Source organism: Nicotiana tabacum, chromosome 10 (genome assembly GCF_000715075.1).
Source record: "Nicotiana tabacum cultivar K326 chromosome 10, ASM71507v2, whole genome shotgun sequence".
In the NCBI taxonomy this organism is placed as follows: domain Eukaryota; kingdom Viridiplantae; phylum Streptophyta; class Magnoliopsida; order Solanales; family Solanaceae; genus Nicotiana; species Nicotiana tabacum.
In genome coordinates this window covers 3,040,111-3,105,471 of record NC_134089.1, presented here as the reverse complement: position 1 = coordinate 3,105,471, position 65,361 = coordinate 3,040,111, and the positions used below count along the sequence as shown (strand labels likewise).

General features: G+C 37.3%; 3 protein-coding genes across 7 annotated transcripts; 2 read left to right on the top strand and 1 right to left on the bottom strand.

Moving 5' to 3' along the window:
- Positions 1-23,775: 23,775 nt before the first annotated feature.
- LOC107773687 (IQ domain-containing protein IQM3) lies at positions 23,776-29,344 on the top strand. Its single transcript, XM_075222486.1, has 9 exons — positions 23,776-24,466; positions 24,758-24,872; positions 25,835-25,900; positions 26,015-26,103; positions 26,505-26,592; positions 26,863-27,009; positions 27,118-27,210; positions 27,958-28,059; positions 28,660-29,344. Exons 1-9 carry the CDS (start codon positions 24,093-24,095, stop codon positions 29,149-29,151), a joined length of 1,566 nt encoding a protein of 521 aa, XP_075078587.1. The 5' UTR covers positions 23,776-24,092; the 3' UTR covers positions 29,152-29,344.
- A 2,403-nt stretch (positions 29,345-31,747) lies between these two features.
- Positions 31,748-38,571, top strand: LOC107773596 (uncharacterized). 3 transcript variants are annotated; one of them, XM_075222485.1, is made up of 7 exons: positions 31,749-31,942; positions 32,175-32,243; positions 36,110-36,223; positions 36,303-36,380; positions 36,867-36,932; positions 37,113-37,178; positions 37,284-38,571. In XM_075222485.1, exons 3-7 carry the CDS (start codon positions 36,125-36,127, stop codon positions 38,121-38,123), a joined length of 1,149 nt encoding a protein of 382 aa, XP_075078586.1. In that variant the 5' UTR covers positions 31,749-31,942; positions 32,175-32,243; positions 36,110-36,124; the 3' UTR covers positions 38,124-38,571. The 3 variants fall into 3 exon arrangements, with proteins under 3 accessions (XP_075078584.1, XP_075078586.1, XP_075078585.1); XM_075222484.1 differs by having other exon boundaries at positions 31,750-31,942; positions 32,366-36,223; XM_075222483.1 differs by lacking the exon at positions 32,175-32,243 and having other exon boundaries at positions 31,748-31,942.
- A 4,486-nt stretch (positions 38,572-43,057) lies between these two features.
- Positions 43,058-48,234, bottom strand: LOC107773931 (subtilisin-like protease SBT4.15). Of its 3 annotated transcripts, none has more exons than XM_016593361.2 (11): positions 48,084-48,234; positions 47,882-47,970; positions 47,385-47,485; positions 47,141-47,284; positions 46,611-46,716; positions 45,816-46,323; positions 45,234-45,334; positions 44,695-44,916; positions 44,345-44,453; positions 43,846-44,059; positions 43,058-43,649 (listed from the first exon to the last, which is right to left on the bottom strand). In XM_016593361.2, the coding sequence occupies exons 1-11, from the start codon at positions 48,162-48,164 to the stop codon at positions 43,093-43,095; spliced, it is 2,232 nt and encodes a 743-aa protein (XP_016448847.1). In that variant the 5' UTR covers positions 48,165-48,234; the 3' UTR covers positions 43,058-43,092. The 3 variants fall into 3 exon arrangements, with proteins under 3 accessions (XP_016448847.1, XP_016448848.1, XP_075078583.1); XM_016593362.2 differs by having other exon boundaries at positions 47,385-47,482; XM_075222482.1 differs by lacking the exon at positions 47,882-47,970 and having other exon boundaries at positions 48,084-48,213.
- Positions 48,235-65,361: the final 17,127 nt, after the last annotated feature.

Below are 65,361 nucleotides of genomic sequence, written 5' to 3'. Positions count from 1 at the left end.
CAATATCCGACCCGACCCGCCAGTTTGCCCGTATGACCCTCTCATTGCACTTAGTCAAATGAATCTTTGCTTGGTTGACCTGGGTAGTCAAAGTAGGGAACTCCTCTATTATTGTTTGTCTAGGTCATCGAGTCAACAAACCATCTCTGAATCTTTATCATTCTTTTCACATATAGTTTAACAGGAGAGAAAATAAAATCTAATTGAATAGCAATGGGTAGCAATCTAATTGATATAAAATCCTGGTATTGCTATTTGAATTGTGGTACCTTGACCATCAGATTGTCTTGTGGGGTTTAATCTACAATTTAAAATATTTTTTGTAAGCAAATAATTTTATATAATTCATATTATTATTATTAATATATCAAATCAAACAGTCGATAAGAAATAATTCTAACATAATTAATTTTGACATAACTAATTCTAGCATTATTACTCTATTCAGTATTATTCTTATAACGGCAAAGGGCCAAATATATCTCTCTACTTTCGAAAATGGTCTAAGAATATCCCTCGTTATACTATTGGGTTATCTATACCCCTGCAGTCATATTTTGGGTTCAAATATACCTCTCATTTAAACGGAGGGACACGTGTCGTCATCCTGTTGGTCAATTCTAAATATCTACTAATTAATTAAAAAGACCCATTACCCATACCCAAAAAATAATTTTTTAAAGCAATTTTTTTTTATAAAAAATGGAAAAAACTAAAATTATTTTTACTAAAAACTGAAAAAAACGAAAATATTTTTCAGTTTTTACAAAAAAACTGCTTTAGAAAAAACTGAAAAATATTTTCTAAAATAATATTTTTGTAAAAACTGAAAAATAAAAGCTGAAAATTAATTTTCTAAAGCAATTTTTTTGTAAAAACTGGAAAAAACTGAATTTTTTTACTAAAAACTGAAAAAACGAAAAAAAAAATCCAGTTTTTACAAAAAAACTGCTTTAAAAAAAAGCTGAAAAATATTTTCTAAAACAATATTTATGTAAAAACTGAAAAAAATTAAAAATTAATTTTCTACAGCAATATTTTTGTAAAAACTAAAAAAAAAGATATTTTCTTTTTTTTCAGTTTTTAGTTAAAAATATTTTAGTTTTTTTCAGTTTTTAATTGTTTTGAAAAATTATTTTTCACTTTTTTTTTTCCAGTTTTTACAAAAATATAAAATCAGTTTTTTTAAAGCAGGTTTTTTTGTAAAAACTGGAATAAAAAATATTTTCGTTTTTTTTTCACTTTTTAGTAAAAACATAAATTTAGTTTTTTCCAACTTTTACAAAAAAAAAATTATGTTTCGGGTATTGGTAATATGTCTTTTTAATTAATTAGGAGATATTTTGAATTGACCAACAGGACGATGACACGTGTCCCTCTGTTTAAATGAGGGGTATATTTGAACCCAAAGTATGACTGTAGGGGTATAAATATCTCAATAGTATAATGAATGATATTCTTAGACCATTTTCAAAAGTAGAAGAGTATATTTGGCCCCTCGCCGTTCTTATAAATACTACCAAACTATCCTTGACAGTATTAACAAGTAACAGCCACAATGGACAAAAAAGAAAAGATTAAAACAAAAGGGATAGTTGGGGAGTGAACCAGTCGGTACTTGGTCTACACTGGCTACTGGATTAAATAATAATAATCAACCAAATATATAAAAAATGAAAATTATAATATAAAATAGACCATGCAACGTAGAAATCAAAAACATCTTTTTCCAGCATGCTTGACCATATCTGCAACAAAAGACGACTTGGAAACTTGTTGGGTCAATTAGTTTATTATTATTATTAGTGGAAAATTGGTTTGTTAAAATTGTTCTTAAAGTCTAAGCTAACAGTGGACGCGCACACTAAAGGGCGTGAAGACTACTTCAGAATTTGGCCATATAATTTTATTTATGTTTTTTTAAGAACTAAGGGATCGTTTGCAATTATTCCGGGTAGAATTTGAGATTGAATTTATTCCATATTTTATTATAGGTATTAGATAATCTTGAAATTAATTTTATACTAATACGATAACATTAGCTATTTCATATAAAAAGTGGGATGACTAATTTTATTCTATGATATATCTTTGTTTATCACACTATTGTACCAAACGATCTCCTGTACAGACAAAGACAAACCCCTCGTCTTTTGAATAATTTTAGGAGGATGTGATTCACGTGATGTAACACTTTAACAAAGTATTTCTAGTTGTATCTGTTTTCCGATTAAAATTATACATATAATTTTAGGAATTTTAAACATACATAAACATAGGGTTATATATAAAAGAATAATTAATGAGTGTAGTGAAATTTCGTATTATTGATTTTTTTGGAGTAGAAAATGTGCAAAAATAAAAATAAAAAGTACTATTGCTTTCTTTAAATCCACATAAAGGGCGAATCGAAGTTTGTATTTAAAAAGTGGAATCGATATGTAGGGTCTATCATATTCACATGTTAGCCGTGGAATTTTGCATTAATGAAATTTAAATACTTATGTTTGAAGTTTGAAAAATGATTTACACGTTTTGTCAATAGCAATTGACAACCAAAACACCAAAACTACAAGAGTATGAGGTTAAAACTTTCAATATACTCGTACATGCTAATGAAGTAGTTATATATTACAAGATTATCAACAGATAACTGTGATCTAGAACTCGTAATTTGTAACGACCTGACTTGTTGTTTTAAAAATTAACGTCTCGTTTAGTGACTTAGGGTCTCGAGAAGTTTCTTAATATGTATTATGACTCGCGTGTGTGATCGAGTTTGATTTTCGAAAGATTCGGAATTAAACTGAGAGAACAATTCTCATTTTTGAAGCTTAAATGAAAAGAGTTGACCGGAGTTTGACTTTTGAGCAAATGACTCCGGAATAGAATTTCGATGATTCTAATAACTTCGTATGGTGATTTTGGATTTAGGAGTGTGTCCGAAAAATTATTTGGAAGCCTGTAATTAAATTACGCTTGAAATAGCGAAAATATGAAATTTAAGTTGGAAGTTTGATCGGGGAGTTGACTTTTTGATATCGGGGTCGGAATCCAGTTCTGAAAATTTTCATAGGTCCGTTACTTGTGTGCAAAATTTGAGGTCAATCGGACTTGACTTGATAGGTTTCAGCGTCGAATGTAGAAGTTGAAATTTCTTAGTTTCATTAAGCTTGAATTGGGGCATGATTCGTGGCTCTAGCGTTGTTTGATGTGATTTGAGACTTCGACTAAATTTGTATGATGTTCTAGGACTTGTTGATATATTTGGTTGAGGTCCCGAGGGGCTCAGGTGAGTTTCAAGGTGGTTTCGGACTATTTCTAGGCCATTTTAAATTATTGGTTTTGTCCACAAAGGTGTGCATCGCGATCGTGAACATTAGGTCGCATTCCGAAGAGTAAACAACAATTTGGGGCCTTGTGAATCGCAATCGCGGAAGCTATTTCGCGATCGCATAGAACAAACCTTTGTTGCACTGACCCGACTTTGAAAGCTTATATCTTGCAATCTATAAAGAATTTGGAGATGATCCAAAAATTAAAGTTGTATCCCTTTGTGTCTAGTTTTCAGAAAGAAAAACCATTTGTCATTTGGAGTTATGTACAAAATATTATGGTAGATAAACTATAGGCTGTCGGGGAAGAGTTTGGAAATCTCTGTTGCATAGGGCTGACTTTGGAAGCTTATATCTCGAAATCTATAAGAAATTGGGAGATGAGCAACAAATGAAAGTTATATCTCTTGGAGTCTAGTTTTCAGAAAGTTAAACCATTCATCATTTGGAATTTTGTACAAAATATTATGACCATTATACTAGAGGCTTTTTGGAAGAGCTGAGGACTTCTTCTTCGCGATCGCGAAGCATTTTCCGCGATCACGAAGAGTAAATACCTGGGTAGTAGCTATATTTCGAGGTTTCAGCCTTTTTAACATATTTGGAGCTATGAAGCTCGGATTGAAGCGATTTTTGAGGAAATTTTCATCATATGGATTGGAGCAAGTATTTTATATCTGAAAGTGATTATACTTCATGATTCTATGGTTATATTCATCATTTATTTCAGATTTAAATGGAAGAAATCAAGATTTTTGCAAAACTTTTCAACAAGGAAAATTTTAGATTTTGAGGTCGAGTTGTTATCGGAATTTGATAAAATTGGTATGCGTGGACTCGTAATTAAATAGGTTGTCAGATTTTATGAGTTTCGTCGGATTCCGAGACGTGGGCCCCACGGACGATTTTTGAGTTAAATTTCAGGTTTTGTTGGAAAATTAGTATTTTCATATGGAATTAATTCCTATAACTAGTATTGACTGAATTGAATTAATTTGAATAGATTTGAGCTGTCCGAGTGATTTATTCAAGCAAGACGACTATTTTGGAATATCGACATAACTTCAAAAAGGTAAGTATCTTGCCTAACCTTGAGTGAGGGAATTACCCCTTTGACATTGAGTTTTATGTGAAAATTATGTAATTGAAAATCATGTACGCGAGGTGACGAGTACGTACTTAGTTTATATGTGCATATTATATCGGTTGAAATTCGTAGACGCCCTTAAGTATTAAATTGAAAAATTATTGTAACTTATTAAATCCCTTATTTGTCATGCCTCATTCCTTATTTGCCGAGGTTGTTTTTATATGATAATTTGGTGTGATTGCCACTTGACTTTTATGTGAACTCTGTGTTTGTTTGAGTTGCCATTTTTATGGAAAACACTTTCATTATTGATTTTACCTACAGATAGTTTAAATGAAAAATTTAGTTAATAAGATGAATAAATCTATTTATTTCTTGAAGTTGTGATTTAAAAGAGGTGTTGTTCCCTGATAAATTACTTTTCAGTTCACGTTGTTGAAAATTTGGTATTGAATTATAAAGGCCATGAATCATATTAAGGCAAAGTGTCAAATCGTGAAATATTATTCGGTTGAGTTGTTTACTCCCGAACATTTTGTTAAGATGTTGTACACATTATGATCGAGTCGTGGGTTTCTTATTGTGAAAAAATAATATATTGTTGATTTCTGTGATATGTTGTAATATTTGAGCACCTGATGTGCAATTGTGATATGTTGTAATATTTGAGCACTTGATTTGCAATTTGTGATATGTTGTAATATTTGAGTACTTGAGGTGCAAGTTGTATTATGCTGTGATATTTGGGCACTTGAGGTGTGATTTGTGAAATATTGTGATATTGATACGTATGCGGTGATTTAATGTCAAGGGTGTTGAAATGCATGCGGTGAGATAAGGGTGGCTTGAAACGCGTGGCTAGTGGGGAACTACTAGAAGTCATGCGGTGTGATAAGGGTGGCTAAAACGCGGGATGCTATTTCGAAAAAAATAATTTCTTTAAAAATTAAATGTGAAGGCTCCCGCGGTGATATAAGAAAATGAGATATTGTGAATTTATTTATGATTTGGGACTACGAGTCGGTACCTCGGGAGTGCCCTGTTGATATTTATTTATTTATGTTCTTGTCTTGGGTGATTTTGTTTCATTTAATATGTAAATTTTTTTCTTCTTCTGTGGTGTACTAGTTGACTTATTACTATGTGTTTTGTGCTCCTAGTTATATTGTGTTGGCTTTGGCTTTTAGCACAAGACTTTGAAGAAGTATATTTCTGATTTTTCTTACTGATTTTAGATGATTGAGTTAATTTAAATAAAAGAGAATATTATTATGTTTTAAATTAAATAAATTTACATCCAAATCAGTAGTTTATGCGATGCTTTAATTTAAGTGTAATTTTATTTTCTTCACCCAAATAATTTCTAACATAAATTTATTTCTTTGTTGATTTCTTACTTGATTTAAAAATTATAAACACACTTTAGTGAAAATAAATTGATCATGTGGATCTTATATACATTGATATTTTTAGCACGTGAGTTCTCCGTACAGTTGTGATAGAAATATGGGCACGAGATGCCGTGAAAATATGAAAGTGGGCTGAGACCCGTATGTTTATGATTTTGATATGAGGTGTCACAAGGTGACTTTTATTTGAAAGAATTATATTCAAAATATTATTTCAAAGAATTATATTCGGAAGGTATTTATTCGAAAGAATTATATGTGAAAGATTTACATTTGAAGGACATGTTTAATTGGTTGTGCTTGTGTTCCTTATTCGTTCGAGTAATAATTATGGTGTTCTTGTTGCCTTGTTGTTTATATCACTGGTTGATTTTGTTGTTATTATTGCTAGTTATTTTCCAGTACTATTGTATACTGCTATATTGCACAGGCTATTTGACTAGTGAGTGTCTTGACTGTACCTCGTCATTACTCCACCGAGGTTAGTCTTGATACTTACTGGGTACCGACCGTAGTGTACTCATACTACACTTCTGCATATTTTTGTGCAGAGCCAGGTATTGGAGATATCGTATTCGGACAGAGTTAGTGTGTTGATCGCAAGGATTCAAGGTAGAGCTGCTTGGTCACCGCAGTCCCTTGGAGTCTTTTCATTTTATTGTACTGTTAATTATTATTCGAACAATATTGTATATTCGATCCTTGAGATCATTTCATCAATCCAGTTAGAGTTCGTGACTTAGTATTACCAGTCTTGGGAGGTTTTTAGAATTATTTCCGTTGTTGGTTTCGACACGTGTATTAAATTATATGTTTAAAAAAGGGCTTGAATTATAATTGTAATCGGCTTACCTAGTCTTAGAGACTAAGTGTCATCACGATGCCTGTGGTGAAATTTTGGGTTGTGACATAATTAATAAGGACTTAGGGTAATTATGCAACCCATTTCACAATGCATCCTGAGGATTTAGGATAATTGTGTTGCCCGGTATACAAAACATCCCGCGTTCACTAAGGGTTCGAGAAAGGGCCGCATCCCAAGAGGGAGTGATGAGACAGCCTATTCCCATTCAAGCATTAATGACTGATTTTACGACTTGAACCCGTGACCTATAGGTCATACGGAGATAACTTTATCGTTGCTCCAAGGCTCACCTCTAAAATAATTATGCATAAGTTGAAAAACTTTAAAGATTTTTGACACATTTTGCTTTTGTTCTTTCGAGATATGGGTGTGATCCATTGCCTTCCATCTTTATTGTACAATAATTTCTTAAAAGAACTCACAATAAGTCTTCTACCCTTGACGTACAATATAATTTTATTAAAGGGTAGCCCAGTGCACTAAGTATCACGACCCAAATTTTCTATATGCCGTAATGACGCCCAACATCGCTGCTAGGCAAGCCAACGGTGAACTAACCATGTATCTATTCTTTTAACATTTTTGAAATAGTTGACTTTTAATTATTAAATAAGTAAGAGATGAGAAATTTAATAAAATAAAGTGTAACCAATTATAAGATCAAGTGTGGTGAAAAAATACTCAAAATCATCAAGTGTCTACTAGCAAAATTTCAAGACCTAGTGTCACAAGTGTATGAGCTACTAGTAGAATATACAAAACACTAAGCTATTGTCTGAAATAAAGTAGACAGAAAGTAAATACAAAAGAAAGACTTCGGGTGCTACAGAACGGGTTCCGAAGGCAGCTCACCGCTAAGTCTCGGAGTATTAGAAGTGCGCGTCGAGATGACAACCAAATGCACCTGCCTCAGATCCTAGTGCAGAAGTACAGCGTGAGTACATAAACAACATGTACCCAGTGAGTATCTAGTCTAACCTCGAAGAAGTAGTGACGAGGGGTCGACTTCGACACTTACTATGGGCTAACAATAAAATACTAAAATTCTAAATAAGCATGGGTTATGTAAATAATAATGAAACTCAATAACAAGCAGTGAATAAATAATTCTTTCAATAATAGTAAATCCCGAGTCAATTTCCATCATTAAATAATTGTAACCTCTCAAGCCAATAAAACGACATCAAGTATAATTAGGCTCTGAGTATTATTACACACGATTTATGTCGAGGTCGTACGGCCCGATCCAAAATATATATATATATATCGATCTCAAAATACATATACATATATTGTGTGCACTGCCGAGGGTCGAACGACACGAACCATAGATGCATCTAGTAACATGCCGAGGCGAATGGCCCACTCCCATGTGAGTAGAGGAATTTACCTCACTCGCGGAAATACTTACGACGCGAGTGGACATGGATTTCTTAGAGTTATTATAAACTTCTTCCATTTTTCCCCAAACATAAGAAATCTAAACGGGAGATTTTAAATCTTAAAGTCCTTAATCTCAGCTCTAGTTAAGACGATTAATATGCATAACCAACATAACAATGCAAACAAAATATGGTGTAAACCTAAGACTACCCAGACATCATATAGGATATATCTACGCACGGACTCTCGTCACCTAGTGCGTACGTAGCTCCCCACACAAGTAATTCACAACAAAATACACCTAAGAGGATGAGTTCCCTCTAAAAAGGTTAGGCAAGAGACTTACCTCGTTCTCAAGCTCATTTACGATCCTCAAATTCGTTCTAAAGTCTCAACTCGGTGTCGAACAATCCGAAACTAGTCAAATATTACATGAATTAATCAATACACGCTCAAAAGTTCATAATTTAACTATTAGAGTAATTACCTAACACAAATTGGGAGATTCCTAAAATTTATCTTCGGGCCCACGCGCCTGAATTTCGAAAACTTTCTAAGATAATTGTTACACATAACCTCACAAACTCAAATATATAATTTTCACCCAATTCCATAATCATTTTCGTGGTTAAATCCCATTTTTATCAAAATCTAGATTTTACATCTAAACCCAAAATTTTTACAATTTTACATGTTACAATCTCCCAATAATCTATGTTTTGAACTCATATTGTATAGAAATCACTTACCTCAAAGTTCTAGGTGAAAATACCTCTTCAAAGAGCTCTATATTCGACCAACAAGTGAGAGAACTGAAGAAATGAGCCTAAATCTCGACTTAAATGCAACCCTTCTGCCCAACGGTTTTTCCGCTTCTGCGGTTCCTTGGCCGTATATGCGGAAGGTTTATCACATATGCAGTCCTCCCTTAGTTGGCATAAATCCGCATCTTCCGAAAATGGCTCGCTTCCGCGAGCCCCCTCCTGCGGCGTACGAGACGCACATGTGCCCATTCCCGCTTCTGCGGTCGCGCATCTGCACCCTCCATGTCCGCATCTGCGGACTCAACCCACGCAGCCCAAATTCGCACATGCGGCCAACCAGCCTCTCCTACGGTGCCGCACCTGCTGCCAACCTTTCACAGGTGCGAATGTACCAGAAGCCCAACTGCATCAGCATATTCTCCAAGTCCAACTTGGTCCGCGCATCGTCCGATTAGGGCCTCGCCCAAACATACCAACAAGTTTGTAAACATAAGACAGACTTGCTCGAACCCTTGGAACACGGAAAAAAATACCAAAACTAAGAATCACACCCTAAACCAAATCGAATCAACTTATGAACTTCAAGTTCTTCCAATTTGTCCGAACGCGCCGAATCATACCTAAACTACTCGGAATGGTACCAAATTTTGCGTACAAGTCTTAAATCACCTTACATGGCTATTCCCAGGCTCAAAATCCCAAACGGACCTCAATAACACCAAAACCTACTTCAAACCAAATTTGAAGAACTTTTAAACCTTCAATAAGACAACATTCAACTTTAGGCACCGAAACGCTCCCAGGTCGTCCAAAACCCGATTCGAACACATGCCCAAGTCCAAAATCATCATACAAATCTATTGGGACCTTCAAATCCTTATTTCGAAGTTGTTTACTAGAAATGTTGACCAAAGTCAAACTTACCCCTTTAAGGCCAATGCTAAGGAACTAAGTGTTTTGATTTTAACCCGAAACCTTCTAAACTCGAACTAACCATCCCCACAAATCATAAATTAGTAAAAACACATACGTGGAGTCTTATTTAGGGAAACGAGGGATCTAGAAAGCAAAACAATCGGTCGGGTCGTTACGTTCTCCACCTCTCAAAAACAAACGTTTGTCCTCGAACGGATCTAGGATCATACCTGGAGTGACGAATAAGTGTGGATATCTTCTATGCAAGTCCTCCTCGGCCTCCCAAGTCGCCTCCTCGACTGGTTGGCCTCTCCACTGAACTTTTACTATAGAAATCTTCTTGGACTTCAGCAGGCGAACCTGCCTGACAACAATGGCAATTGGCTCCTCTTCACAACCCAGGCTCTCATCTAGCTGAACCGTGCTGAAGTCTAACACATGCGACATGTCGGCATGATACCTCCGAAGCATAGACACGTGGAAAATCGGATGAACTCCTGATAGACTGGCAGGCAAAGCAAGCTCATAAGCAACCTCCCCAACTCGCCCTAACACCTCAAATGGGCCTATAAACCTTGTGCTAAACTTGCCCTGCTTTCCGAACCGCATGATTCCTTTCATCGACGAGACATTCAAGAGAACCTTCTCGCCCACCATAAATGATAAATCACGCGTCTTCTGATCCGCGTAACTCTTATGTCTGGACTGAGCGGTGCGAAGTCGCTCCTGAATCAACTTTACCTTTTCTAAGGCATCCTTCACTAAATCAGTACCATATAACTTAGCCTTGCCGGGCTCAAACCATCCGATGGACGAACGACATCGCCGATCATATAAAGCCTTAAATGGAGCCATCGCGATGCTGGACTGATAACTATTATTGTAAGCAAACTCGGCCAAAGGCAAGAATTGATCCCACTTCCCTACGAAGTCAATCACACATGCTCTGAGCATATCCTCCAAGATCTGAACCGTCCACTCTGACTGCCCGTCGGTCTACGGATGTAAGGTTGTGCTGAGCTCTACCCGAGTCCCCAACTCACTTTGTATTGCCCTCCAGAAATGCAAAGTAAACTGAGGGCCTCTATCTGATATAATGGAGACAGGCACACCATGCAACCGAACAATCTCCTGAATGTAAATCTGGGCCAATCTCTCTGAAGAATACGGGGTCACGACCGAAATGAAGTGTGCCGACTTGGTACACCTGTCGATAATGACCAAAACTGCATCAAACTTCCGCAAGGTCCGCGGCGACCCAACTACGAAATCTATAGTAATGCGCTCCCATTTCCACTCAAGTATAATCATCTGCTGGAGTAGGCCACCTGGCCTCTGATGCTCATACTTAACCTGCTGGCAATTTAGGCACCTCGCTACATACTCAACTATGTCCTTCTTCATCCGCCGCCACCAATAATGCTGCCTCAGGTTGCGATACATCTTCGTAGCACCTGGATGAATAGAATACCGAGAAGTGTGTGCCTCCTCTAGAATCTTTTCCCTCAATCCATCAACAATAGGGACACATAGGCGACCCTGGACTCATAGAACACCATCCTCACCAATAATAACCTCCTTAGCACCACCTTGTAGTACCGTCTCTCTGAGAACCAATAAGTGCGGATCATTAAACTAACGAGCCTTGATCTGCTTGAATAGTGAAGACTGGGCGACAACACATGCAAGAACTCGGCTGGGCTCTGAAAATATCCAATCTCACAAGTCTGTTAGCCAAGGAATGAATGTCCAAAGCTAGTAGCCTCTTCTCTGCTGAAATGAATGCCAAACTACCCATACTCTCCGCATTTCTACTCAAGGCATTCACAACTACATTTGCCTTGCCCAGATGATACAGGATGGTAATATCATAATCCTTCAGTAACTCAAGCCACATGCGCTGCCTCAAATTAAGGTCCCTCTGCTTGAACAAATGTTGCAAGATGCGATGATCGGTGTAAACCTCACAGGACACCCCATAAAGATAATGCCTCTAGATCTTAAGATCATGAACAATCGCGGCCAACTCCAAATCATGTACAGGGTAATTTTCTTGTGGGGCTTCAACTGACGTAAAACATATGTAATAACTCGCCCCTCCTGCTTCAATACACAACCCAAACCAACGCGTGAAGCGTCGCAATACACTATATACATCCCTGAATCGGAAGGCAACACTCACACTAGTGCTGAAGTCAAGGAGGTCTTGAGCTTCTGAAAGCTCACCTCGCAATCATCGAACCATCGGAACTGAGCACCCTTCTGGGTCAATCTAGTCAAAGGTGTCGCAATATATGAGAAGCCCTCCACAAACCGACGATAATAACCTGCTAACCCCAAGAAGCTCCAGATCTCAATCGATGTGGTAGGACGAGGCCAACTCTGAATTGCCTCGATCTTCTTGGGATCTACCTTAATACCCTCGCTTGATATAACATGCCCCAAGAATGCCACAGAATCTAACCAAAACTCACACTTAGAGAACTTAGCATATAGCTTCTATTCTCGCAAGGTCTGAAGTACCACTCTCAAATGCTGCTCGTGCTCCTCCATGCTACGTGAGTAGATCAAAATGTCATCAATGAAGACAATGACAAACGAATCAATATATGTTTTGAACACCCGATTCATCAAACCCATAAACGTCGCTGGGGAATTAGTCAAACCGAAGGACATTACTAGAAACTCATAATGTCCATATCTAGTCTGGAAGGCTGTCTTCGGAATATCCGAATCCCGAATCTTCAACTGGTGGTACCCCGATCTCAAATCGATCTTAGAGAACACCCTGGCACCCTGCAACTGGTCAAATAAATCATCAATATGCGGCAACAAATACTTATTCTTTATGGTAACTTTGTTTAACTGGCGGTAATCAATGCACATCCGCATAGTCCCATCTTTCTTCTTCACAAATAATACCGGTGCACCATAGGGTCATGATGTTGGGCATATTTCGATATGTGTTGATGTTACTTTACCCATATTTTAACCGTTTTTTGATGCTATTTGATCTTTAAAATTCCCAACATGGTTTAATTATTGGTTTTATGACTAATTGAGTTGTGTGTGATGATTTAGGGTGTTTGGAGTGCAAAAATATGAAGAAAATGTGCTCTAGCTAGAGGAAGAGGGGTTGGATGCATCGCATCCAATCTAGAAAAAAATCAGATTTCGTGCACCCTTAGCAGTGAAGTCAGCCCATAGCATCCGCCTTAGTATTCGCACATGGGCAAAGCTTAGATGGAGGAACAAAGGGTGGATGCGAAGCATCCACCCTAGCATGCGAAGCTGAGAAGTGGAGGACGAGGTGGATGCGACGCATCCACCCTAGCATCAATCCCTGAAGCTGATTTGGATTAGAAATAGGAGAACTTTGGCCCACGACTTTTGTACGCAATATATAAGCCAAAAATGCCTCTTTTAGGTCATCTAACATATTGGGAAGGGGAAAAAAGCCACGACAAAGCTGTGGAGGCCGGAATTCATCAAGTTTTATCTTTCTCCCACCAAACTTAGTAATCTTTATGTTTCTTTGTATGATTTGTTGTTTGGCTACCATGTCTATGTGGAGCTAAACTTCACGTTCTAGGGTTGTGGTTCTTTCATGACTATTGTTATTCTGATATTGATTTTGCCTTCTTGATTTATCATATTGGTTTATTTATTCAATATTGTGCTTAATTATTTAATTGCTTGATCACCAATTGAATACTATCTACGAATCTAGAATTGAACTCGAAAGTGGAAATTCTAGATTGCATATAGGATTGAGTAGAGCAAGTTCTTGAACTCGGGCATCGGGGAACGGATTCGTGGTTAGGATAGACATATACCTAATTGCCTTGCTTGGTTGATTTACAGGAATTATAAATGCGTTCTTGTTGATTCTAACTCCATAGACATATAGGCATTATGTTAGCTTGAATAGGCAAGTAAGAACTCGACAGATTCTTATGAGCAATATTAACCCTGTCAACCAATAAGCTAGATAAATTAGCTGGTCAATTCAATTTAAGAATACAATATGATTGTTAGATAGCCCATAAACCTAGATCGTTTTCATTACATTGATATCATAAAAAATCTGCTCTTTCTCTGTTCAAAGTTCATTATTTATATTTTTTTTATTTAATTTGTTTAGAATAAAATATTTTTAGGTTTAATTCTTGTTTAGATAATTAGGATAGTCTAATTTAGTTAATAGTTAATCATAAGTCCTCGTGGGTTCGACATCCGACTTTTAGTCACTTTATTACTTGATGACTGCGTATACTTGCGTGAGTGTGTTTGGCCGCAACAAGTTATACACTCGGTCTGACGAACCACTTTGCTAGCAATTCCTCAAGCTGTTCCTTCAATTTCTTTAACTCTTTCGGAGCCATGCGATATGGTGGGATAGAGATAGCTGGGTACTTGGAGCCAAATCAATATAGAAATCGATATCACGATTTGGTGAAATGCCTTGAAGATCAGAGGGAAACACATCGAATAACTCCCGGACTACGGGCACTGAATCAATCGCTGAAGTCTCTGTAGTAGTATCTCGAACATAAGCTAGATAAGCCAAACAACCCTTCTCGACCATGTGTCGAGCCTTCAGAAAAGAGATAACCCGACTAGATGTACTGACAGACGAACCCTTCCACTCCAATCTCGGCAACTCTGGCATCGCCAAGGTAACCGTCTTGGCATGACAAGCAAGAATGGCATGATATGGAGATAACTAGTCCATGCCCAGGATGATCTCAAAGTTGGTCATATCAAGCAACAAAAGATCCGCTCTAGTCTCATAACCACAGAAAGTCACGATACAAGACCGGTAGACCCGATCCACAACAACAAAGTTGCCCACTGGTGTGGACACATAAACAGGAGTACCCAAGGACTCACGAGGAACACCCAAGAAATGAGCAAACAGAGATGAAACATATGAATATGTAGACCCTGGATCAAATAGTACTGAAGCATCCCTATCGCAGACGGAAATAATACCTGTGATCGCGGCATTTGAGGCCACTGCATATGGTCTGGCCAGAAAAGCATAGAACCTAGCTGGAGCGCCACCTGGCTGGCCTCCACCTCTAGGATGGCCCCTACCCACCTGCCCTCCGCCTATGGGCGGCGATGGCTGATGCGGCAGCTGGTGCTGTAATCATAGGCCGATGACCCTACTGCACAACCTTGCCCCGTAGTCTGGGACAAAACCTCTTCATGTAGCCAGGATCCCCGCATTCATAACAACCCCTCGGAATGGCAGAATGCTGATCGGAAGTCTGACCCTGATGGCCTGAATACCCACTAGAGGAACCTTGGATAGCTGGTGGGCGATAGGAACTCTCTGGCATGGCGCTGAAATAGGGCCGCACTGAAGCACCCTGAGGAGGCGACAGTGCTGGATATGTGGGCCTGCTAGGCTGACCCCTCCTAAACTGATCTCTGCCCCCATACGGGGCACCACTGACCCCTCCAGAATAGCGGAACTGCTTGTCCAGCGACATCTGCTCTCGGCTCTGCTGACAAACACCCTCGATCCTCCGAGCTATCTCTATAACTAGATCGTAAGAAGTCCCCATCTCAACCTCTCATTCCATAGTTTCCTGGATACCAGAGTGCAAACCTGCAACAAACCTCTGCACCCTCTATGCATCAGTGGGAAGTATCATAAGTGCATTGCGAGACAACTCAGAGAACCTCGCCTCATAGTCAGTCACTGACATCTGACCCTGCTGGAGCTGCTCGAATTGAAACCGTAACTTTTCCCTTTGAGAGGGTGGAATATACCTATCCAGAAAAATACGTGTGAACTGATCCCAAGGCAAGGGAGGAGAACTTGTTGGTTTGCCGAGAAGATATGACTGCCACCACCTACGGGCCTTGGCCTCCAACTGGAAAACAGTAAAATTCACCCGTGGGACTCTAATATCCTCATGTGGTGTAGTATGTCCCTGCATCGATCAATAGAGTACCGGGGGTCCTTATGTCGCTCACCTCCAAAGACAGGAGGATGAAGCCTGGTCCATATGTCCAATAGCTTCTGCGGCTCGCCGGCCGCAGCTGGTCTGGGCTCAGGTATAGCTGCTGCTACTGGCTAGGCTCTGCTCATGGGTAGTGCGCCCGGGGCCAGATATGCGGCAACTGCATACCCAGGAGCATGAGCGGTAGGCGTCTGTGCTCCCCCTCCCGCCTGAGATGTGGCCAGGTTTGCTGGAAATAAACCAGCCTGAGTCATAGAATCCATGAACCGCAACATACGGCCCATGACCTCTTGAAATCCCGGTGCAGACAGAAAATCCACCGGGGCTGATTCTGCTGCAGGCACCTCTCCCTGCTCCTCAATAATAGGATCCTCTACTGGATCCACTGGTGGCATAACTGGAAAAACTTTAGGACGTCCTCGTCCTCTACCACGAGCTGGAGCCCTCCCTCAGCCCCTGCCTCGGCCTCTAGAAATAGGGGAAGCAGCTCCTCCATGATCGGGTACATCAACTGCACGCGTTCTCACCATCTGTGAGAGAATAAGAGAAAGATACTTAGCACAACATCAATTGCACGATAGGAGATGAAGAAAGAGTAGTTTCCTAACACCCTATAGCCTCTCAAAGATAAGTACGGACGTCTCCGCACTGATCCACATGACTCTATTAGGCCTCCTCATAACTTGTGATACCTATGTGAACCTAGTGCTCTAATACTATTTTGTCACGATCCAAATTTCTTATAGGCCGTGATTGCACCCAACGTCGCCATTAGGCAAGCCAACGATGAACTAACCATGTATATATTCTTTTAACATTTTTGAAATAGTTGATTTTTAATTATTAATAAGTAAGAGATGAGAAATTTAATAAAATAAAGTGTAACCAATTATAATATCAAGTGTAGTGAAATAAATACTCAAAATCATCAAGTGTCTACTAGCGAAATTCCAAAACCTGGTATCATAAGTGTATGCGCTATAGTAGAATATACAAAACACTAAGCTACTATCTGAAATAAAGTAGACAGAAAATAAATACAAAAAAAAGACTTCGGGTGCTGCAGAATGGGCTCGGAAGGCAGCTCACCGCTAAGTCTCGGAGTATCAGGAGTGTGCGCCAGGATGACTACCAGATACACCTACCTCAAGTCCTACACGGTTAGTGCAGAAGTGTAGCATGAGTACATAAACAACATGTACCTAGTAAGTACCTAGTCTAACCTCAAAGAAGTAGTGACAATGATTCGACTTCGACACTTACTATGAGCTAACAATAAAATACCAAAATTCTAAATAAGCATGGGTTATGTAAATAATAATGAAACTCAATAACAAGCAGTGAATAAATAATTCTTTAACTAATAGTAAATCCCAAGTCAATTTCCATCATTAAATAATTGTAACCTCTAAGACAATAAAACAATATCAAGTATAATTAGGCTCTGAGTGTTATTACGCACGATATATATTGTGTGCACTACCGAGGGTCGAACGGCACGAACCATAGATGGATCTATTAACCTTCCGAGGCGAACGACCCGCTCTCATGAGAGTAGAGGAATTTACCTCGCTCGCAGAAATACTTGCGACGCGAGTGGACATGGATTTCTCAGAGTTATTATAAAATTCTTCTACTCTTCCCCAAACATAACAAATATAAACGGGAGGCTTTAAATCTTAAAATCCTTAATCTCAACTCAAGCTAAGACAATTAATATGCATAACCAATATAACAGTGCAAACAAAACATGGTGTAAATCTAAGACTACCTGGACATCACATAGAATATAGCTACGCACGGACTCTCGTCACCTAGTGCGTACATAGCTCCCCACACAAGTAATTCACAATAAAATACACCTAAGGGGATGAGTTACCTCTTACAAGGATAGGCAAGAGATTTACCTCGTTCTCAAGCTCACTTCCGATCCTCAAATTCGTTCTAAAGCCTGAACTTAGTGCCGAACAATCCGAAACTAGTAAAATGTTACATGAATTAATCAATACACGCTCAAAAGTTCATAATTTAACTATTAGAGTAATTACCCAACCTAAATTGAAAGATTCTTAAAATTTATTTTTGGGCCCACGCGTCAAGATTTCGGAAAATTTTCGAAGATAACTGTTAGTCATAACATCACGAACTCAAATATATAATTTTCACCCAATTCCATAATTATTTTCATGGTTAAATCCCATTTTTATCAAAACCTAGGTGTCACGACCCAAAATCTCACCCGTCGTGATGGCGCCTATCTCGATACTAGGCAAGCCGTTAATGTCACTAAACCACAATTTCTTTTAAGTTTGAAAATATAATATTTAAATACAATACAAAATCTCTCAAATACAAAGACAAACACTCCCCAAAACCTGGTGTCACTGAGTACATGAGCATCTAATATAAATACAAGTCTGGAATATACAGTCTATAATAGTCTGAGACCAAATACAGTATACAAGGATATAGAGAAGGAGAGACAAGGTCTGCGGAACATGGCAACTACCTAAAAATCTCCTGAAAATCAACTGCGCAAAATGATCAACTCCCGCTATGTCCGGGAATACTTGGATCTGCACACGAAGTTCATGGTGTAGTATGAGTACAACCAACTCAGCAAGTAACAATAATAACTAAGGAACTGAAGATAATGACGAGCTACACAGTTATAGTTCACTTTCAGTAATTCCAGCAAAGAATAGACATGCTTTCAAATCTGACAGTTTAAGTCAAATCAATTTTATACAGTTCAATTTCATGTAATCCGGATATAAAATATTTCAGATATTTCACAACAATGACAGATAGAAACCAAGTGCAACAACAAATGCAAAGCAAGTACAGCCTCTCCGGCAACAGTCACTCAACTCATCATTCGGCTCTCAGCCCTCAGCATTCACACTCAATGGGTACCCGCGCTCACTGGGGGTGTGTACAGACTCCGGAGGGGCTCCTACAGCCCAAGCGCCATAATCTGCACGGACAACTCACGTGCTGCACGGACAACTCACGTGCTATAATATCCTGCACGGACAACTCACGTGCCATAATATCCTTACCTCACTAACAGGCCCTCGGCCTTTCTCAGTCCTTTACCTCTCTAGTCTCTCGGGCTCTCAGAAATTACAAAGATCAGCCCAAACAAAGATAACATAGTGCATCAACAAATATCAAGAAATACTGAGGTATGATATGCTAGTAAAATCATGACTGAACACAAGATAGCAATTAGCAAATAATTCAACAAGTATGTGACCTCTATGGGTCCCAACAGTACTATCACAAAGCCTAAGTATGATTTTAACATGATTTACAGTCAAATTTCTTCAACACCAAGAGAGTTTATAGCTTACAACAGGTTATTCAACTTTACAGTTTTAAGGGACAGACCAAGTCATGATCTCTTCGGTGCACGCCCACACGCCCGTCACCTAGCATGTGCGTCACTTCCAAAATAATTACATGACACAAAATCCGGGGTTTCTTACCCTCAGGACCAGATTTATAACTGTTACTTACCTCCAACCGTGTAATTCTCTATTCCGCTATGCCCTTTTCATGAGAATTGGTCTCCGAAAGCCTCGTATCTAGCCACAATTAATTCGATTCAGTCAATACGAATTATTGTAATTAATACCATAAGGAAATACTAATTTCCAATAAGAATCCGAAATTAATCAAAAATTGTTCGTGGGGCCCATGTATCGGAACCCGACAAAAGTTACAGAATATGAGCGCTCATCCAACCACGAGTCTAACCATATAAATTTCACCAAAATCCGACACCAACTCGACCCTCAAATCTTCAATTAAAGTTTATGAAGATTTCTACCATTTTCAACCCAATCCTTACCCATTTGAACTTAACAATCTTTTCACAACCTTATTGGTATGTATACATAATACTCTTACACCCAAGAATCATATTATTAATCCCTCATCTTTACTCCAAACCCGAAATTGAAGAATTAGGGAAAGAAATTCTTACCTCTTTGAAGCCCTAGCAAGATCCTTGTGAAATCTTCAAACCTTGAACAAGAATTGATGGATAAATGACTAAGTCTTCACTTTCTCTCTCTCAAATGCTCTCACCTCTCTCTAAAATATCAGATTTTGGCTAAAAAATGAGCTTTAAGGGCTATAAATCGAAGTTGGGTCGGGTCAAAAATTAGAAAGAATGGAAGCTCCGACGCAGTTATGCGATCGCATAACAGGTATGCGGTCCACATATCCGCCGCATAATTTGGCCTCCAAAGCTGGGCGTTACTGATCCAGTCTGCGATCATTATGCGGTCCGCATACTTGTTCTGCGATTGCATAATGCACCGCAAAACAGGTCTATGGTCGCATAGTGCACCGCAGATTTTTCTCAAATCTTGCCCCTCTCCTGAGCCACTTTGCGACTATTATGCGGTCCGCAGAGTGATTCTGCGACCGCATAGTGGTCGCAGAAATGACCATTTTTCGACAAAATTTTCCTTTACACATCGGTGCATTGTTCAACCTAAAAAGTCCGAGAAATTTCTACAATCTTTGTACTAATTGATCTACCTCGGCACCACTAAACTTTAATTCCCTTAGCAAAATTTCCCCGAGGTTGTTACACATAAGTTAACATCCCGTCAACCTTAAGCTTCCAACATGAAAGTTCATTCTTCCAAACTAACTCCGAAATACCTTCAAATTAAAACCAACAATTCACACAAGTCATAATACCTACTAGAAAGTTATTCAAGACTTCAAATAGTTGAAAGGAGCGTAAATGCTCAAAACGACCGGTCGGGTCGTTACACTAGGTTTTTCATCTAAACCCAAAATTTTCACAATTTTACATGTTACAATCTCCCCATAATCTATATTTTAAACTCATATTGTATAGAAATCACTTACCTCAAACTGCTAAGTGAAAATTCCTCTTCAAAGAGCTCTATATTCGACCAACAAGTGAGAAAAATGAAGAAATGAGCCTAAATCTCGACTTAAATGCAACCCTTCTGCCCAATGGTTTTTCCGCTTCTGCGGTTCCTTGGCCACATCTGCGGCTCCGCATCTGCGGAAGGTTCATCGCAAATGCGATCCTCCTTAGATGGCCTAAATCCACATCTGCGAAAATGACTCACTTCTGCGAGCCCCCTCCTGCGGCGTACGAGACGCACCTGTGCCCATTCCCACTTTTGCGGACCCCTGACTACTTCTGCGGTCGCGCATCTACGCCCTCCATGTCCGCATCTGCAGACTCAGCCCACGCAGCCCAAATGCGAACCTGCGGCCAACCAGCCGCACCTGCGGCCAAACCTTCACAGGTGCGAATGCACTAGAAGCCCAGCTGCATCAGCAAATTCTCCAAGCCCAACTTAGTCCGCGTATCATCCGATTAATACCCGAGTCCCCCGGGGCCTCGCTCAAATATACCAACAAGTTGGTAAACATGAGACAGACTTGCTCGAACCCTCGGAACATGGAAAAAATCACCAATACTAAGAATCACACCTCAAACCAAATCGAATCAACTTATGAACTTCAAGTTCTTCCAACTTCCTCCGAACGCGCCAAATCATACCTATACTACTCGTAATGGTACCAAATTTTGCGTGCAAGTCTTAAATCACCTTATGAAGCTATTCATAGGCTCGGAATCCCAAACGGACCTTGATAACACCAAACCTACAAATTTAAAAAACTTTTAAACCTTCAATAAGCCAACTTTCAACTTTAGGCACCGAAACGCTCCCGGATCGTCCAAAACCCGATCCGGACAAACACCCAAGTCCAAAATCATCATACGAACCTATTGGAACCATCAAAATCCCGATTTCGAGGTTGTTTATTAGAAATGTTGATTAAAGTCAAACTTACCCCTTTAAGGCAAATGCTAAGGAACTAAGTGTTCCGATTTCAACCCGAACCCTTCCAAACTCGAACTAACCATCCCCGCAAATCATAAAACAGTAAAAATACATACGAGGAGTCTTATTTAGGGAAATGGGGATCTAAAAAGCAAAATGATCGGTTGGATCGTTACACTAAGCTTTCGCTATGCGTGGGGTCCGGGGAAGGTCGGATCACAAGAGTTTATTGTGCGCAACCTTACCCTACATTTTTACAAGTGACTGTTTTCATGGTTCGAATCCGTGACCTCCTAGTCACGTGGCAACAAGTTTACCAGTCACGCCAAGACTCCCCTTCAATATTATAATTATTTATAGATCCCTGTTATCATTTGAGCTATTTGCATCACCTGTATGTTGAGCTGCAAAATTGTTTGGACATGATTTAATTGAAACAAAAAATCTGAAAATAAGAGGTATCACGAAATTACTTCACTTATGACTTAACATTTTAAAATGTAGCGTGTCATGAGCATATTGCTTATTTCTTTCAAGAAAAAATAATAGGAGTAGAATTAATTGAAAATAAAGAAAGAGAATAAAAAAGAAAGAAGAGAAAAATACAATGGCAACAAAGTAGGAGGATGTCAATATTTTGTAAAACAAATATGACCAAATATGTCACCTATTGACTTTAGTCTTTTTTTTTTTTTCCTCTTGCGTATTCATATTATTAAATAATCCTATTTTATCCTCTATCATACCTAAAAATTCCACCTCGTACTTTTAAAAAAAAAATATTGCAAATTTATTCTTCATATTGTTAGTGCATGACATCATGAAACGACGAAAAATAATACAATCTATTCAAACATTGTATAAATCAAAACAATACAATACAATATAAAATAATATAATATAATATAATATTATACTATACATTATGAAACGATATATAACAACCCTCCAAACAAGCTGTAAATGGACTTTACACAAAATGTTAATTTAAATTAATCGAGGTAGCGGATTCTGGATATTAGATAATTAAAGAGAAGTGGTTGGCTGAATTTTGTGGACCTCATGACTCACACATCTAAGCATTACTATTCTTGGTTGGGTTTATAGCTTTTTCTTTTAAATAAAAGAAATTATTGTCAATCATTGACATGAGGATTTATTTTTGTTACTCCCTTCGGTCCATTTTAATTAGTTTTTGGTTGTTTTCATATTTATTACGAAATTTACTTTTTAATATTAATTAATAATAAAATTAATCATATTATTCATAATTTGTTCATTGAAAATATAATCAATACTTCTTTAAGGGCAACGAAATTAAAAGTTAATTAATTTTTTCTTGATATTTGAAAAAATTAAATATTGTAGACCACAAAAAAAAAATAAAAAATTAATTAAAGTCAACCGGAGAAAGTATAATCTAAAATGACTTAGAATTTACGGATTCTAAGGATTTTAATGTTGGCAAATGAACAATTCTATAGAGATGTAAGTGTTTGGCAAAACCTTAAATCGCTTCATTTAATGAAGGAATCAACTAACTAAAAAGATATACTTATTTTAAACCTAATACTTAGGATATTAATATATAAGTATTTCTTCTTACTTTTAGGATATCTTTCTAATATATAGTGACTTTAATGGTAAATTCTTTTATATTAAGATTATTTATTTACTTATAATATTAACTATTAAGTAAATCTATTCATGTCCTTATTCGTAATTTGATACTTAAAAGCATTTTTTGAAAAGTTTGGCCAAATACAAATTATTGCTCAAAAGTAATTTTCAGAGTGATTAACCAAACACAAATTGCTTCTCTCCAAAAGTATTTTTTCCAAAAACACTTTTAGTAGGCAATGGACATAAAAATTATAATTTAAAAAAAATAGTATTTAAAATTTGAAATTATGTTTGGACATACATTTCACTTGAGAAAATGTTACAGTTTTGTGAGTGGAGAATTATTTTTAAAAATTTTAAAAAAATAATTTTGGTTTATGAAAAACTCATTTTCGATTTTTTTTTTAAAACTTACAAAATTTTATGAACAAATATATTTTTGATTTTTTTTTAAAAAAAATATTTTTATGAATAAACGGGACCTTAGAAAAATCACTTTAAAAAATAAGTTTGATTTTTATAACTTAGGCCAAACCGGCTATTATAACTCCCTAATTTCTAAGTTGGGCGCGTGGGACTTGTATGCCATAAATAGTTTGGACCCAAAAAATATTGACAAGTGGACTTACCGGCAAAGAACCGCAGTCTCTGCAAATATACAGACTCCACTTGATATTCCGTTCCACTCATTTCGAACTCTGGGTAGTACTCCGTTTCTTTCTCCGACGACTCTCTCTCTCTCTCTCTCACACACACACACACACACTCTCTCTAGAGCTTTCTCTCTCTCTCTTTCTCTTATACTCAGTGAGTTCGTTGTCCGAATCTCAAGGTGTTGGAGAGTAGTTTATTGACCGAATCTCTCTGAAACAACTCCCTCAATGGAAGTCGAAACTAACGCCGGGTCCAATTTTGATCTCAACAACTCCCAGCCTCATCCTTTTTCGTATAGAAAACTCCTGGACAAGTCCGCTTGTGAACTCTCGGAGCTCCATATTCCCGATTTTCGGAGCTCCGACATGTCACTTGAAGGATTTGGTTCACCGGTCGCCGCCGCCGGTGTAGAATGTGACAGCGGAATGGTTTTGGTTCCGGCGTCACCTGCCGTATCTGAAAACGGTCGCCGGGAATATGATATTGCTGACACCGCGCCGAAGAGTCCGTCGAATGCCGCGAAGAGACTGCAGAAGGTCTACCGGAGTTATCGTACCCGGCGTATGTTAGCTGACTCTGCCGTCGTAGCTGAAGAGCTTTGGTAGGAGTTGTAACTAATCACTATTAATATACAGTATTATTTTACTTGGGAATTTTAAGTTATATACATTCAACCTTTACAAAATATATAATTACAGATACATCATGAGATTAACTTAATTGATTATCTAGTAAAAATGGAACTAACATTAAGTTAAAATTTATATTATCAGTGTGTATTATTTAAATCTTTTTACTTAGAAACTGTGGAAAGTTTTCTTTTTTATATTTCTGCTTATTCTTTTTTTTTTTTTTTAATAAAAATTGTGCTAATTGTATTATGTGTATGAAGGTGGCAAGCAATAGATTATGCACGGTTGAATCACAGTACTATTTCTTTCTTCAATTACTTGAAACCGGAAACGGCGGCTTCACGGTGGAATCGCGTCGGCTTAAATGCTTCCAAGGTATTTTTTACTGTGAGGATTGATATAAAATATTGCTACCTCAGTTTCGTGTAGACTTTCTGTCGTTTAATATTACAAAAGGCTAAATTTGTCAAATGCAACTTTACATTAATAATAGGTACGTCATAAGGTAATGTCATACGATAAGGATTAAGGCATAAGGGAGGCTGGGAGGTTACTGTTACCAAGCAAAACCTGTATAGAGGTCTTTGAAATTATTCATAATAAATGAGTATATATAATAGAAAAACGATAAAACTGTGTCATTTGGTTCATGGACTAATTATTCCAAGATTATAATGTCGTAATTAGTTATGGTATATTATTACGTGTGAACAATAACACATGGAAATTATGCAGAGATCATGATACCAAACTCGGGAATTAGTTTTACTATTTGTATACTTGTACAACTTCTAGTTTATAAAAGGCATAAATTGAAAATTATTAAATTTCTTATTTATACTAATATTATCATTGTTTTTTATGAAATGAAACTTTTTATTTTTATTTACTAGAACAATGCCCCTTGGTTTATAGTTATTTTTGTCATATTAGGTGATCTTTTGTATAATTGTATTGCAATATCTCTTTTATGTAATTTAATGCATAGGTATCTATTTAAGTTTGCAGATATAGTTATGTGAAATGCTATGCTAGAAATAAAGTATTATATTAAAAATTAGTTTGGTGCACCAAGCCTCTGTAAAAATTACTTTGCCGCGTTAGGGGAAGTGCCTGACCAATGTATGCTGCTTTACTTTGCATTTTTGTAAGAGGCTATTTTCGCCGGTTCCTGACCAATATATGCTCCTTCAAAATTTAACACATTATATTAGTAATTCAAAATTTTATGCTCGCTTTTTAACATTGTACTAATAATAATGCAAAATATTACAGCAGATTATTTTTTCTCATCCGCAAAACCAAACAAGTACTAAGTGTATCTACATTCTGGCCAGGTTGGTAAAGGTCTGTCCAAAGATGCGGAAGCTCAGATATTGGCCTTTCAACACTGGATTGAGGCGGTGAGTCCGCCCTTTTACTCTGGCTTCCACTCTTATTTGAATATGCCCCAACCCCAATTTTACTTTCATTATTGATGAGATATGATATTTGATTTCTGTATTGCGGTACTGTAGATTGATCCACGCCACCGGTATGGGCATAACCTGCATATCTATTATGAAGAATGGTGTAATACTGATGCTGGTCAGCCCTTCTTCTTTTGGTAAGGAAGCTGAATGCTTAAACTGTATTTCAGAAAATTTGCATTGTCCCAAATGTAAATCTTCAGGTGGTCAAGTGGCAGTTGTGTAGTGTTACAGAGGTTTGTGGGATGTCATAGCAGCTTTATGTTAATTGTCATAAACCCTCCATTTGATTCCTGGCTTGGTTAACTCTTTCTTTATTATTGTTTTGGCTACTGTTTTAGTTTTTATGAAATATTAAGAATTGTAATGTCGAATTAGTTGACTGCAGTAGCAGCTTTATGCTAAATGTCGTGTGTTTGTCTGATTTGCATCCGTTGCTATAAGATGAAGCGGCATATGTGCAAATTTATTCCTTAAGATTTTCTTGCAAAGTTATAAGCTTTAGTCTGGGTAGCTTAGAATGACTAAGCATGTGCAGGTTGGATCTTGGAGATGGCAGAAAGGTTGATATCAAAGAATGTCCAAGAGCTAAGCTTCAGAAACAATGTATCAAGTATCTTGGACCTGTACGTACTGAACCTTTTGTTACTTACGCACTACATATCATGTAGTTTAGCATCAATCTCACACTATAACAAACATATGTCCACTGAAATACTTGCACCAATACCGGTTTCTCTTTAGTCTTTGCTGATGCCTTTGATTAGCTCTACCGTACACGATCTATCCTGATCGCTTGTTTTGCATGTCCTAGTGTGCCTTATTTGTCCTTAATCCTATTACCTGATATTAGCACACAGCTCCTAATTGTTCCCTCCTAATCTTTCTGTAATCAGCAAGAGAGAGAACATTATGAGTACATAATTGCCGGAGGGCAAATACTGCATAAGCTAACCGGAATTCTTCTTGACACAACTAAAGGGCCGCCAGGGGCAAAATGGATCTTTGTGATGAGCACCTCAAAAAGACTCTTTGCTGGTGAAGTGAGCGTTATAGAGCTACTGCATAAATTGCTTATCTTTGTTTTCCTCATTATGATTATTATTATCCTACAAATTCTCAGAAAACTTTCTTTCTGTAACGTCTTTCAGAAGAAGAAAGGAATGTTTCACCATTCCAGCTTTCTGGCTGGGGGGGCTACTTTAGCTGCTGGACGACTAGTGGTTGAGGATGGGACTGTGAAGGTATATTGACTTAATTATCGTAATCTCTACATGAATTGGTTGGTTGTATTAATTTAATCAGTACATAATCTCTATTAGACAACATTATGAGTACATAAAAAATCAAATTGATCAGGTAGGTTATCTTTCACTCTGGTTGCAATTTATGTCTTAAATCTAACAATGTAACTGTGAAGCAACCTCAATGGAGGACTACCAAAATGCTATGATGTATATGTTTAGGGTCACGCATATCTCTTATTATGTCAGATATGGTGTTTGTAAGACCTTCCTAATTGAACAATTTTGGCTCCATCGTTTGTATATGGACACTCTCTGTGTTAATACCTTTGCGATTTCCTTGTGAATATGCACCATTTAATTGCATACAGGTTTGTTATATGGGCTCTTTTGCCTCGTTGTACCTGTGTTGAACAAGTATGATATATGTATAGGTATGGGTATTTAGTGCAAATGTTCTTCAAAATACCCTAAAAGTATTGGGTACTTACCTGTATATGTACTGGATATATAACCATATCAAAAGTTCATGTAACATATGCAAAGGAAGAGCTGAAGCTTTAGAAGTAAAAATCGCATTCTTGTCCTTTCCAAAAGCATTTTCTGGCTTAGGGCTGCTTTATCTTAATAGAATGTACAATGCTGCCACCTGAATCATATGCATGCAACTTTGACACCTAACTTAAGTTGTTGTTTACAATGTTTTGCTTGAATTCTGCTATATTCTGACATTTTTTCTCCCTTCAGTCTATTTCACCTTACAGTGGACATTATCGGCCGACGGATGATAGCCTTGACAGTTTTTTATCAATTCTAAAGGAAAATGGAGTAAAAGTGGATGAAGTTAAGGTGAGCGATTTTCATGTGTTCTAGTCTTACGTCCAATTTTTCTCTTTTACTGTCTAACACATGAGAGAGCTGTTCATTGTATTATTTACTTTTGACTATTCAGAAATTTCTTTTATATCAGAAAAGGCACCAAAGAGAAAAGCAATCTCAGTGAAACCCAAATCCACCATCACCTATATAAGCACAGTGGAGTATACTCTCCTTGGCCTACAGCTCAAGATAAACAAATAAGAACTCTTATCTTTTTGATAGGATTTCTCGACTCCCTCAAATGCTCTTCCTTCAATCTGATGCTATAAAGCAATTGCTTTAGTGCCACCTTATCTTTCAAATGCTAAGCAACTATATTCCTTTTTCCGTTTCCTATTTTTAAATTTCTTTCTGTTGCTTTTGCATTGCTTCCTTTGTTCTCTCTCTTCTCTTTTGCCTTTGGGTTGGGCCGAGGGCGGGATTTACCTTCAATGCATAGGGACCAATGCTTACTGGATCCTAGTCTTTTACCATACTGTCTGCTCTGCATCGGATTTGACATGTGGTTTCTTGTGATTACGTACCTATTTCTAAACTAAATATTCCTCATCTTTTGTGATCTACCATCAGATAAAAAAGGCAAATGAAGACTATGACAACTCTGAAGATGTAAAATCCATTGAAAATCGTCCATCTAAACTTTCAACTCCATCAGACTCTCCTCCTCAAGCTGTTAAGGAAGAGGAGAAAGACTGTTCCGCGGAATCAATGGGAGCACCGCAAGCTGAAAGTACAAACAGCTACCAAAGAACGCTCTCTGGTGGCCTTCAGAGCCCAAGAAGAGATGTGCCAAAGACTGCTATACTGCAACGGATCAGTTCCAAGAAGTCTACAAAATCATATCAACTCGGTCATCAACTCTCCCGGGTGTGGTCAACAGGTGCTGGTCCAAGAATTGGCTGCATTGCCGATTACCCTGCTGAACTAAGATGGCAGGCTTTGGAACTGACTAATATTTCACCTAGACCTTCTCCATCATCGACTCCTAGGCCGTTTGATGCTCTTTGTTCGCCTACTTGCTCTTCACCTGTTTTTGGCAATGTACTCGTGAAGTCTTCTTGAACGAGAGTTGTTCTCGCTACATTGTGCTACATTGTCCTCAGAAATCAACCTAGTGCAAGGACAAAGGGCTGTTTATTGATTCTGCTTCTTTTGGCTCTTGAAATCAGGCTGATGGATTGGATGATTAGGCAACATGTATTACTATATCGACTTATCATTGTCTCTCAATCCAATCTAATTTCTTTTGTTCCAATTGGCATAAGGTGATTTTAGACAAAATGATTATAAACCCACGATTATGTAAAATGCCTATCAAACTCACAAGCATTAAGCAAAATGGTTTAATCAAAACTCAGAACTGGATACAACAGCAGAAAGTACTAATGATACGCGTCCAGCATGTTACTGCAAATTCACGTTAATTTATGGTATTTGTTTTCCAAGTTAACACAGAGCATATGCAGGGGCGGAGCTAGCATAGGTCTTGCGGACTCAGCCGAATCCAGTAACTTTTATTCAAACCTTATATTTGTCTTAAGATATCCATTGAATATGTATAAATTGTTAATTTAGAACCCAGTAACATAAACGGGCTAGAATTACGAACCCATAAGGTTCAAATTTTGGCTTTGCCTCTAAGCGTATGGATGTCAAGTCTGACCAATAATTTGTGATCTGTTCAAGTTTAGAACAGGTTGGTGAGTGTACTCACTCTTAAATATGGCAACTGCGTCATTGTGGCCAATGAATTGGACTGACCCAGTTGTTATTAGGGATCTTTACACAAATAGCCGATAGGATTTACTGTCTGTTTTTTCTAGCCAATATACATTGATTATAAATGGTTATATATATATATATATATATATATATATATATATATATATATATATATATATATATATATATATATAAATATATATATATATATATATATATATATATATATATGACTATTTAGGTTAATTCTTCTTATTGTATTAATAGCCTACTACCTAAGTGGTTGGTCTTGGCCCCTATGAGAAGGTCGAAAATGGTACTCCTTTCGTTTTAATTTATGTGACATAATTTGATTAGGCATGAGTTAAAAATTTATAGTGTTAAACTTGTCATGATATTTTTATGACTAAAAATCGTATTATTAGAAGAAAATAAAAGGCTTAATATTAAATTGTTTCTATAAATATATTGTAACTTCTTTTGAAATAGACTAAGAACAAAATAATCCAACACAAATAAAACCTAAACGAATTTGGAGAAGTGAAAAAACAATTGTGAAACATGTGGTCCTTATTTTATGTCTGATAAAATAATCTCTCTTTTTCCTTCTTTAGTTTGCAGAGAGGGGGGTATATATTTTATCAGACACACAACAAAAAGAGAACAAACTGCGGCCAAGACTAAATCAAGCCTTAAAATATTGTAGCCGAATTACGAAACTACCCTACTTTTTCGCCACGTACCCTTCACTGCAATGTCCTACGTTTTTCACCTTTTTATCACATGTTCCTCCAATAGGACGTAATGTCTTACGCTACAAAAAAAGATAATTAAAACTAACGAATAAATTTATATAAATTAGAACAATATAATGGAGTAATATGTATTTATGTTTAAATTTATAGGCTTTTTTCACTTTTAACCCGCGCCAAAAACTATTTATATTTGATAGCCGAAAAAATATATAAAATTTGTATAATTTTTGTATATAACATACAGAATATATATATATATATATATATATATATATATATATATACACACACATAAAATATATACAAAAATATATATTTTTCGGCTATTATAATGAGAGCGGTTATACAGTATTATTTTCTTTAAATTTATTCTTAAATTAATTCATTTGAGCTGACAGAGCATGATGAATGGAAATTATTGTGTAACTATTACATATTAATTAAATCCTTTATAATTTGATATTCTTATAAAAAACGTATTTTTAGTATATATATTTAATATTCGGCACTCACCAATTAATTACGAGTGAGACTATTAAAGAAATGCGTTTCTATAAAACTATAGTATTACTTTCACGCTCTAACTCTCCTACTGTATGTTGTGTGTACTTTCAAGTAATAAGACTGCTTGCTAAACAAATCAGTACTGACGAAACGTCTCATACTCGCACTAAAGGGTAACCTGAGATAAGGTATGAAAGCAGTCTAATTATTTTCAATTGAGTCGAGTTTTATGGAGCTTGAGCGGGGATCTTTACATAAATAGTCAGACATATTTATTATTTATTTTTTTTAGTCATAACATAATTTATATATTAATTATATATAATTATATAAATATATATTACGACTATTTTTAGTTTAAACAGGGACGGCTAGGTGGATTAATTCGTCTTTGGTTAATCGTGCAGATATCCATTTCATCCCTATACTTCTTTGGACAAGTGGAAAAGCCGCAATCCCTTACGCTAGACTAGAAACTGCCAAAAAGCAAAATTAACTTCGCACGTGCCCATTCCTCTGGCACGTGAAGTATCCTACGTGGGACGTTGTAAACACGTGGTATTTGGAGATACATGGGTTCGTAGTTGCAAAGGGCAGTGTTTGTTTGTGATCTGTCAAGACACGTGGCGCTCATTCACCGCCTTTTCTCTCCTCTCTTTTTATTCTGCTTTCTTGTCCTCACTTAAACGTTTAGTTTTATTTTTAAAAAATTTCATACTATGAATATGAATACCAAACAGGTAGAAGAATCAACGCCGCCGTGCACGGCGGAGGAAGGGAAGTTTTCTGGTGATGGAGATGGTGAAGATGAAGTGGTGGAGTGTGAGCTGGAAGCAGCACAAACGTTGGCTTATTTGGCTGGTCGCTCTGAGGTTGGTCTTTTCTTCTTTTTTTTTTCTTTCAAGTTTCTATTTTCGACCCCAAACTAGTTTGCGATTACAGTATATATTAGGAGTTTATTATTATTATTATTATTATTATTATTATTATTATTATTATTATTATTATTATTATTATTATTTAAATTTTGGATTATTATGTACTGAATATTGTTTGTGATGGGGTAGTTTATGAATTATGATCATAATGTCTATATGTATGCAGGCATTGGTCATATGCGTATGTATATTCTTTAGATGAAAAAATAGCTCTTAATCTTAGTCACAAAATGAGGTGAGTTAGGAGTCTCTTTTCCTTAGATGAAAAAAATAATACTAGAGTAGCTTTTATTTTTGCATTTGTTGTAATGACAATGTGGTGCCTTTCTTGTATTTTATTTTCTTTTTACAATTTAGGAAATTTTGCAATTGAAGGGGAGCCTGGGCGTTACTGGTAAAGTTGCTGCCATGTAGGTCACAGGCTCAAGCCGCGGAAACAGCCTATTGCAAAAATGCAGGATAAAGTTGCGTACAATAAACCCTTGTGGTCCGGCCGTTCTTCGGACCCCCCACATAGCGGGAGCTTAGTGCAATGGGCTGTCCTTCAGGGAATTTTGCAATGATTGTTTAGCTTTTGTTGAAAGGGAGTCTTGTAGCAACAGTAAAATTGTCTCTGTATGACCTATAGGTCTCGGGATCAAGCCATGGAATCAGCCATTGATGCTTGCATTAGGGTAGACTGTCTACATCACACCCCTTTAGGGTGCTGCCCTTCCCCGGGCCTTGCGTGAACGCGAGATGTTTCGTGCACCGGGCTGCCCTTTTATGGTTTAGCTTTTGTTACTAATTGCTAATTCCTCTCAAAGCAATGATGTGTAAGAAGAGATGAGAATGTAAAGAAGTCATTTACATTGTTTGCTTATTAATCATCTAGTACCTCGACTAATTCTTGGAAATAAAGGTTTTCTTGATTTTGATTGCAATCCTGAAAACCTTATTGTGAATTTCAAAGAGTTCTGTTTTTAATTCTTCTAGTTTACTATCTTTTGAGGTATGTTGAAGAAGCATGTTGAACGGTTTAATTATAAATGCTTTCTTCTTTTCATTTATGAGTGGTACGAGGTAAAGGAGAATGCAAAGTTTAATGTGGGAAAAATGAGTAGAAGAGATTAAGATCCAGGTTTGTGAGTTAAGCACTTCAGGGAACAAAACTTAGGCTCTAAATTTTTAAACTTTGTGCGCATGTAACATATACTTAGCTATGGTTGGGTGACAAATTTGTAAAACAAAAGAATGGATATGGATCAAAGGTCATCCTTTACAAGATTGGTGTATGCACATTCTCATATCTAATAGATATACAGTCAAATCTCTCTATAACAGTTTCATTAGTTTCGACATTTTTTGACTGCTATGGTGAAGTGTTGTCATAGAGAACATATATTATAACGTAACATGAAAATTTGGTTCCAAAGAAAATTTGACTGTTATAGTGAAGTATTTTTTATAGAGGATGACTCTTATAATCTTTAGCTTTCATGTATTTACTCCAGAATACCGTTAGTTCTTAAGTACATAATTGAAAATGCAGCCGGGCATGATGGAGAAAAAAATAATTAATGAACAGGGGTTCCTCTCATTGTTATTGTCTCTTTATAGGAGGTGGAAAAATCTTCTCAAAGCATTGATGAATCGTCAAGATCCAACTCAGACACTACAGTTTTACATATGTATTAATCAAGATCGTAGTAATGCCTTCTTTGACATATTTGCTTATTAGCTGACGAGCTCGAAACACACACTTAAATTATGCTCGCTAATCAAATATAGTATAGTATAATATCGTATCCACATGGATTGAATTTAAACAGTATTCTCGTAGTTTCTAGATTGGTTGCTATCCAGGAGAATCAGCAATTGAGGTTTATATGATTTCTAATTAAAATTAACTAAGAGTCTAAAGCTATTGATTAATGACTAATGACAATCGAAACAAAGATAAGCAAGGAAGTTATCAGTGGGAGAAAATAGGGGTTGATAGGATATGTGCAAGATAATTGTTTGGGATCTAACTCTAGATATTTCACTTCTAATGTTCAAGTGAGTCTCTCGTATTCACTCAATTATTAGTTCAAACGTTCAACCAAAACTCCTCTCTTGATTAACTTTTAACCTCCCAAGATGAACCAATTTAAGCACGTGAAGATATGCAAGAATGCGTAGTGGATTAGTCTTTAGGAAAACCTCTCTCGATTATCCTCCTAACTAGGTTTAATCAATGATTCAACTAGCCTCTTTCGATTACTAAGAAGAATTAATGAACTCAACCAACAATATAATGCAAAGATATCACAAGTTATGTCTCTCTCGATTACATGAACTAGTGAATATAGATGCAACAATTAAATCATCCAAAAACGCTTCAATACATAAAACTAGAGTTATAATCTATAAACAATCATCAATACACCAAATCCATCAAAACCCTAAAGAGAACTACTCCATAGATGTGGAGTAATTCATCACAAATATAATAAAAGTATAGGAAAACATAAATTCAACCAAACTCGGGTCTTGAGTGAGGATTGAATGATGAACTCCTTGTGTTTTTGTTTCTCCAACTCCTCCTTAGGTCTCCAATATGTCAAAAGTCGAGAAAATAATATTTTTTCATGTATTTATACCAAGTATTGTCGGGCCCAAACGAAATCACCCTTTCCTAGACGAAATAGGAAAACTTGCAAACTTATTGCTTTTCATGCGTCGCACTGTGCGTAGCATTAGTGCTTTTTCTTGTCAGACCATAGAAACCCAGCCTCTGAACTTTGTCAATTCCTGACACAAAATTACACTACTGCGTCACACAATGCGTCGCCCTGTGCGTCGCACTAGTGCATTTCTTCAGCTGTTGCTTCTTGATTTTTGACGTCCAGAAGTGATCCTCGACCCCCGAACACGATCCGTGCTTAATCCCTTGGGCTTTTACTCAGACTTCAAAACTCCAAATAGCTCGAATTAGTTCCACAACATCTACATAACTCGAAATCACTCCTACAAGGCATAACACATACAATAAGTGCAAAAGACTAGCAATTAAAGCTCAAAACAAGTAAAATGCAGTAAATTAGAATGCAATAAGCGACTAAAACACAAGATTATAGCCTACCATCATTAGCTTATTAGAGGCTTACACGATGAACTGTTTCTTATTAGCATTTCCATACTGATCACTTTCTATTTTGAAACTGCTACTGGTATTTCGAGGTTCTGCTTTAGTAAGTAAGTAGAAGTCATTCTCCGGAAATATTTAGGTTAAAATCCGCTCTGCAACTCCCTTCTTGATCATGGATGCTAGGCATTAAGAATATTTCATTGCAATTACCACTTTGCTTATCTGGAGCCGTTCCATTTCCCCTTCCAGCACTGGCATCGTATGTATCTCTCCGATTTCATGGGAAGCTGTTGAAAAGAGATGTGAAAGTTAGCCCTAAAAATTTCACAAGATAGGAGTTTCTTTGGAAAAGAATGTGAAGTTAAAAGGTTCTAATATAGGTTTTTTTTGGAACCGTTAATGGTTTTTTAATATACATTTCTTAAATGAATTCTTGCTAAAAAGAGTAATATGCTCAAGTAGATAACAAGAAGAGCACCATCCTTGTGCTGCTTGACTCTTGAGCTTTATACAACTGATAAGAGTGTCTTCTTATCTGAATTTACAATGGTGATCTCAAAAAGCAATGAGTGATGGCTTGTAATAGATCACCATTTTGCTGTTTAATTGCTTAAGCAAAATAGAAAAGGTTTATAGTTGTATAGCATTTCATGCAAAAAGAAAAGAAAAAAAAGAAGAAAAGTTGTAATATTAGCATTGTTGTAGACTTTGCCGGTATTCTCTCTTAGGCAGAAGGCACAGGTCAGTATAGTTTGTCTTGTTTTATGTGGGCTTCATTTTTAGCTTTTGACATGATTTTTCTGTCTCTTTCACATCTTTTAGTGAAGATAAGTTTAACATTTTTATCCAATAGAGTTTCTCCATGAGCTTTGAACTCTCATTTCGAGGAAAAAGGACTCTAAGAAAGAAAGAATCTCGTCAGCGGATACTTTGACTTTTATCATTTTCAAGCCTTGGAAAAGTTTGAGTAATGCTTTTGCTTTTAACAGGAACAAGCAATAGCTATGCCCCCTGAGCAGGAATCTGAACTCAAAACAAGCCTTCGGCACGCTCTAAATTATCCGCCAATTGCTAGCAGAAGATCGAGGCAGAATTTGACTGAGGTGCGGAACAATTTTAATCTCTTATTGATATATCCTTTAGAGTGTTCGGGTTTTGTTGGTTGATTTCTGATCATCTCAGGAGGAGAGGGAAGAAAGAAGGCTGTGTCGTGTGTTAGCAAATAGAGAGTCTGCTAGGCAGACAATTCGCCGGAGACAGGTAAGCTGGTATGCTCATCCGAGCTATATTCTCTTCAGCAACATCAGTCTATTATCAGGGTCTAATTCTTATTGCTAATGCAGACCAATTTTTAGTGCAGTCTCTCTTCCTCAGATCTCTTGTAATTTGTTGAACATAAACTCCTATTCGATTGGCTTTCTGTCGGTTGTTTATCAACTAGTTGAATGCAAAATGCTTAAGATTTCTTAAAAGTTTGATGTTTTGAACTAGCTCGAATTTGAGTCGTATAGTAATTGCTTATTTCCCTCCTGCAGTATCTCTGTGTTAGAAAATTACATTATATTTCTGTTCACTTGTCTTCTTAACGGAGTAACCAGCTTAGAGAGATGGCAAGGTCTTAATATTATGCAGTATATCGTTATCGAGAATTTTCTGATCTCAGAGAGTTGTACATTTCTTGTATTTGTCGAATCCCAGGTTGTGGCTAACAGAAAATATCGTGTTCATGTAATTATTTCTTCATAGGCCATGTACGAAGAATTGACAAAAAAAGCAGCTGATCTTGCATCGGAGAACGAAAATTTGAAGAAGGTATTTGGTCATTTCTTTGCTCATTTATTATTCGAGTTGGGACCAATAATTTGAAAATGTAATACATAACTTGGTACTTGCAATCTTAGTTTACTTGTCCAACTATTACATTGCTTTTTTATAGCATGCTACAAATCTCCACATACTCGTCTTTTAACGGATGATATTTGTGACATGTAGAAAAAGGAGCTGGCTGCTAGGGAGTACGAATCTTTGAAGAACGAACATACTAGCTTAAGAATACGGGTAATCCTTTGTTCCTGGTTTTATTCAGAATATGAAAGATATATATCATTGACTTGAACATATAACATGTGAAAAGCTATAACGAATGACTTCGGCATTCTGCAGGTAGCTAAAATAGAGAAGGCTGAAGCAGAGGAAATAGATGGTGGTTCTAAGTCAAAACCTGTAGAAATCTCCTCTACAAGTACAGCTGCAACTCCGACTCCAACCCCAAATCCAATTCTGACCTCTCTTTTTAACCAATCTCCAATAGCACCTTTCTTTTGGCCGTCCATCATTCAACCCTTCAATGCTTTCCTATTACAGTGTGGTTCCCAAAATATTTCTGATATTACATCGGTGTTGCCTTCACCTACTTCTGGAGAATTAAATTCTATTAACAGACAAGAGAGTTCTAACCCTGGAAATCCACTATTTGTACTTCCCTTCCCGTGTTTGATCCCATTTCATCCTCAAAGTAGCAGTCCATTTCTTCCTTTGTCCTCTACCCTTACTGATAAACATGCGGAGACTTCCTTGGTCCATCAGTGTAGTACTTCATATCTGAACACGGAGAACAACCAAGCAGCGATTGCTCATGAAGTCGAGGCAGATGCTCCCCAATCAATAAAAGCTACGCAAAGAGACTTTCTTCACAAGCCTGCACTTTGTTTTCCACCAGAAGGAGGTGCGTCCGAAGGAAGCCGGCAACCTTCAAGTTCACACATACAGCTTGGTACCTATGAACGTATTAGCTCTCAACAAGACAATGCCCCTGATATCGGAGCTGTTTCTTGTACTGTGGGACATGTAGCAGATACTTCAGAAAAGACATCTCAAGAATGCATCATCTCCTCTAGCAAAACTCCAGTCGATGCCCATGCAGCAGCAGAGGCTCGGAAACGAAGAAAAGAGTTACTGAAATTAAGAAGCCAGCATTCTGATCAGTTTGGCCCGCACCACTAAGCTTCCGAGGCATGAGGTTAGGTCAAAAAAGATTGTCACTCTCTAATTTAAGCTTGATCTGAACGAGGTGGTCGGACTCTTTAATGTAAAATGTGGACAAATCACATTATCATCATTTTGTTCAATGTGCAGTATGCATCAGCTGCATGTATACCAGAGATAACTCATTGAGGAAATATTGGAACCGCCGGAGGGTTTTAAAACTACTATCTCTTGAGTGAGACATATTCTGATTTCAGTAAGAGATAGGTTTTGATGTAACATGTCTAAAGCATGAGTTGTACATGTAGTAGGAGCTTTAAAACTTCCAAGAGTGATGATACTATAGAAAATCATTGCCAGTTTTGTGGGAATTTCGTTTTGCCGAGAGTGTATAATGGAAGAGAATGTACCAATATGTGGTTTCTTGTACTTTATTGTTACTTTAAATATAATATTTTTAATGCATTGTTGTGTGACAATGGAAGGCCATTTTATGTAACGACATATTTGAAATCCCGGTGGAGTTTTGGAAGAGTGCGGGCAAGGCGGGCTTGGAGTGACACACTAGGTTATTTAATGTCATTTTTAGAATGAAGAAGATGCCCGAATAGTGGAGGTGGAGCACGATGGTTCCTGTATACAAGAACAAGGGTGGTATCCAAAATTGCAATAACTATCGGGGTATCAAGTTGCTTAGCCATACTATGAAAGTCTGGGAGAGAGTGGTAGAGCTAAGGGTGAGGAGGAGTGTCTCTATTTCTGAGAACCAGTTTGGGTTTATGCCGGGGCGTTCGACTACAGAAGCCATCCACTTTGTTAGGAGATTGATGGAGCAGTATAGGGAGAGAAAGAAGGACTTGCATATGGTGTTCATCGACTTTGAAAAGGTGTACGATAAAGTTCTGAGGGAGGTTTTGTGGAGATGTTTGGAGGCTAGAGGTGTACCTGTTGCCTACGTTAGGTTGATTAAGGATATGTATGATGGAGTAAAGACCCAAGTGAGGACGGTGGGTGGGGACTTTGTAAGGACCCGTAAATATTTTAACCAAAAACTCGGGGTTTCGTGGTGCCAAGTTAGATTCCTGAGTTATTATAGTAGAAATTCTTCGTTCGGACCTTTTGGATTGACCAGTACCCTACGGACTGAGAGGAAAATGTTTCGCAGAAAAATACGTTTTTGCGGCCCATTATGCGGCCGCATAATCACTCTGCGGACCGCATAATGGCCGCAGAGTGAAGCAGTAAGTTTGGCCAACTTGAGGTCAGTTTTGCGGTCGATTATGCGACCACATAATCGATATGCAGACCGCATATTTGGTTGCATAATTCCTCTTGGGTTTCTGCGGAGGGAGTTCTGCGGTGCATTATGCGACCGCAGAACAAGTATGCGGACCGCATACTGGTCGTATACCTGAGCCGAAAGTTTAGGCCCCTGAGGGCCATTTCTGCGGTCACTTTGCGGACCACATAACCATTAATGCGGTCGCATATGCGACCGCAGACCTGTGTCGGGGCACCATTTTTCTTTATTTAAAACCCGACCCCCATTCCGTTAAAACACCCATTTAGCCTATTTTGAAGCTCATTTCTGATATTTCTGGTGTGAGAGAGAGAGGGTTCTAGAGGGAGAGCCTAATTCCCATCAATTAATCTTCAACCATCACTCAAGGCTTGGAAATATTCAAGTAGAGCACCAAATTCTTCATCCAAAAGGTAAGAATTCATCACCACAGCTCTTAATTTCAAACATAGCTATAATGGAGTATTAATAAGATGATCCATAGGTATGAGGGTTGTTCATCTTGCATGCATGTGATAAAGAGTGTGGGGACAAAAAAAGTGAACTAAAACCATGAACGTTTTCCTAATTTTGGGTTCAATTTGTATATTGAAAAAATAGACTGAGGTTGCTAAGAGTTCCGGATAATTGTAGAGTCTAAAGAAGCGCAATTGAGGTACGTATGGCTAACTCTCTTCTTCTTAGAATCGAACTCCTGGTGTCCGAATAATTGGTGTAAGTTCCAACTTGATTATACTAGAATTGTTTGCCTTAGTGTGTTTGATTGAAAGATTCATGTTCCCTAATTATTTTAGATGGTTACCATGCCATCATGCTATTTGAGAACATAATTATGATTTTCCAAGCTCCTTCCCTTATGTGTGGAATGCCTTATGTGATGGTACTTATCGACATGAATGATGATGTTATTTGAACAAATAAAAAGGGAAAGACTTGAATTGTAAAATGTGCCCAAGTGCCAAGAACTACTTTATAAATGAGGATGTTTGTGCCATGTAATGAAGATGAGAAAGAAATGTGAATTGAGTGGACAGTTGAAAGAGGTTATGTCTCAAGTGAGATGGCTTAGCCGATCGGGCCGAGATCGGACGCCATGCTGTACACATGGTTGCATTTGTATTGGGATTATTGAATTACATTGTGGATATGGATATGTCTCACTTGAGCTGGCTTAGCCGATCGGGCCGAGACCGGACTCCGTGTAAAAATACGGTGGCATTGTGAGTTGTGGCTTTGGCACTAAAGATTATTAATCTAAAAAGATGGAAAGACTGAATTGGAAATTATGTGATCCTTACTTGGTGTTTTCTTTGTATTTCTATGAAGTACTTATTGATTATTATGACTGCCTTCTCTTTGTTTCACTATTCATCCTACTAAGATTGGTGTTTTCCTTACATACTAGTACTATTCGACAGTACTAACGTCCCTTTTGCCGGGGGTGCTACATCTTTGAATGGATATAGGTGGTTCCATCGCAGATAGTGGTGTTCTCTTTCTCTCCTCACAGCAGTCTTGGTGAGCCCCATTTCTCCCAGGGGTCATGTAGTCCTTCTTTTGTATAAGTTTTCACATTTTGAGGTATAGCCGAGGCGTTGTTGCCGGCATTATCATGTTGCTCTTTTGTATCCTTAGAGGCTCCGTAGGCGTTTTTGTGGGTCATGTATGTATGTTGGGGTGGTCGTTGGATCGAGTTGTATTTTGGAAACTCAACTATGGCATAATGTATATAAGGAATATGAACTAGCAACGTTTATATATTTATATAACTGATCTCTCCCCGGTTTTACAAATGGTGATGCGATCCCTTTTTGAATTATGAATGAGTCGGGTAGGAAAGGTTTAATAGGCTTGCTCGACCGGGTTCACTCGGTTGAGCGCTGGTCGCGCTCCCCGAGGTTGGGCGTGACAGACTCGGACCATTTTTCGGTGATGATGGGGTTGCATCAGGGGTCGGCACTCAGCTCTTTTTTGTTTGCTTTGGTGATGGATGTACTGACGCGTCACATCCAAGAGGAGGTGTCGTGGTGCATGCTATTTGCAGATGATATTGTATTGATTGACGAGACGCGAGATGGTGTGAACGCGCAATTATAGGTATGGGGGCAGACCCTGGAATCTAAAGGTTTCAAGTTGAGCAGGACCAAGACAGAATACTTGGAGTGTAAGTTCAGTGACGAGACTTAAGGAGGGGAAGGGGAGGTGAGGCTGGACTCGCAGATCCCTAGGAGAGAGAGTTTTAAGTACCTTGGATCTATTATTTAAGGGGATGGGGAGATTGATGAAGATGTCACACATCGTATTGGGGCGGGATGAATGAAATGGAGATTCGCTTCCGGTGTTTTGTGTGACAAGAAGGTGCCACCGAAACTTAAGAGTAAGTTCTACAGAGTGGTAGTCAGACCAACGATGTTTTATGAGGGTGAGTGTTGGCCAGTCAAGATTGCTCATGTCCAGAAGATGAAGGTAGCATAGATGAGGATGTTGAGATAGATGTGCGGGCACACCAGATTAGATAGGATCAGAAATGAGGTTATTCGCGACAAGGTGAGTGTGACTCCTATTGAGGACAAGATGCGGGAAGCGCGACTTAGGTGGTTTGGTCATGTGAGGAGGAGGAGCACAGACGCCCCGGTGAGTAGGTGTGAGAGGTTGACGTTGGAGGGCCTACAGAGAGGTAAAGGTAGGCCAAAGAAGAGGTGGGGAGATGCTATTAGGCAAGACATGGCACAACTTCAGCTGACCGAAGACATGACCCTTGATAGGAAAGTATGGAGGTCGATGATTAGGGTAGTAGAGTAGGTAGTCTAGAGTATTTATAATACTAGTATTGGCACACAGTCTCGCTTTCTGTTGGTAGTAAGTTTTTATGACTAACCGTTATTTCTTTCATTGTTGATCACCTTACTATCTGGTTGTTTTTATTCTGCTTTTATATGCCTTCTTGGTACTGCCCCTTCTTATCTATATTTTCATTAATGTGGTGCTTATACTTTCTTAAGCTGAGGGTCTATTGGAAATAACCTCTCTATCCTCACAAGGTAGGGGTAAAGTCTGCGTACACACTACCCTCTCCAGACCCCACGGTGTGGGATATTACTGGATATGTTGTTGTTGTTGTAGTTGGCAAAGAGGTTCAAATTTGTCTATGTAGTATTCAAAATTGCTCAATTTTGTCATCAGATAACAAAGTTAATTTCGCCCTAGAACCCTCCGCAGCCCCCTCTCCCCTCTCCCCCCTCCTCCCCATCTTACTATACACAATTTCTAGCTTACTTGCCCTTCTTACCTTCCTTCCCCACCCTATTTAGAAAAAAATGTGCTCCGCTTGCTTGAAGTTGGTTCTTCCTCGCCTTTGAGAAGCAGGTTGTCTTTCGTCGTACTTATATATACTAAAAGTTCGGTTAGAGCTAGCAGCTGACCCTATTTACAATTTTTGTGAGGTTGACCTTTCCTGCAATAGAAAGATGACCTTCCTATTGAAAGCGAAAAGCCGCAAGCGCCTACGTAAATTGCTTTTTTAATTCTGACCTTGTCCATCCTAAACCTAAAAATAATGAGAATGCCTTAATCAGATTAAACATCTAGCTCCAAAATGGAAAGGAAAGTCAAAAGATTCAAAATTTACTACTCTATCAAACATTAAAGAAAATATGGCAAAATGTATTTATTGAATAACATCTAGCTTTAATAAGTATTAACAAACAATGGCCTGTAAACTAGGATAGGACTTTTAACATTAGGTTTCTTGCCACTCCAAACTAAAGAACCAGAAAGGAACCAAGATCTTTCTCTAATGAATTTCCCCTTCAATATAACTCTAAAAGACTTCTTCTCATTCACTTGACTGAATGACAAAATCTTTGGCACAACTGTTATAGAAAGTCCCTTTGGCGCCCTGATTTTCGCCTTGTACACAGCTTTGCCTCGGCCAACATAAGTTACAGTTCTATAATATACTGCAGAAATATCACTTGAATTTGCATGGTTAAGTTGTAGGTGCATTGAAGGATAGTTCAGACCATCTGTTCCTTTCGCTTTCGGAACGCTTGAGCAGTTGTACTTTTTGCTTCCAGTGAGTAAGGCAATGTTTGTGCTGTTATACCCTTCTTTACAAAAATAACTTATGTATGAGTCAAAATCAAGGTCATAGATTAAACCAGGGTTAATTGCCTTTCTGGGATTTATTTGCCCTGCACCTGAGGCTAATTCAGCTCCCACTGGCCTAATCTTCATAGATTTAGCTGAAATAAAACCAGAACATTTGTCAACTTGAAAGCGTTTAACTTCTATATATCAACAGTATAAACAACTTTTTCCACTATCAGGTCGCTTAAAAGATAAGTGTAAAGGAAATTGTCTATAAGAAGTGTGATAAGTAACATGAAAGATAAGAAAGGTTACCTACTACAACAGGTTAAAATATGTTCGGAATTGTACCTGTAGTCATAAGAGCGGACTTGATAGCAGCAGGAGACCAGTCGGGATGGAAGGATTTAACATAGGCTGTGGCTGCTGCAGCATGGGGGCAAGCCATCGACGTGCCTGATTCTACGTTATATTTCACGACGCGGTTGTCTTCATTATTTCCAGTGAGAGTAGTCAATCCTGAATATGCAGCCAAGATGCTCAATCCTGGTGCAGCAATATCAGGCTGCAATAAAAGTACTTCAGGTGAGACAGGAGAGACGTAGTGGCATACACAGGATTTTGCACAAGCAGAGTCGGCCTATTCTTACAATTTTGCTTTATAAGTGGATTTGAGCATGGTAGTTGTTAAGCTTTCTTTCCCAAATTGATATTTACTTTGTATTATTGTGTCAGACTATTGTAAATATAAATACTGTTTTTCATATAATATTTTTCTCCCTACATAAATATTTTTACGAAGCAGTGTCAGATGCCTTGAGGAGATGAAGACACTGAATTTATTTTTCACCTTGAGAATGTTGAGACTGATTGGTTGGGGTCCTCGAGATGAGAAAGAAGCCACAAATGGTGCAGTGATGTTCACAGTTCTTGATTTGTATATCACAGCTTGTGGTGATCTGAAAATGCATAAAAAATAATTAGAGAAAACATAGCAACTCAATTATAACTCGGGGCAGGAGTAACCCGGTGCACTAAGCTCTCGCTTTGCGCGGGGTCTGGAGAAGAGCCGGACCACAAGGGTCTATTGTACGCAGCCTTACCCTACATTTCTATAAGAGGCTGTTTTCACGGCTCGAACCCATGACCTCCTGGTCACATGACAATAACTTATGTAAAATTAATTAATCAAAAACGTACTTTGCAGAATATATGTACTTCTCAATTTGTGAAGCATCTTTAGGATTGATAGATGTTGCTGATATAACAGTGGAAAATGCAGTATCTGTCATCCTATCAGCTAATATAATGGCACCAGCTCCTTTCAAGTCTTTGATGGTGTAATCTTGTCCACTACTTCCAAGGCAATATACTATCTTCCCTTTCACTTTGCTCTCCTCCAAAGTTCCAATATCACAAGAACTGCAACAATAAATTAATGAAATAAACGTAAAACGTGATGCAGTTTGATTCGACACGTAGTTAAGAAAGAAATAAGGTACGATATTTGATAATTTTGGTCTTTAACATGCCATAACATTTGCGTGGTTAATTATCAGACTTTTGAAATTTAAGGTCTTAAACATGTGATAAACATTTATGTGGCTATAAAAGCTTCTCGTTAATGGTAAAATATGACGTTATGTGTTATTCTTCCTGTGACAGACTAATAATAAAATAGTGTCACATAAATTGAAACGGAAGGAGTATTGAATCTTGTTGTCATAACATGTACATACCTTGAATTTCCATGATCAGATGCATTCTTTGCTTCAGCAAGAGATCCCGAGGTTAAGGGAAACCATTTTTTCGTCGGTTCAAATGTGTTGATTGAAAGTCCCTATTAAAAAAATTGCAGTAAGTATATAGAACTTGTAACAACACTTCTTCTTTTAATTATGTAATGATCAAAAAGTATGGTGGGACGGTTTGTGGGATCCCTCCATCCTCAACTACAGGTCTTGAGTTCGAGTTTTGGGGCCAGAAAACTTCTCGATAGGAAGTGTTTTACCCCCTAATTGGACCTACTCGGCATGAATCCGAATTAGCTGTACCAATACGTTTCACATATCGGATGATTAAAAAAAAGTTGACACTAATGATCAATAAAGTGGATTGGTTTAGATCCCGGCGGAGGCAAAAATACTAGTTGATTTCTTTCAATTTGTCCAATCCTTGGCGGACAAAGTTACTTGATATCTGTTACTGGTGGGAGGTAGCAGGTATCCCATGAAATTATTCGAGGCGCACACACGCTAGCGCGGACACAACAGTTTAAAAAAAAAAGGTTTTAAGTGAAGTAAAGGAATTTAGGAACTCACAGAAATTTGGACTCCATTACCCAACATAGCATCAGTTTCAAACTGTCTATCAATGCTACTAGCAGCCACAGTAAAAATCCAAGGTGCAACATTTTCTATGGTTTGCAGAGTAGGACCATCATTTCCACCAGCACAAGATGTTAATATCCCTTTCTTTAGCGCATGGAATGCTCCAATAGCTATTGTATCGTCGAAGAAATCGCGCGCGGCTCCTCCAACGGACAAGGAAATAACGTCGACGCCATCAGCAATTGCTGCATCAAATGCTGCTAAGATGTCACTGTCTGTGCAGCCAATTTCCCAACATGCTTTATAAGTAGCAATGCGCGCGGACGGGACTCCTCCGCGCGCTGTGCCTTTGGCTAAACCGTATAAGCTGGCGCCAGGGACGGATATTCCAGCAACTGTGGAAGCTGTGTGGGTGCCATGGCCATCGAAATCGGCTGGTGTCATTCGATCAGTTGGCGCTATGTTTTCAAGATTGAAGTATTGTGCTCCGATCACTTTGCTGTTCATTTGTGAAAAATATGGATTTAGTTATATACATAGATCATGTAATTTTTTTTTTTTTTTTTTTTACATTAAAAAGACCAATCTTTCCACAAGAGGCTGTTTTCACGGCTTAAACCGTGACGTCCTTGTCACATGACAACAACTTTACCAGTTATGCCAAATTTCCTATTCTTTTTATATTACCGGTGAAATTTAACCTTTTTGGCAGATTGTTAATCTACTTTTTAAATTACTATATCATACTTGCTAGGTAGAGTTACTTGTTATTGTAAGTAAACTTACTTGTTGCATTTAGTGAAGTTGACGCCCTTGTCACATTTGCCTTTCCATTTGGAAGGTGGAGGCCCAAAGCCTTCATCATTGAAACTTGGTGATTCAATCCATATTCCTAAATGCATATAATTTCCAAAAAGGTAAGTATAAATAGTGTTGTACACATGATTTTTCATACATATTGAAATAAATAAAAAAATAAATGTTATAATGATAATTTTGAACAAAATTGTGTCACATGTCACCGTCTCAGACAAGTTGTACCCTGCATGTGCACAAGCCTATAATATGTAATCGGGGGAGAAGTTATAGTGTCAAATGTCAACTACGGGTTCGACCAAATCTAGTAGCTTCGGTTCAACTCTATATTTGTCACTAAAAATCTGTTGAATATGTATAAATTATTAATTTAGAATGAAGTAACTTAAAAAGATTAGAATCCCGAACTTTTAAATTTCAAATTCTGGCTCCCCCTTATTTGTATGTTAAGTAATTGTTTGCGCTACAAACAAACATTGTAATGTTTCTAAAATACTTACCTGTATCAATAACACCTACAATAATATCACTTTCAACTTGTGGTATTCTTTTAACATTCTTAGGCATGCCAAGAAAATCCCATGATCTTGTTGTACGAAGTTGTCGAATTGTGTTTGGAAACACTGAAATAACGTCTTCTCTACCTGCAAAAATTGCATATTCAAATTAAATAATAAAAATTGATCAAAATGAAATATGAATTTTAGACATTAAATTCACTTAATATATTCTATTATTTCATACGAGATAGAACGTCTGCTTCTCCCGGCAATAATCTTGCCACGAATGCATTAAAACTTCTTCCATAACTGTGTAGTACCCTTGATTCTCTTGCTAGTCCTCTACTGAAAATTCAAAAATCGTCAAAAAAAATATATTTAGTAACTCTTTAATTTCATCTCAACTTCTTGAATAACAAATTCATTTTTTCCATTTCTAGTAACTAATTTCAAGCTAAAAAAAATTATCATACTAAAACGGCACAACAACAACAATAATAATGTGCAAAGATCTCTTTTAGCCTGCGATCGAAACTATTTACATCTCGTAACCGCAAAAATATATAAAATTTATATATATTTTTGCATATATAACATACATAAAATATATATATATATACAAAATATACAAAAATATATATTTTTTGCTATTATTTTGAGAACGGCTATGCAATGTCATTTTTACAATAATAATAATAATAGTAAAATTGCAAAAAGCAAATATGTGAAAAAGATATTTACTCTCCAAATGCTTGTTTGAGAAGGTTATGGTGATTGTCAAGCAAGAAGCTGGTGTCCTTTGGAAGTTCTCCCATATACACAATATATGACTGTTACACATAATAATAATAAAATCACTAAAAAATGAGATTTTAACTTACAATATGGCAAAAAGAAAGAAAAAAAAGCAACAACACCAATGCAAGAATTAAAAAAAAAATACCTTTCTTTCATTTTCATTATTTGCTTTAACTATAAGACACAAATTGAAGATGAAAATCAAAATACTTTTCCACATTTTCATTCTCTTCTTCTAATTGTTAACAAGTAATAAACTAAAGTTGACACTTTAGATTTTAACAGAGTTGAAAGTGTAGTGAAGACTTAGATTTATATGGCTTTGAATGTGGAACAGCTTAGTGACTCATATTAATTTGTTAACGAATAATTTGGACCTCTTTGAACAAATCTTTCGGATACTGTTTATTGGTTAATATTTTGCTTAATTTAAAAAAAATTAGCTCTAATTATAGTTGTGTATATTTTATATGTAAAATGTCGGAATTATGAGCTGTGATAGAAGATATTGTAGAGAGATTATAGAGAATTCTTTATGTTTGTTTCCACTAATTGTGGACTTCAATTAATTGATCGCCTAAAATTTATCTAAAGTAGTTAATACCTTCCAAAGATAAACAGTATTTTTTTATTAAGTAATTCTCAATATTTGAACTTAGATTTAAATATATTTTTTTGCCTTACATTGTTTAAGCCAAAGTATCAAGAATATTCTGTAAAATTGGATCCGATTTCTACGTAATTTCTAATATTTTTAGCAGTATGTTACAATGGAAACCTCACAAACATAAATGGGAATTTATACTAAAATGAAGTTCTAAATATTTACTTGAGCTGGCATCGTAGCAAATACCAAAATGGTATTAAGATCTGGTCTTTGATTTTCTAATTTTCAAAAAATTATTTTTCTCCTCTCCAAAGTGCACTCTAAGAAAATAAAATGAACTAAATGCTGTAGTTTTACTCATTAACTAGTACTAGTATTAAAACCCGTGCGATGCGCGGATAACATTAGAAAAATATTAATTATGTCCAACGATGGTTTGACTTTGTTTAGCATATTAGATCATATTCCTTTAACAAAATTGAGAATTTTGTATCTTAATGCAGTGTGCCCAAAAACAAAATAATGAAATTAAAGAAAACTAATTACATGGTCATTAATTAAATTTTGTATTTCTTATTTGAATTTATTATATTTTCGGATATTTCGTATTATTACATTGATATAAAAGTTTCTATTAATGGCTTAATATCCTTGTCCATTACCATTTTATATATCATTGATATATATTTTTCCTTTCTCCTAATTCTTTGATTTTTAAACTTTTATTATATTGTTAATAGTTTTTTAAATATTTAAATAATAATTTTGTATTTCATTACTTTATTTTATTTTTAAAATTAATATCCTTGCATTTTCTCTATCCCCGGTTTTGTATTTTTGTTATACTATGATATATTGATTTTCCTTAGTTACTTTTTATCTAATGTTTTAATAATTTTTTATTTTGTATTACGTCTATTAACGAAATATTGTATCTTCTATTTTATTTTAATTATTAAAAAATTTCTATATGAGAAATTTCATTATATATCTAAAATTTTACTATGTTGCTCAGAAAATTTATTATTCAATATTTTTATTTTTGACTTTACTTATTGAGATTCGAGTTATGTAATATTATCCATTGTATGTTGTTGCTTATCACATGCAAATCAAATATAATTTCTTATCTCAAACTAAAATAAGTGTTATTCTTGCAACCTTTTAAACCATGTTAGTTCGTTGTTGCATTATGCAATACTTAGTCTAACTCTTAAATTTAATTTATTTTCACACTCTTATTTTATAGCTAGAAATTCATTCATTATGTAAAATTCAATCGGTTGAGAAGGTAAAAAAAGGGTAAAAAGTAGAAGAAAATTAGGTTTAGCTATGACAGAACAACGCAAAATAATTTTTATTTAAAAGTAACTTGACCTTTCTTTTTGTAGATGTACAATAATTTTATAACTGTTGAAGTGCTACTATTTAAATAATAAAAAAGTAGTAAAAAAATAAATATTCTGAATAATTGTACTCCTGGTATACCAAATAAATAATGTTATTTGCAAAAGCAAAACAATTTACATAAAAAGGTTTGAAGATACGCAAATAAGAATTAAGTCATAGTAAAAATGAATTACAAACTCAATTCGACATCTTTTCTACACATATATACCATTTCAAATCAAGTTCTTTCGATGCATGCACTAAAGAAAAAATGACTAAGGAGTTAACCGATACCATCTTATATTACAAAGAAGCTCTCTTTTTTAGTCATCCCATTCTTGGTCCTTGGTGCTATTGTGACGACCCAAAAGGTCATCTTTAAATTTAATAATTAATTTTGTGTTCTAACATCTCAAAAAGTACTATTTATTATTTTTCGACTTACGTGCACATTCCGTATAATTTTTCGAAAAGTTTTTATATGAAAAATCGATTAAAATGTGAAATAGAGCCTTAAAACTCAGCTGAGTTGACTTTGGTCAATATTTTGAGCAAACAGACTCAGATCAATATTTTGACAGTTTCAGTAGGTCAGTATCGTGATTTGGGACTTGGGAGTATGCCCGCAATTTAATTTGGAGGTCCCTAGCTTGAATTATCGCTAGTTGGCGAAAACTAGAAGCCTAAAGGCTTAAAGATTTCAAACTTTGACCCCAAATTGACTTTTATTGATATCAGGGTCGGATTTGAGTTCTGAAAATTTTTATAGGTCTATTATGTCATTTATGACTTGTCTGTCGAATGTGGTGAGAAACAAAGTTGATTTTACGTGATTCAGACGTTCAGTTGTGAAAATAGAAGTTTTAAAATTTTCTTGAAAATTTTATTTGATTTGGTGTCCGATTCGTAGTTCTAGGCTTTATTTTGGTGTTTTGTTCGTGCGAACAAGTTCGTATGAGGTTTGTGAACTTCTGTGCATAATTGGTTTGGAGCTCCGAGGGCTCGGGCGAGTTTCAGATAAGCTACAAGTGTTTTGAAACTTAGAAAATCTAGTTTTTGGCTTCAACTGATATCTGGTGTGTTCTTCTTCGCGTTCACGAAGGTACTCTCGTGAACGCGAAGAGTAAACTGGGGAAGGATGATTTTCTTAATCGCGAACGCAGTAGCTGTGTCGCGAACGCGGAGCAATGAGGGCCTTACCCTTCGCGAACGCGAAGCTTTAGGGACCTGGGGGGAAGGGTCGGTCATTCTTCTACGCGAACGTGAGCATTGGTTCGCGAACGCCGGGGGGGGGGGAGGGGGAGGGGAGAAGCCTTCGCGAACGCGAAAGCCACTCGGGATGTTTCTCATCGCGAACGCGACAGGCCCTTCGCGAACGCGAAGAAGACCTGACGCCCAGACCTTAAAACATAACCAAAACGGGATTTTTTCAATTTTTCACAAACCCTCAATTAGAACTCGGTTTAGGGGCAATTTCAATGGAGTTTTTTACGATTTCGAACTAAGTAAGTGTTCTTTATCATATAGTGATTATATTTCATAAATTTAAGTCTATATTCATCATTTATTTCCGATTTAGATAGGAGAAATTAGAATTTTTGTAAAACTTTTCAAAAACAAAAATTTAAGATTTGAAGGTCCATTTGATATCGGAATTCGATAATTTTTATATGGTTGGACTCGTCTCGGAACGGGTATTCAGATTTCGTAAGTTTTACGAGATTCGATATGTGATAATTTTTGAGATAAATTTCGGATTTTAATCCAAAAAATTAGTAAATTCATATGAAATTAATTCCTACGATTTATATCGAGTATATTGAATTGTTTATGACTAGATTTGAGGATTTCAGACACGAATTCGCAAGGCAAAGGTTTATTGAATTCTTGAACTTGGTTAATCTTGACTTGAGAAAATAGAACCCTTAAATTAATTGTTATGTGAAATGCATGTGAATAACGTATAAGCAAGGTGACGAGTGTCTATACGTTATCAAATTAATTGTTTGCATAATTTGGACTGGGTTGCACGCTGCAACGGAAATTGATTGAAATAATAATTGGTTATGACTGCTGAGTTGGCTTCAACTGTTAAAATAAGTTACCTGATTTATTTCTATTATTGTTGTTATTACTATTATTGTGACAGGTTAATGTAAGTGACCTGCCTTAGCCTTGTCACTACTTCATCGAGGTTAGGCTTGGCACTTACCAGTACATGGGGTGGGTTGTACTGATACTACACTCTGCACTTCTTGTGCAAATTTTGGAGTTGGTCCCAACTGCGTACTATAGACTTGCTCGGATTTCAGCTACCCAGAGGAGACTTGAGGTATAACTGCACATCTCCCGCAGTTCTGAAGTCCTCGTCTACTTTATTTTAGCTGTGTGTTTTCTTTCAGACAACTTTATTTTATTCAGACCCTTATTTGTGTTATTCTCGAAGCTCGTGCACTTGTGACTCCAGTTCTGGAATGGTATTTAGATATCGCGATTAATATGGAATATTCACTTTATTTCAGACTTTATTTCCGTAGTTGTTTTCTTGTTATTAATTAATTTAATTTTTTTTAAATGGCTAATTATATTCTAACATTGGTTTGCCTAGCAAGTTAAATGTTAGGCACCATCACGGTTTCGAAGGTGGGAATTTTGGGTCGTGACAGTTGGTATCAGAGCACTAGGTTACATAGGTCTCACGAGTCACGAGCAAACTTAGTAGAGTCTGAAGGATCGCTACAGAGACGTCTGTACTTATCTTTCAGAGGCTATGAAGTTTAGGAATAATATCACTTCTTTCTTATCCTGTCGTGCGATTTTATTCTATCATCGATAATTGAACCATTCTATTCTTATTCTCTCGCAGATAGCGAGAACATGTAATATATCTACCGATGGACAGGGACCAGAGCCCCTGGTGGCAACTATGGCCAGGGGTAGAGGTCGAGGCCGAGGTCGTGCTAGAGGCCGAGGCAGAGCTCAGACTGTACCAGTTGGACCAGTTCGAGCAACCGAACCTGTTGTAGAACCTCAGGTGGATCTTCAGGAGGAGGTTCCAGTTCAGACTGTACCAGTTGGACCAGTTCAGGTCCCGAAAGGATTCATAGCTACTCCAGTGCTTCAGGACGCTCTAGTCCATTTGGTAAGTCTTATGGAGGGCGTGGCCCAGAATGGTACATTTCTAGTAGCACCAGTCGTCTCACAGGATTGGGGAGGAGCACAAACTCCCACTACTCTCGCTCCGGAGCAGATGGCTCCCCAGAATCAGGCTCCAGTAGCCCCGCCAGTTGGGGTAGTTCAGCCAGTTGTTGTGGCACAGACCGGTGATTGGCCCGCCATGTCTTTTGAGGCCTTATTGAGACTGGATAAATTTACCAAGCTCTTTCCAGTTCACTTCACTGGTACACCTTCTGAGGACCCACATGATTATCTTGACTGCTGCCATGAGGTGCTACAGAACATGGGTATAGTTGAGACCAATGGGGTCGATTTCGCTGTATTTCAGATGACAGGTTCCGCTAAGAGGTGGTGGAGAGATTATACATTGACCAGACCAGTTGGATCGCCTGTATTGATATGGGAGCAGTTTTCCTGGCTATTTCTAGAAAAGTTCCTCCCTATCACATTGAGAGAGGATCACCGCAGGCAATTTGAGCATCTACAGTAGGGCAGTATGACTGTTACTCAGTATGAATCCCGTTTTGTGGATTTAGCCCGTCATGCTCTCCTTTTACTACCTGCTGAGGGAGAGTGAGTGAGGAGGTTTATTGAGGGACTCACTCACCCTATCATGATTTAGATGGACAAGGAGGACAGAAGTGAGATTTCCTTTCAGGCGGCTGCTAATGTCGCAAGGAGGATCGAGATGGTTCTTGCACAAGAGAGAGGACATAGGTCTGATAGGAGGCCTCGTCAGTTCGGTGGTTTCAGTGGTGCCTCGTCTGGAGGCAGGGGTAATTTTGGTAGAGGTCATCCTCCCAGACCGTTTCATTCAGCACTTCAGGCATCTCCCGATGCTTCAAGGAGTCACAATTCTATTATACCTTACTCTAGGCAGCCAAAATTTAGTACATATTCAGCTCTTATCAGTGCACCACCACTCCAGAGTCACTACAACGGTTATCCAGCCCGTTCGGGTCAGCTTCAGCTTCAGCTTCAGCAACCACGGTATCAGGATGGGTGTTATGAGTGTGGGAACATTGGCCACATCAGGAGGTATTGCCCTAGGTTATCGAGTAACAGATCTCTGCAGGATTCTCGTTCCATCATACCAACACTGGTTGCTTCACCGCATGCTCAGCCAGCTAGAGGTAGGGGGTCAGGCAGCTAGAGGTGGAGATCAGGCCGTTAGAGGTGGAGGCCAGCCAGTTAGAGGCCGTCCCAAAGACGCAGTTCAAAGTGGTGGGTCCCAACACCGAATTTATGCTTTTCCAGCTAGGCCTTAGGCCGAGTCATCCGATGCCGTGATCACAGGTATTATTCCAGTTTTCCATAGAGATGCTTAAGTTCTGTTTGATCCAGGATCTACTTATTCCTATGTGTCCTCCTATTTTGCTTTATATTTGGTTATGCCTTGTGATTCTCTGAGTGCTTCTGTGTGTGTATCTACACCGGTGGGAGACTCTGTTGTAGTAGACCATGTCTATCGTTCGTGTATGATTACTATTGGTAGTCTTGAGACTAGTGTGGATCTTCTACTTCTTGATATGGTAGATTTTCATGTCATCTTGGTTATGGATTGGCTGTCACCGTATCATGATATATTGGATTGTCATTCCAAGATGGTGACCCTAGCCATGCCGGGGTTACCTCGGTTAGAGTGGAAAGGAACTCTTGGTCATTCTATCAGCAGGGTTATTTCTTATATGAAGGCTCGGCGTATGATCGGGAAAGGGTGTCCAGCCTATTTGGCTTATATTCGCGATCCCAATGCGGATGTTCCTTCTATGGACTTAGTACCAGTCATTCGTGAATTTCTAGAAGTATTTTCTGTAGATTTGCCAGGGATGCCACCCAACAGAGATATTGACTTCTGTATTGATTTAGCTCCGGGTACTTAGCCCATTTCTATTCCACCATACCGTATGGCCCCGCCGGAGTTGAAAGAATTGAAGGAGCAGTTACAAGACTTGCTTGATCAGGGATTCATTAGACCCAGTGTCTCACCCTGGGGTGAATTAGTATTATTTGTAAAGAAGAAAGATGGTTCAATGCGAATGTGTATAGATTACCGATAGTTGAACAAGGCTACTATCAAGAACAAGTATACACTGCCAAGAATTGATGACTTATTTGACAACTTCAGGGTGCCAAGGTGTTTTCAAAGATCGACTTGAGGTCTGGTTACTATCAGTTGAAGATTAGAGCATCCGATGTCCCTAAGACAACTTTTCAGACTCAGTATGGGCATTATGAATTCCTAGTGATGTCATTTGGGCTGACAAATGCTCTAGCAGCATTTATGTATTTGATGAATCGGGTGTTCAAGCCTTATTTGGATTCCTTTATGGTTGTGTTCAGTTATAGAGATCCAGATTTTCCTAGGTTTGGCAGGTTGTTATCGTCGGTTAGTGGAAGGGTTTTCATCTATAGCAAGTCCATTGACTAGACTGACCTAGAAAGGTGCCCCATTCAGATGGTCAGACGAGTGTAAGTTGAGATTTCAGAAGCTCTAGAGTGATCTGACTACGGCGCCAGTATTGGTATTACCTACAGGTTCAGGATCTTATACGGTATATTATGATGCATCTCACATTGGGCTTGGTACAGTATTAATACAAGATGGCAGGGTGATTTCATACGTGTCGCGACAATTAAAAGTTCACGAGAAGAATTATTCTGTTCATGACTTAGAATTGGCATCCATTGTTCATGCGTTGAAGATTTGGAGGCATTACCTCTATGGTGTCTCATGTGAGGTATTTACTGATTATCGTAGCCTTCAGTATCTGTTCAAACAAAAAGATCTTAATTTGAGGCAGAGAAGATGATTGGAGTTGTTGAAAGACTATGATATCACCATTTTGTATCACCTCAGAAAGGCCAATGTGGTGGCCGATGCTTTGATTAAAAAGGCTGTGAGTATGGGTAGTCTTGCGTATATTTCGGTTGGTAAGAGGCCGTTAGCTGCAGATGTTCTGACTTTGTCTAATCAGTTCGTGAGGTTAGATGTTTCAGAACCCAATCAGGTTCTAGCTTGCACAGTCACTCGGTCTTCTTTATATGAGCGCATCAGAGAGCGATAATATGATGATCCTCATTTACTTGTCCTTAAGGACACGGTGCGACACGGTGATGCCAAACAGGTTGATGTGGGGGAAGATGGAGTTTTGCGAATGCATGGTCGTATTTGTGTGCCTAATATTGACGAGCTTCGTGAATTAATTCTTGAAGAGGCATACAGTTCCAAGTATTCTATTAATCCAGGTGCTGCCAAAATATATCGAGATTTACGGCATCATTACCGGTGGAGGAGAATGAATAAGGATATAGTTGCACATATAGCTCGATATCTAAATTGTCAGCAAGTCAAGTACGAGCAGCAGAGACCTGGTGGTTTGCTTCAGAAGTTAGAAATTCCTGAGTGGAAGTGGGAGCATATCACTATGTATTTTGTTGTTGGACTCCAACAGACTCAGAGAAACTTTGACGCAGTTTGGGTCATTGTGGACAGGTTGACCAAGTCAGCACATTTCACTCCAGTGGTAGTTACCTATTCTTCAGAGCGGTTAGCTGAAATTTACATTTCCGCCTTCACGGTGTGCCCGTGTCTATTATTTTAGATCGGGGTACGTAGTTTACCTCACATTCTGGAGGACTGTACAATGTGAGTTAGGGACGCGGATTGAGTTGAGTACATCATTTAATCCACAGACAGACAGATAGTCAGAGCGCACTATTAAGATATTGGAAGATATGCTTCTCGCTTGTGTTAGACTTTAGAGGTTCTTGGGACCAATTCTTGCCACTTGCGAAGTTTGCCTATAATAATAACTACCAGTCGAGCATTCAGATGGATCTATATGAGGCATTATACGGAAGACGGTGTCATTCGCCAGTTGGCTGGTTTGAACCGGGAGAGGCTCGGTTGTTGGGTACCGATTTGGTACAGGATACCTTGGATAAGGTCAAAATTATTCAGGATCGACTTTGTACAGCTCAGTCTAGGCAAAAGAGTTATGCCGACCGTAAATTTCATGATATTGCATTCATGGTTGGAGAAAGAGTATTGCTCCGGGTTTCACCTATGAAAGGTGTAATGAGGTTCAGAAAGAAGGGAAAGTTGATCCCTAGGTATATAGGACCCTTCGAAATTCTTGAAAGGGTGGGCGAAGTAGCCTACAGACTTGCATTACCACCTAGTTTATCAGCGGTTCATCCGGTGTTCCATGTGTCTATGCTCCGAAAATATCATGGTGATCCATCCCATGTGTTAGATTTCAGCTCAGTCCAATTGGGCAAGGATTTACTTACGAAGAGGAACCGGTAGCTATTCTAGCCCGGCAGGTCTGACAGTTGAGGTCTAAGAGTTATTCTTTAGATCAGGTACAATGGGAAGGTCAGCCGGTAGACGCATTTACCTGTGAGTCTGAGTCGGACATACGAAGTAAATATCCACACCTTTTTACCAACTAAGGCACTTTTTCTAATTCTGTTCGAGGACGAACGTTTGTTTTAGAGGTGGAGAATGTGATGACCCAAACGGTCATCTTTAAGTTTAATAATTAATTTTGTGTTCTAAGACCTCGAAAATTACTATTCATCATTCCTGAACTTGCGTGCACAGTCCGTATAATTTTTCAGAAAGTTTTTATATGAAAAATCGATTAAAATCTGAAATAGAACCTTAAAACTCAACTGAGTTGACTTTGGTCAACATTTTGAGAAAATGGACTCGGATCAGTGTTTTAACAGTTCCGATAGGTCTGTATCGTGATTTGGGACTTGGGCGTAATCCCGAAATTTAATTTGGAGGTCCATAGCTTGAATTATCGCCAGTTGGCAAAAACTAGAAGCCTAAATAAAGGCTTAAAGATTTCAAAGTTTGACCACAAATTGACTTTTATTGATATCGGGGTCGGATTCGAGTTCTGAAAATTTTTATAGGTCTGTTATGTTATTTATGACTTATCTGTCGAATGTGGTGACAAATGGAGTTGATTTGACGTGATTCAGACGTTCGGTTGTGAAAATAGAAGTTTTAAAGTTTTCTTGTAAATTTCATTTGATTAGGTATCCGATTCGTAGTTCTAGGCATTATTTTGGTGTTTGTTCGCGCGAGCGAGTTCGTATGAGGTTCTTGGACTTGTGTGCATAATTGGTTTGAAGCCTCGAGGGCTTGGGCGAGTTTCGGATAGGCTACGGGTGTTTTGAAACTTAGAAAAATCTGGTTTTTGGCTTCAACGGATATCTGGTGTGTTCTTCTTCGCGTTCGCGAAGGTACTCTCGCGAACGCGAAGAGTAAACTGGGGCAGGGTGCTTTTCTTAATCGCGAACGTGGTAGCTGTGTCGCGAATGCGAAGCAACGGTGGCCTTACACTTCGCGAACGCGACCAGCTTCTCGCGAACACGAAGCTTTAGGGACCTCGGCGGAAGGGTCAGTCATTCTTCTACGCGAACGCGAGCATTGGCTCACGAACGCGAAGGCCAAGGGGGAGAAGCCTTCGCGAACACGAAGGAGGACTCGCGAAAGCAACTCGGTCTGCTGCTCATGGAGACCGCGACATGCCCTTCGCGAACACGAAGAAGGCCTGATGCCCAGACCTTAAAACAGAACCAAAACGGGATTTTTCCCATTTTTCACAAACCCTCAATTAGAACTCGGTTTAGGGGCAATTTCAAAGGGGGTTTTCCCGATTTCGAACTAAGTAAGTGTTCATTATCATATAGTGATTATATTTCATAAATCTAAGTCTATATTCATCATTTATTTCGGATTTAGATGGGAGAAATTAGAATTTTTGTAAAGCTTTCCAAAAACGAAAATTTAAGATTTGAAGGTCCATTTGATATCGGAATTTGATAATTTTTATATGGTTGGACTCGTCTCGGAACGAGTGTTCGGATTTTATAAGTTTTTACGAGATTCGAGATGTGGGTCCCACTGATGAGTTTTGAGATAAATTTTGGATTTTAATTCGAAAAATTAGTAAATTCATATGAAATTAATTCCCACGATTTATATTGAGTATATTGAATTGTTTATGACTAGATTTGAGGATTTCGGACACGAATTTGCGAGGCAAAGGTTTATTGGATTCTTGAATTTGGTTGCAAAGCGAGGTAAGTGTCGTGGTTAACCTTGACTTGAGGGAATAGAACCCTTAAATTAATTGTTATGTGAAATGCATGTGAATGACGTATAGGCGAGTTGACGAATGTCTATACGCCATCAAATTATTTGCATAATTTCTTGAAAAATCATAAATTATTTTAAATCATGAATTAATTACTATATTAATTATTTCTCTCGTGTTCTTTGATCAATATCATGCATTGAATCCATGCTATAATTGCTACATGTTTATTTGATTTATGTGACTTGATTTTCACTTGACGTTTAGCATACTAATTATTAAAATGGCTATTACATCCTTAATTTTTACAATTAATTGCTACTTATCATCACTTATTTCTAATAAATCATAATTATTGTATGCTTGTTGTCTTATAATTTAATATTAATTATTATATTTATTGGAGTAATTTCTTTTATAAGAATTGGTAAATGAATATATTGGAGGAGCGGGTGGCACGCCGCAACGGAAATGAAAGTGAATATATTGGAGGAACGGGTTGCACGCCGCAACAGAATTGATTTAAATGAATATATTGGAGGAGCGGGTTGCACGCCGCAACAGAATTAATTGAAAAGATATATTGGGATCGGGTTGCACGTCGCAACAGAATTGAATATGAATATATTGTGGGATCGGGTTGCACGCCGCAACGGAAATTGATTGAAATAATAATTAGTTATGACTGCTGAGTTGGCTTCAACTGTTAAAATGAGTTACCAGAATTATTTATATTATTGTTGTTATTACTATTATTGCGTACAGGTTAATGTAAGTGACTTGCCTTAGCCTCGTCACTACTTCGTCGAGGTTAGACTCGGCACTTACCAGTACATGGGGTTGGTTGTACTGATATTATACTCTGCACTTCTTGTGCAGATTTCAGAGTTGGTCCCAGCGTCTCACTATAGACTTGCTCGGATTTCAGCTACCCAAAGGAGACTTGAGGTATAACTGCACATCGTCCGCAGTTCTAAAGTCCCAGTCTATTTTATTTTAGCTGTGTGTTTTCTTTCAGACAACTTTATTTTATTCATACCCTTATTTGTATTATTCTCGAAGCTCGTGCACTTGTGACTCCAGTTCTGGGATGATATTTAGATATAGCGATTATTATGGAATATTCACTTTATTTTAGATTTTATTTCCGAAGTTGTTTTCTTGTTATTAATTAATTTAAAATTTTATTTTCTTGGCTAATTATATTCTAACGTTGGCTTGCATAGCAAGTGAAATGTTAGGGGCTATCACAGTCCCGAATATGAAAATTTCGGGTCGTGAGAGCTCTATTTTAAAGAACAATGCATAACATGAGTCCAATCAGTTGAGATAATTGCCGCACAAAGATTATGGGTGTTCTCTAAAATTTAACAGTTATAGCTATTACCATTTATTTGTATATATTCAAAAGAGTATTTTCTATGTTCTTTAATCAAACAGGAAGCCTGTTGAAATGAAAGTTATCAAAATAAATGATAGATGATATAATAAAATGTTAGACTGAAAATTTAAATAAAATAATTATCTGTAATTACATATAACGCCTACATATGATCCAATTATGAACATCGCAGAAAGACTTCATTTTATATCAACTTGATAAACCTTACAATATTCAAATTCACCAAAAACTCATACTAATAGCTTTTAAACTGATGATATACTTCTAGAAAATGAATGAATTAAACATTAAGAACAGTATTTTATAATGGTTGCAGAAGTTTTTCAAAGTTTCATAAATAAGAAGGAAAAGGAGAATTCAACGACTAGTGCTTCAAGGGAAAGGTAATACATTAGAGATTGCACATTAGAGTTTAAGTTCATGCTCCCTAAAATCTCTCCTAAAAATATTCTAAGAATATCATATTCCAATAATATATCATATAATATCACATCTCTAACAAATATAGATACACAATATATGATTACTATATTTACTGTTTTACATATTTACAGATCATATTTCATTAAAAAATAATCAGTTCTCTACATATTCAATAATGAAGCACGACCAAAAATCAATAAGGTCCGCTAAATTTCTTTTTATAGTAATTAGCTCCTACCAATTCAAATTTGATTTTTCAATCTCAATTCAAAAAAAAAAAAAATAGTTTTCTGAAAACCTAATTTTTATAAAAGGTATGTGTAAATGTCAAAACGTGTATCTTGATTGTTTCCTTGTCAAAACAGATACCTATTGTTATCTATATTGTACACAAATAAGGTTAGATACAACAAAGCTTGTACTGCTTTTTATTATTTATTTTTTAAATAAAAGAATTATTATTTCAACTTAAAAAGAATGTGTAAGATACAAAATGAAAATTTAATTGGTTCTTTCTCAAACAAGTATACCTACCACAACTGAATTATACACAAAACTTTAATTAAAGATACCTAAAGTAATGTATATTGTACACAAATAAGGTCAGATATAAAGCTTGTATTAACTAAAGAATATTTTATCAATCTTTAATTGATTAGTCAACAGACGTATCACAACCCCAAATTCCCTCTGTATGATGTCGTGATGGCACCTAGTCTCTAAGACTAGGTAAGCCTATCAATGCGAAATAAAAATTTAAATCTAAAATAAATAAGCTACAATTCAAACAATTTCAACTCCCAACACCCGGTAGAAAAAAGTCACAAACATCTAAGAATTTATCCTCAATGTCTCTATATATATCAAGGTCTAAAGAAAATAAGGAAGCAACACAATAATGATAGAAGGGGACTCCAGAGTCTGCGGACGCTAACAGATATACCTCGAAGCCTCCGTGTACAGGTAAGTCACTGATATCGGGGCTGGTAAGGAGTACCTGGATCTGCTCAAAAAGATGTGCAGAAGTGTAGTATGAGTATACCACAGCGGTACCCAGTAAGTGCCAAGCCTAACCTCGGTAGAGTAGTGACGAGGTCAGGTCAGACACTAGTGAAAAATAATAATTGTATGGTAAAATATTTAACAATATAATAAAATAAAATAATCATGGAAATGAATCAAGTAGGATGTCACTAGTTAATTACACAAAATAATGGCAAATAATATCTCGTGGAATCAAAACAGAATTCCTTTCAACTTTATGAAAATCACAACAAATAATCAAAGGCAACTATGGCTATACATCAATATCAACAAGAGCACTCACGAGGTACCGCCTCTTTAACGACCCAAAATCCAAAAAGGCCGTGATGGCGTCGGACACCACTGCCAGGCAAGACAACCATAATCAATTAACTTAATTACCCATTTTAGTATTTTTGAAATAAAAATTTCTTCAATGAAATTGTAAAGATAAAACTCATAGAGTAAATGATAAATATTTTTAGCAACTAAATTTTTAAACAATTCACAACCATTCCTAAAACCCGGTGTCACAAGTGCATGAGCATTTACTAGGGAATTAAAAATAAAATACAGCATCTGTCCAGAATACAAATTAGACAGGAAATATAATAACTCTGAAGGAGACTCTGTTAGCTGCGGATCGTAATATAGAATGCAGCTCACCTATGTCCCCACAATTATTAACCACACCTTTGCGCCCACAAGGCCGCTATACATATATGTACATGCACAATAAAATGTACAGCCAGTGCAGTATGAGTACGAAAACAACGTATACCCAGTAAGTATCAAACCTAATCTCATAGTGGTAGAGACGAGATAGCCGACTTTGACACTTACTATGGGTCAATAATAATAATTGAAATAAATTATAATTATTCAAATCAGCATGATTCACAGAGTTAACAATAATTTTATTCAATTAGCAGAAATAATAAAAATCCTTCAAATGCAACAATTTTCCAATTTATTTATTTAAATCATGCAGTTTCAATAAAACTTCCAATTTATCAAATAGCTTTACAAGCTGCAATTCAATATCAATAAATTTTTAATTTATCAATTAAATCTCATTTACAGGAAATAATAATTAATTCCTTAACATGAAAGAATAATAATTCACTAAATTTCAAGGATTTTTCCAATTTATCAATTAGCTTCGCAAGGTGAAATAAATTATTAAAATATCGTGTAATTATTATTATTAAGCACGATTTCTGCCAAGTACGTACTGCCCGATCCAGAATGTCGTGTACACTGCCGAGGGACGTGCGGCGCGATCCATAGATGCATCTATCCTACCGAGGCGTTCGGCCCGCTCCACAAAAAAGGAGGACATTTTCTTATGTACCTCCGAAAAGAGAGTATATTTATTATGAGATAAATTCGGGAGGAGAGCAATTTATTTTAACAATTAATTGATTTAAATAGAAAATCAAGCATATGAGATTTTCATCCTTTAATAACAATTTATTTAATTCCATCCTTTAATATCTTTATCTAACAATTCACAATATATTCATATATATCAATTAATATTAATTAATCAAGGAATACAATTTACACAAGTAATTCATGCTTTGAGTCCTAAACTACCCGGACTTTAGCATTTATAGTAGCTACGCACGGACTCTCGTCACCTTGTGCGTACGTAGCCCCCGCAATTAGCAATAATTATTCAATCTAATCCCTATGGGGTAATTTTTCCCTCATAAGATTAGACAAGAGACTTACCTCGTCTCAAAGTCCACTTTTCGATTACCACGTCGCGTTGAATTCTCGATTTGACGCCGAAAGATCCGAAACTATCCAAATATTATACACAATAATTAATATATGCTCAATAATTAAAAATTCAGCGATTAAATAAACTACTCTATCCAAAATGGTAAAATTCCTAAAATTTACCCCGGGCCACATGCTCGGATTCTGGAAATTTTCGGATGAAAACGTTACCCATAATCTCAAGAACTTAAATGTATAGTTTCTACCCAATTCCATAACTATTTTCGTGGTTAAAATCTCATTTTTTATAAAAATCTAGGTTTTTCATCTAAGCCTTTGATTTCTAAGATTTACTAGTTATAATCTACCTATAATCTATGTATTTAACTCAAGGGGTGTAGAATTAACTTACCTCCAAGTTGTTAGTTGAACTCCCATCTCAAAAGCTCTGAAATCACCCGAAAATGGAGGAAAAATGGGCTCAAAATGTGTGAGCCCCGATTTTTAACCATTCTGCCAAGCAGTGGTCTCGCACTTGCGGAAGGGCTACCGCACCTGCAGAAAATCCTCGCAGGTGTGAGTATTGATCGCCTGCCTCCTTTCGCATCTGCGCGCACTGCCTCGCACCTGCGCGTTCACAGGTGCGCCAAAATTCCGCATCTGCGGCAGTGGCCTCCCCTTCCCTTTTCCCGCTTCTGCGCATGAACCTCGTATCTGCGAGAGTCGCACCTGCGACTGTCCAAGTGAAGGTGCGAACGTACCAGAAACAGAAAGCTTCAGCATTTTTCTCCCAAGTCCGAAATTGGTTCGAGTCTCATCCGGTTAAACCTCGGGAACCCTGAGGCCCTGCCCGAACATACCAACAGGTTTGTAAATATAAATCAGACTCGCTCGAACTCTTGGAATGCGTAAAACAACATCAAATCTAAGAATCATACCCTAAACCAAATTGATTCAAACTTAAGATTTTCAAGTTCTTCAATTTACTTCAAATGTGTCGAAATATACGTAAACTACTCGGAATGACACGAAAATTTGCGTGCAAGTCTTAAATCACTATACCGAACTATTCCCAAACTCAGAATTCCTAACGGACTTCAATTACTCAAAATCCTACTCCACACCAAATTTAAAGAATTGTAAACCTTCAAATAGTTAAGATTTACTATTAAGCATCAAAACGCACCCGGGTGATCCAAAACTCGATACGGACATACGCCCAAGACCAAAATCTTCATACGAACCTATTGGAACCGTCAAATCCTGATTCCGAGGTCGTTTTCTCAAAATATTGACCGAAGTCAAACTTGACCTTTTAAGGTTAGCTTAAAGAACGAAGTGTTCCGATTTCAACCCAAACACATCCAAATCCCGAACCAACCATCCCCGCAAGTCATAAATCATTAAAAACACATTCAAGAAGTTTTATTTAAGAGAACGGGTTCTAAAAGTCGAAACGACCGATTGGGTCGTTACATTCTCTCCCACTTAAATATACGTTCGTCCTCGAACGTGCTAAGGAGTGTTCTGGAGTTATCCAAAGTTACTGTTTAAC

Excerpts from the sequence above, each read along its gene's own strand:
- LOC107773687 (XM_075222486.1), top strand. The coding sequence starts at position 24,093 with ATGGAAGTCGAAACTAACGCCGGGTCCAATTTTGATCTCAACAACTCC. Across the intron at positions 25,901-26,014 it reads TTCAACACTGGATTGAGGCG|ATTGATCCACGCCACCGGTA; the intron begins GTGAGTCCGCCC and ends GCGGTACTGTAG. Across the intron at positions 28,060-28,659 it reads TAAAAGTGGATGAAGTTAAG|ATAAAAAAGGCAAATGAAGA; the intron begins GTGAGCGATTTT and ends ATCTACCATCAG.
- LOC107773596 (XM_075222483.1), top strand. The coding sequence starts at position 31,790 with ATGAATATGAATACCAAACAGGTAGAAGAATCAACGCCGCCGTGCACG. Across the intron at positions 31,943-36,109 it reads ATTTGGCTGGTCGCTCTGAG|GAACAAGCAATAGCTATGCC; the intron begins GTTGGTCTTTTC and ends TGCTTTTAACAG. Across the intron at positions 36,381-36,866 it reads AGACAATTCGCCGGAGACAG|GCCATGTACGAAGAATTGAC; the intron begins GTAAGCTGGTAT and ends ATTTCTTCATAG.
- LOC107773931 (XM_016593361.2), bottom strand. The coding sequence starts at position 48,164 with ATGAAAATGTGGAAAAGTATTTTGATTTTCATCTTCAATTTGTGTCTT. Across the intron at positions 46,717-47,140 it reads TGTAGGTGTTATTGATACAG|GAATATGGATTGAATCACCA; the intron begins GTAAGTATTTTA and ends ATATGCATTTAG. Across the intron at positions 44,917-45,233 it reads TCTGATCATGGAAATTCAAG|TTCTTGTGATATTGGAACTT; the intron begins GTATGTACATGT and ends TTATTGTTGCAG.